Genomic DNA, 72089 nt, shown 5'->3' on the forward strand with positions numbered 1-72089 from the left:
ACAAAACGAAGTACCTCCTGTCATCAAACAAACAGTCGGCGCACTCGCGTATCGGCAACCACGTCACTGTTGACAGTTATGATTTCAAGGACTTCGCATACTGAGGAACCAGCATTAACACTAATAACAATGTCAGCCTTGAAATCCAACGTAGAATCTCTCTTGCTAACAAGTGCTACTTTGGACTAAGTAGGCCATTGAGTAGTAAGGCCTCTCTCGACGAACAAAACTAACACTCTACAAGGCTCTCATCATGCCCGTCCTAACGTATGGCGCAGAACGTTGGACGATGATAACATCCGATGAAGCGATGCTTTGAGTGTTTGAGAGAAAGATTCTGCGTAAGATTTTTGGACCTTTGCTTGTGGGCAGCGGCGAATGGAACGATGAGCTGTATGAGCTTTACGACGACATAGACATAGCGCAGCGAATACAGATCCAACGGCTACGTTGGCTGGGTCATGTCGTCCGAATGGATACAAACGCTCCGACTCTGAAAGTATTCGATGTGGTAGCAGCTGGTGGTAGTAGAGGAAGAGGAGGACCTCCTCTGCGTTGGAAAGATCAGGTGGAGAAGGGCTTGGCTTCCCTTGGTGTGTCCGATTGACGCCGGTTAGCACGAGAAAGAAACGACTGGGGCGCTTTGTTAAAGTCGGCCAAAATCGCGTAAGCGGTTATCGCGCCAATTAAGAAGAAGAAGAATCAATTGCTTTTGGAACTAGTTCCTTCGAGTCATTAACCGTCTCAGCGTTCTTCAATATTCTTATGTGCTCTAAAAGGGTCTATTGCACCTACTATTATTGCACTTGCTGATCTTTGTGTTCTGGGATGTATTATTGCACTTGCTGATCTTTGTTGTTTGAGATGTATGGGATTTAGCAATACAAGGCAACGGCCTTGACTGGGTTTAACATGGCAAACTCCAGGGACCTATCCTTGTCACTTGCTTTATCCAAGTCGACACACATTTGATCCTGTCTTTTCCTTGGCCATCCTGGATAGCTGCTGAGCACCCGCCGGGCAGTGAACGAATGTCTTTTTTTAATATATCTCCCTTTATTTATTACAGTCTGTTATATATTAACAATATGTAATTTTTGTACAATTAGGGTCTATTAAGTTCTTTTACCAATGTAAGAAGAATCTGTTATTATTATTATTATTGTTTTTTGTGATTACACTGTAAATCTTATAGTTAGATCAGTCGGTGTGAGTCGCTTTAATCTTCGTTTGGTATTTTCTGCCGGTGCTATTTTACGCATTTCTTCGTTTTGGTGGACTAACAGTCGCTGTATATGCTTAGTGCTACATTTTGTGATTGTTTCTTGGATAGTATCTACATTTAATTCACGATGTATGGCTTCATTGGGAATAAACCAACCAGCATTTGTTATATTTCGTAATATTTTGGATTGTGTTCGCTGTATGAGCTGAATATTTGTGTTTTTAGCCGTTCCCCATATTTCTATTCCGTATTTCCAGATAGGAATAATTGTTTTGTATGTAGTCACCTTAATAACTCCGCCCTCCGTAATAACTAGCCTTACCCGTGTAGTTCGGAGCTATGCACGGGCGGACATCCTTTCTCCGACACTCGTGGGTCCAAATATGCAAACAGACTATTCAAAAATAAACAAGAAAAAGGAGATCGGTCCTCCTTCGAAAAGACCGACTGGAACAAACAGTTCCGCAATAAGAGCAACGGTCGCACCGGGCTCAAAGAGAAATCCATCCATCGGCCAATTAAGTCGATCAAAACACACAGCGACAGCCTCAGCGAAAGCGAGGCCAGCTGCCACACAACCAGAGCTGGACACAGGTCCAAGCACAAGTAGGGGTGCACTAGCCCGGGAATCAACTGTGATTCAGCCCCCAAAAACGGTCCCGACCGGAAGCACAGCTACTGCTAGCTCCGGTACTGAAGGATGGCCGCTTGTGAGGGTGGTAGACCCAGCGAAAGCGAGCTACCAGGATCGCAGAAATGCAGCCAGGCTCCTAAGGAGGGTGCACGAAACTCACCCAAAGGAAGGTGAATTGTCTCAGGAGTTGAAAGAGGCGATTGATAGGGCGAAAGCGATCATTCCTGATTTCAACCCTGACTTCAAACCAACACAGTCAGCTCCAAAAAGACAGCGGTCCTTGGAGGAGAACAAGCCAAGTGCAAAAAGGCACAAACCAATGGGCGTGACGCCCAGAAAATCATTTGCGGAGGTTGAAAAAGACCGCTTCATCATAGGGGTCCTGGACCAGAACCATCCTGAAGGTATGATCCCCAAGGCCCAATGGAAATGGGTAGAGGCCGAGCTAACGAAAGTGGCACTGAAGGTCATTCTGGAGAACCCCGGCCCCCCGCCTGCGTGTGAAGACCTGGGCTGGCACCAAGGCCAGATAAAAATAATAGCGTGCGACGATGAGAGATCGGTCCATCTGTACAAAGAGGCCATCTCCAAAGTTGGAGAAGTGTACCCAAATGCCAAGCTAGTGGTCGTGGACAGGAAGGATATTCCGTCCAGGCCGCGAGCAAGGGTTTGGTTACCTTCAACCGTCGAAGACCCGGCAGAAATTATGAAGCTCATCCGGGTCTGCAATCCAGATATCCCAACGCAGGAGTGGAGATACGTCAAAACCATTACCAACCAAAACAGCGCGGACGAATCGAAAGAGCAGAAGCGCGCCACCATGCAGGCTCTCCTGCTCCTCACGGAGAACTCAATTGAACCGTTAGCGAAATGCGACGGGCAACTGAGGTACGGTTTTGTAAAGGTGAAGCTCCACATTTATAAAACCGACACGGATGCAATTGAGTTCCTTGCCACAAAGGAAAGCGAAAAGCCCATGAGGGAGCTGGAACCCATGAGCGAAACCGAGCCAATGAGCGAGGACGACCAGCCCACCGAAGAAGAATACGCCTCTTCAGGCTCAGAAATGGGCTTAGGGAGTGTCCAGGACGATTCTTCTGCATATGGTTCAAGCAGCTCACAACTTCCGGGATTAGCCCGCGTATCCTCTGGGTAGCTTCCGAACACCCGTTCGGGAGTGAGCTAACGTTAGAAAGCGAAACATTCCGGGAGAGCTGGTTGTGCGCTGGGTTTGGGACCCGCCACTTAAAAATCCTCCCCACTGAAAATTTTAAAAAAGCCTCGGATGAGACCTCCCTATACTGGTGACGTGCACTGCAAACGAAATAAGGATTACGATTTGGGGGCATGCACCTGGAATGTCCGGGCTCTTAATGGGGAAGGTGCCACTGCTCGGGTGGTTGATGTCCTCGTGAGAGTAAAGGCTGACATCACTGCCATCCAAGAGATGCGATGAACGGGACAAGGCAAGAAAAGCGTAGGACCTTGTGACGTCTACTACAGCTGCCATGAGAAGGAGCGCAAATTCGGTGTTGGATTTGTTGTGGGAGAGAGGCTTCGTCGCTAAGTACTGTCGTTCACTCCAAAGATACACCAAGCTACCTGGCTGTCTCCTGATCGAAAAACGCGAAACCAGATCGATCATTTTGTGATAGATGAAAGACACGCTTCTAGTGTATTAGATGTACGTACGATCCGAGTACCCAGCATCGACTCGGATCATTAAACTGCGCACACGCCTCTGTGCAGCAAAACACGTATATCTACCTACGCTATGTTCAACATCGAAAAGCTTCAATCATAACAGACAGCCGGAAGATTCGCCACTCGACTCTCACTACTGCTCTCAGAGAGTACTGCCCAACAAACCGGCATGCACGAGAAATGGAGCAACATTTTTCGTTCCCTACGTACCGCCGCCAAAGAAGAAATCGGATTCCGGCTAGCCCGAAAAAACAGTAGGTACGACGAGGAATATCATGCTGCCGCAGAAAGAAAGGATGCCGCCTATAGAGCCACGCTGCGATCGGGCGCAATGCGAGCCTTGTGGAATCGCTACAGAGAGCTTAGAAAGGAAGAGAGACGTATTATCCGAAAGAAGAAACGAGAGACCGAAATACGTGAGTTCGAAGAGCTTGAAATGCTGGCCAACAGGAACAACACCAGAAAGTTCGGCGGCTCACAGAAGGTTTTAAGACCGGGGCGTTTTCCTGTAAGAACAAAGACGGCAAACTGGTGACTGACATCCAGAGCAATCTTAAATTATGGAAGGAACACTTCTCGAACCTGTTAAACAGTGATAGCACGCATGTCACAAAGAATGTGAAGATCCCGATACTCCAATCGTCGACGACGGAATTGACTTTGCGCTACCCGACCATGACGAGGTGAGAGTAGGGATAACGCAGCTAAAGAACAATAAAGCCGCGGGCGGCGACGGACTGCCGGCTGAGCTATTCAAACATGGTGGCGAGGAGCTGGTAAGGTGCATACATCAGCTCCTGTGCAAAATATGGTCGGATGAAAGCATGCCGTTTGGAATTTAAGTGTGCTCTGCCCAATCACCATGGAGGTTGATCTGTGCCAATTACCGCGGGATTAGTCTTCTAATAGCGAGCGTATTGTGTGAAAGACTGAAGGCCACCGTCAACCAACTGATTGGACCTTATCAGTGTGGCTTTAGACCTGGAAAGTCTACCATCGACCAAATATTTATTTTATTTTCAATACGCCAAATCTTGGAAAATACCCACGAAAGGCGAATCGACACACACCATATTTTCGTCGATTTTACAGCTGCATTCTACAGTACGGAAAGGAGTTAGTTGTATGCCGCGATGTCTGAATTTGGTATCCCCACAAAACTAATACGGCTATGCAAGATTACGTTGCTCAACAACATCAGCGCCGTCAGTTGTTGTTGGCGTATGCCGATGGTACTGACATCATCGGCCTTAACAACCGCGCTGTTAGTTCTGCCTTCTCCAAACTGCATAAAGAGGCAAGGTAAATGGGTCTTCGTTTATTTAGGAACCAGCATTAACACTGATAACAATGTCGGCCTTGAAATCGCACGTGGAACCTCTCTTGCCAACAAGTGCTACTTTGGACTAAGTAGGCAACTGAGCAGTAAAGTCCTCTCTCGACGAACAAAACCAACACTCAACAAGGCTCTCATCATGCCCATCCTAACGTATGGCGCAGAAGCTTGGACGATGATAACATCCGATGAAGCGACGCTTGGAGTGTGTGAGAGAAAGATTCTGCGTAAGAGTTTTGGACGTTTGCACGTTGGCTACGGTGAATATCGCAGGCGATGGAACGATGAACTGTATGAGCTTTACGACGACATAGACATAGCGCAGCGAATAAAGATCCAGCGGCTACGTTGGCTGGGTCATGTCGTCCGAATGGATACAAACGCTCCGGTTTTGAAAGTATTCGACGCGGTACCAGCTGGTGGTAGCAGAGGAAGAGGAAGGCTATATATTTACGTATGCTAGTAGAATTTTCTAACTCAAAATCATAAATGAGTGCCCGATCTAGAAATTACGATAGTTATATATATGTATATAAGCAGAGGTGCAATTTTGAATTTGTAAGCGAATAAAAGCAAAGTAATATACTCGTAGCGATTCAGTCTTGAGATGAAAGTGTACATTTAAACTAAAGTGTTAAAAATAAAGTAAAGCAAGTGTGTTGAGTCCAATTTAGTATTAGTTTAAAATACTGTAATGTTTTTCAACTCATGTTATTCGATATAATTTTCTGTGAACATAAGTAGGTTTTGTTTGAAATAATTGTGTATATATAGGGAATGGTTTGTAACAAAGGTGTGAGAAAAATTGTAATTTCGAAACTGAACCAGCAGACTTTCATATTTGAATTGGAAATAGGACTTTTGCCGCAATACTTTTAATCTCGCAAGGATTCTTCACGCAACATTCCCGCAATATATTAAGGATTCTCCCCGCATCCAGCAGACTTCCTTATTGGATTGAATACAACGCAAAATACACGCAACATTCTCGCAGCGAATTCATAGCCGCCTTCAAGATTCCTCCCGCATTATTGGTTCTTCCTGCATATCAAGGATTTTCCACGAATCAAAGTGTGTTGCCAATAATTTGTGACTCTCATGCGGCAATCCAGTGATCAAACTGAGAGGAGTTGTTTTAAGAGATTTATTTGAATTACAACCTAAGCAAATTATTTAGTAGGAATATGTATAATTTTGTATCTGTAGCTAATAGCCGACACTTTGACCTAAAAGATCTTTTGTGTACTCTAACTTGTTTTAAAAGTTTGTAGTTAATACTAATCCTATTGACTGGCAGTACTACTTTAAATATTTTACATCAGGTTCTATTTAACCTAGATGTTTCCTGTCTCAGGTTGAAAATTGGTTGGAAGCCAAATTCTTTCAATAAATTTTCGGCCATGCGCACAAATTACGGAAAATCTGCAATAGGAGCATTCTTGATTTCATTCGTATCCATTTGATCTCAATGAATAATATGCAGTCTTGTCTTTGCCAAGGTGATCCAGTCGCACAATATATGCTCTGTGGTTACACCAGTCTCCAGACAGTCTACTCTGTCTCATTCCTATTGTGAATTTTTGAGACATGGTAATTTAAGTGAAAGTGATCTGTCAGAAAACTAACTATTTTGATTAAGTGTACTTAACGTATTTTATGCAGTTTTCTGTTGGAGGTAAAAGGTCTTATACGCCTTTTGGCAGGACGGAGTTCCTGTGTGACTTCCAAATGGATAATTCTTTGATCATTTTCCCAATTTTTTACACTGCATTCAGCTTCTGCCCAGTTGATACCACAGTATAGTTCCGGACCGTGAAAATGTGTTACCGACACCACCCTAGTGAGTTCATTAGCAATTTCATTGCCTTTTATTCCAGAGTGACACGGAACCCAGGAACGTACAATTTTATTTGTTGCACTAATTTGGTTTAAGTTATTAAGACATTCGTACACTATTTTCGATCCCACAAAATATAAGGCAGGCGCTTTAAATACAGGTTGATATTCCGAGTATATGGCCAATGTATGCACACTTGTTGCCTCACATACGATTTATTCCGTACATATTGAAATAGCTTGAATCTCAGCCTGAAAGACGCCAGACCATTTACCCAACGGTTGGCAGATTTTCGTGTTTGGACCATAAATTCCCGCACTGACTCCAGTATTTGTTTTTGAACCGTCTGACCATTTTTTAGTTGTTTAGTGGTTACTTGTTTAGGTTTCGGCCACCAAACAAGGGAGGCATAGATGATGATCGATCTAATCATCATGGTATAAGTCAAAGAATCATTTTAGAGTCATCATGTTCTGTCATAAATGCTTAGATAAACCCTTACGGCTCTGGTGGCTTTTTCTATCACCGCTTCGAGTTCCAATTTAGATATTTATTCAAGATAACACCTCGATATTTTACTTCGTTCGTATACTTCGTACTTATAAATAGTAGTTGTTTCTACAACTTTCATTTGTTTGTAAAATGAACAATGATTTTCTTTCTAGGATGAATAGATAATCCTTCAGCAGTGGTCCGCCGTCTCATCTTCCTCTTCACAAGCTGGGCAGAGTATACTGTCTGAGATGCCGACCCTTTCCATGTGCTTCGACTACAGAAAGTGGCCCGTCATCAGTCCAACCAGCTGTCTGCACTCTCTTTTACTTAATGACAGGAGAGTTTACGACAGTCGATCGGGCATGACAGATAACATCAGTTTAGTCCATCTGCAGCCTCTCTCAGCCTGCCAAGCTCGCTTGTGGGTTGTAGTAACCCATTTGCTAACCGTGGTTTTCCACAAACAAAGTTCATCGCTTCTTAAACTGCATACACCTCCGCTTGAAACACAGATGCATGCATTCCAAGAGCAAAGTGCAGTTTCGTTCTGCTGGATTCCACGTAGACCCCACAGCCGGTGCAATGCTCGGTCCTGGAGCCATCCGTGAAAACGCAAAAACAGTGTCTGCCCGGCTGATTTTCAGAGTTTGACCACAACTGTGTCTCTGGCAACACTACATTTTATCTCTTTTCAAGTACGACTCTTGATGGCATGGAGTCAAGGGGTATGGAGAGAATCGTTGGATCGAGGGGCCGTACCAGTTCCCATTGTGTTTCAGCCTGCAGATGGCCTTCAATGCCTCTCCTTGGATGAAAGCATTAAGTGGTGGCAAACCAATCAGAGCATCTAGTGCCGGACCTGAAGTAGTCGGAAAAGCTCCGGTGCAACAGATGGCCACAGAGTTTTGTAGTCTCGATAAGGGTCTCCTGACTCCCACGAGAGTGAGTCTACTCATCCAGACCACTGATGCATAGGTGATAATAGGTCTTATCATAGCCGTGTAGATCCATAGGACCTTGCTAGGAGAGAGACCCCACGTTTTCCCAAAGACACCTTTGCACTGCCAGAAAGCTGTCAGTGCTTTGGATATTTTTGTTTCTACTTGCTACTTTCAAACAAGTTTACTATCGAGGACTATTCCAAGATATTTAATTTCTTTGGATAGCTGGGTTGTTGCTTCTTTTAGCTTAGGCAGAATGAGTCCATCAAGCTTCTTACTTCTGGTGAAGAGGACAATTCCAATGGTGGGGTTTGCCGATAGCCCATTCGAACAGAACCAAGTATCAATCATATCCAGAGTTTTCTGCACTTTTCTACAGAAGTTCATAAGCGAAGGGCTCATTATCAGACGTCCGCATATGCTTGTGTGCACTCCAGCGTCATTTAAAGTGGTGAGTAGAGGATCGATCACCATGCACCAGAGCAATGGAGACAGCACACCACCTTGGGGGCTGCCTCTATTAACACCGGAAGGCACCAGCATACTGTCGAAAGTGGCATTATGAAAAGCCCCTTCTATATCCAAAAAGATGCCCATAGCGTAGTCCCTCCTGTCGATGTTCCGCTCTATCTTAGCAACAAGGTTTTGCAATGCCGACTCACAGGATTTTCCGCTTTGATAGGCATGCTGAAATGGAGAGAAAGGATGAGCCTTCAGCGGCCTCTGACGCATATGCAACTCCACTAGCCGTTCGAGACTCTTCAGCATGAAAGGTCATGCTGACAGGTCTAAAGCTTTTGGGGCTGGTGTAGTCATCTCTCCCAACCTTAGGGATGAAAGCGACCCACACGGCCCAAGATTTTCTTCAGGGCTGCAGTCATTGACTCTATACCTTCCTTCAGCATGGTGGGAAAAATGCCATCTGGTCCAGGAGACTTGTAACCGCCTAAAGATTCGATGGAAAATCGTATGGCGGCTTCATTCCCCACACATCTGGCTACGTACCAGTCACGCCGAGAACGTGCAGCAGCTCTGACAGCAGCCTCTTTCGTCAAGGGCTGTTACCTGATTTCCTGGAAAGTGAGAGTCCATCAGGAAGCTGAAGGTCTCACTTTGCTTCTTCGTGAAGGAGCCATCAGATTTCCTAAGTGACCCCAGCCTTGTGGTTGGATCCCTTTTCAGCATCCTAACCAATTTCGTCATGCCACTCAGAGATTCAATACCCCGCCGAATTCCCTAAAAAAGCCCTTTTCGACTTACGAATTAGCTTCTTGTAGTTCCTCTGAATATGACGGTATCGCTCCCAGTCCTCAGCAAGATTAGACTTGAGGGCCCGGTTTAGGAGTTTTCTCGACTCACGCCTCAATGTTTGGAACTCTCGGTTCCACCACGGAACGGGAGTCCGATCAAGGAGAGGTCGGATTGGACAGGCTGACTCAAAACATTCAACTAAGGCAACGCTGATTTTCTCAACTGCCACCTCAATCACCTGTTCTTTGTGAAGTCTTGGTGGCGTCAAAGCCCCGCAATAAAAGCCCCCCCATAAACTTGTGCCAGTCTGTTTTCCTGGGGTTTCTGAAAAGCAATGGCATTTATGCCTCCTCGCCACACTGACACTCAATATACCTGTGGTCTGAGCGCGAATCTTTGGCAAGGACTCTCCAGTTCCTGATTGACCACCAAAGTTTTGAAGTTGATAATAAGATCTCTCACCTCCTGCCTTCTAGCAGTAACAAACGTGGGCTGTCGGCCCTTATTGTGTGTGTTTAGGCAAGAGGAAGCGATAAATTCGAATAGCCGCGAGTCCCGCTCATTGCATTTGCTGCTGCCCTAGATTGTATGCTGGGCATAAGCATCGCAGCAGAAAACGAGGCCCCGACTGCGCCGCTCACAGAACCGTACGAGACTGATGGCCTTCCCAGGTGGTTGCACGGCAGATGCAATCTCAAATCTTAGCCTCCGCTTCTACCTTTATAACACACCTTCGGAGCTACCATGTCCTGACAACAGAATTGCTCAAGACTTGCGTCACAGTGAGATGAGATGATAGTATAAGACCGGCCCTAGGTCTACTTGAACTCTGGTCATATAATACCGCGCCCCCTTTCAACACGCTAAAGCCACAGAGGTGGCCCCTAAAGACCCAGGGCTTTTGCACTGTTGTTATATGAGGTAATGTGTGCAGCTAGGTAAGCCGTCTACTTAAGAGTGCAGTAGCGACTTTGGAATGCTGCAAGTTAATGTTTGTCACCGTCAGGGGACGGTAACTACAGGAACCACAGTCTGAGCCACTCATTTGGAATAGACATGGAATGCGACAGTCCCAAAGAAGAGACTCAGACGGTTCCTGTACCGAGAGCCCATGACATCAACACTGGCGTCATCCCCTCGCACCACAAGAGAAGTCCATTCCTTTCCTTTCCGGTTGCCACTCTTGGTGTGCGAGACGGTTCGCCAAAGTCTAGTGCTGATGCCCGGTTTCTGGGCACGTAGGCAGACTCCTGTCCTGTCCGATGTGGACAGATCGGGATCCGGAATCCAGTGGACGGCCTTTCTGTAGGATACACTCTCCTCGCTGTAGACCGCGAAGCGAGTGGTCCCCATGGGGAGCACATTATTAACAGCGGTCCTGATCCACTCAATGTTGGCCAGAGACGCGTCCGGCACCCTTATGGTGCCGTCCTTTGTCTCATAGCCCTTCGCATTGGCTTCAGAACCGGAGGCAACAACCCACCACAACAGCCGGCTTCTGCAGAATTTAATTTCAGCATCAGTTAGCTGATGGTCAGACCCCAGTTTTCCGATCACAGCCATTGGTCGTAGGTAAGCAGCCTTCTCGCTATAGGATGGCTGGGCCACACGTTTGGATGTGCTCGGGCGAAGATCCAGCTCGCCATCCTCCACTCACAGAGCTGCATGAGGATTTCTCCCGCACGAGCCTTACGTGCCCCTTTCTCCTTTCCTTTCTTGACCCGCTCTTCGATTTCCCGGCTTCTTTGGGCGGTCGTGCCGCCACCGAAGCAGCCTCACAACTCAGGCCCTCCGAAACTGGGAAACGTTCTTCCGTCTCTGAAGAAGAGGACATTGCGATAGCTACCCCCGTCTCCTCCAAGATGCGTTCTCACTCATAGAGATGAGAGACTTAATCAATCAGTCTATTACTTTTTGTTTATTCGCTTACAAGTTCAAATAAGTTAATAACTATCGTAATTTCTAGATCTAACAGCTCGTATCTTCTGGCAAGTTCTGTTGTTGTTGTTATAACAGCTTACAAATAACCCGCCTGGACCTGATAGGATTTCAGAAGAATTTTTCAAAAATTCAACCAGTGAGTTTTTGGACCAGTTTGTGGAAATTTACAATAAGTTGTACCAGTTGTGTATGGTAAAGTGGGATACATTTTTCAAACAAATTTGGTTTTTCCGATTTTCAATAAGGTGATAAGGGGAAGTAACAAATTACTTAGGAATACGAGTACATTCAAGAATTGCACTGCAAAAATTCGAATGGGTGTTTTAAATTCTCTTCTGGCTCAATGGTTTGAAGAAAATAACTTGGTCACAGAGTTTCGAGCAAGTTTTCGGCAAAAATTTTCAACAATGAAACCTCGCAAATCGAATGTCAACAACAGCGAATGAATGAGTTGCGAAAACAAAAACATGAATTTGCCTTGATAGCAACAGCAGATGACAGGGCAGAACTCGCCAGATGGTACGAGCCAAGGCGTATATAATCAGGGTGATGTGATTAGAGTAGTTGATTGCTTGTTCTTCATTTCGCTTCTAAATGAGAATGTCATATTTGAAATTGAATATTGTAATTTTGTGAATGATTTTGTACGTTTCCTGTGTAAATTTAAATAAAATGAAAAGACTGTGGGAAGAATATGTCAAAGTGAACACGGAAAAGGGCCTTTTTTTAATAAGCTGAACGGCGGAGTTTGGTCCACGACGAAGTTTGAAAGTAAAAGATCCGTACGTTCGGATCATTTCTTATGCTGAAAACAGTGAACGACGTAAACGCAGTCCCCTGTCAGCTGTTACGATCAAACTAATGAGAACCCCATGCAAATAAAAATTCCTTCCTTCCGTATCGTAGTATCGTAGATTTAATTTCACGATTTTTGAAAAATCCCGTACAACCCTGTCAGCTGATTGCTCTCTCACCACACAGTGTTGCCAAGCAGTACATTTCAAAATCATTTACAAAATAAACTAAGAAAAATTATAATTTTTATTAAAATAACTTAAAAACTCTGTTGAATAATGTTAATTATAGATAAATGAACTATTTGCATTTGTTGGTTTTTGGCTTTGGTTTATTAAACAATGAAAAATTGTAACTGATAACGCGGATGTGTGAAAAAGTGTGTAAGCAAATATATCAATGGCAACATTGTGTAGATACACCCAAACACATACACACACAAACCGATGTATTGTGTAAATATGTAACTAAAAGAACGCAGTTGTTCTCTTCGGGATGAGTTTTGCTCAGCTTTGTGCTCTTTAGGGCATAGATGATAAGATGTGAAACTCTTTCATTTTGAGAGAGAGCGCGCCCACGAGGACGTTTCAAAACTTGGCAGCACTCACACATTATGAGATTTTGAGCAGCTGATAGGCGAAATGGCAGGCTGCCAGAAGAAACGCGCCAAAAATAACTGACGAAAACCGTTCCTTTTTGCTTAATGGAGAAATGACGTGTTGAAATGTTTATAATTATTTGTCTTAAAATTAATTCAATTGAAATTTAAAAATTGAAGTGAGTTTGTAGAATCCAAAGCTCGTTATATCCCTTTCGAATTCTACTTTTAATTAGTCTTATGTACATAATGTATTTTTATTGAAAATTGTGTGTTGGTTTATGTAAATTTATATATACGTAAATATTCTATGGTTGAAAAGACTAGGTAAGGAAATTGAATTTTAGTTTGTTTGAATTTTAGTTTAGATATTTTACAAAAATTAAAGGTAATCTGCTTTAACTTATTCTGTTCGTTGTTTGAGATTTTTTTTTTTGTTGCCCACTTTCTGTGTTATATTAAAAAATCGCAATATGTCATGTTTTTAATTATAACTTATGTTTTTCGCGTTCATTACTTTATTATTATTAAATTGCTTTTGTATTTCAGTTTTAAATAATTTCATTTACATATAAATTTTTAAATTTTTTGCTTATTTATGTACATATTTCATACGGATTGTGCTTATTTTTAGTATATGTAAGTGTTAACGAGTAATATACTATTGGGCAACCGCACACTAAATACTAACCTCAATGGTGGTGTGGAAACTAAAAATTCCCAATTTTTGTTTAAAAAAATACCCAATTCATGTTTCTACCGGTTTGGTAATATTGGAAAATGTTATAAAAACTGCACATTTTTCAGCGCTCTCACGAGAAAAAGAGTTTCACATCTAGTCGTCTATGCTTTAGGGGCTGCGGTAAGGGACTACGTACGTCGGCCACTGTTTTCAGCATTACGCATGGATATGATAAACAGGGGTTCATGACTACAAAAAACGTTCTATTACCTTCGTCATTTATTTTTCACAGCTATGATTCGGACTTTTTTCAAAGAGCAACAAACAAATCTGGCCGAAAAACAACCACCAGGCAAGATTGACGGTGCCATTATACATGATGGATCCGAACTCGGTGGTTTTATTGCATCGAGTTTTGGCCGCGAGGATATCGATCATCATTCAACTGTTGGACAGTGAACGAAGCCTGCGACAAGCTCATTGTAAAATATTGTTTTTGTGGCAGTCATAATATTCCAGTTGATTAGTCTCTGATACAGCAATAAGTCCTTCTACTGTGTCATTTAGTTTTCTTAAAAAATGGTGCAAGTAGCAACAAGCTAATACAAATGTTGATGTTTTTTTTTTTTTTGTGACAAATTTATCGTTGTCTATAATACCCCGAATCCAGAATACCAGAACCATTTTCTACAATACTTGTGGTCCTAGATGGCATATAATTAAAATTTATTTCTTCTTTTTTCAACGTATTATGGCTAAATGGCTTGATGTTTTCTGACAGAGCAAAAGCAACGTCGGCCACAAAAAAAGGCATATCTTCGCTCAGCCTGGAAGGGGCTGGGGGTCAGGAATTAACAATGACTTAATTAAAATACCAGCATCAGGTACTCTACCGTTTGTTCTAGCATCTACCATTTAAAACTCATAGTTCGCATTTACCACGGTACGTATTGTCGACCACGTCTTCTTATAGTTAATCTTGATGCAAGAGATTTTTTTATATAACAATGATTCTATTACAAATATAAAATTTGGAAAATACAATCTGTTGGAAAAAATGTTGGCTTTCTTTTCTATCCGGCCGGAGTTTGTGCAACTGAAAATAATGAAAAACCTATTTTTATTTTAACAGATTTCTAGACTTCTGAACTTCGGCGAAAGAGAAAGAAAACATTTTCTTAAGAAGACAAATTAATAAGATTGGCTTATGAGAAGCTCGAAGGCGGTAATAATCAGCCAAGTGAAAGTAATAACCTTGCACAATATTGGGCTAGTCAATGTAATAAAAAAGTTATTACGAGATAAATCATATCAGATTTCTTGCCTCAAGAATGCTTTGAAGCTCTAAAAATTCAAACCACGTCACAAATTTCCAGAAATTGAAGGAATACAAAACTCAATTATAAAGGGTGATTTTTTAAGAGCTATAGGAAAGTAAAAAAAAAAACACACGTAAAATTCAGAAAAATTCATGAAATTTTTATTTAAATCTATGGTACAGTCCATATAATTTATTGTTTGAAGATTATTTCATGCAAATGTTGACCGTGACTGCGCTTCAAATGTTCCATCCGCTTAGTCCAATTTTGGCATACTCTTTCCAATGTTTCGGCTGGTATCTCACATATAAATGCTTTAATGTTGTCTTCCAATGCGTTAACCTAGCCCCACAAAAAATAATTTAAAGGTGTTATATCGCACGATCTGGGTGGCCAATTGACAGGTCCCGAAAACGAAATAAAATGTTCACCGAACTCGCCTCTCAACAAGTCCATTGTTACGCGTGCTGTGTGGCATGTGGCACCGTCTTGCTGAAACCACATGTCATGCAAATCAAGCTCTTGAATTTTGGGCAAAAAAAAGTTGGATATCATTTCACGGTAGCGCTCACCATTCACAGTTACGTTACGATTCGCAGCATCTTTGAAGAAGTACTGTCCAATGATACATCCAGCCCATAAGCCGTACCAAACTGTGACCTTTTCGGATACATTGGTAGCTCTTGCAATTCTCCTGGCTGATCTTCACTCCAAAATCGACAATTATGCTTATTTACGTACCCATTGATCCAAAAATGAGCTTCGCGCTGAACACAATTTTTCGATAAAAAAGTGGATCATCCGCCAACTTTCCAAGAGCCCATTCACCAAAAATTCTGTGTTGCGGTAGGTCGTTCGGCTTCAATTTTTGCACCAGCTGTATTTTGAAAGGCTTCCCACCTAAAACCTTTCGCAAAATTTTCCACGTCGTTGAGTAACAGAGGCCCAATTGCTGCGAACGGCGACGAATTGATAATTGATGGTGCGTGTTGGTGGTTTGATGTCCAATAATGTAAATTTGGTTCTAAATTTAGTCACAATAGCTCGAATAGGCGCTTCAGTGGGTCGATTAAACTGACCATAAAATGGAAGAAGCGCGCGATAAACTTTCTTAACAGAACACGCATTTTTATAATAAAATTCAATGATTTGCAAGCGTTGTTCGTTTGTAAGACAATTCATGGTTAAATTATAGACCAAACTGAAGAGGTTTGACAGTGAAACAAAACACGAAACGTGCGTCAGCTGTTTAAACCAACTGTTTAAAAAGATAATAGCTAAAAAATCACCCGTTATAAGTATAACGCACTATAACTATTTCTATTTCAACAGTGCTGTGCCCAAAATTCTGCACAGAAATACGAGAGTAGCTCCGACTCCTTTAATTAGAAGCATTCCTAATCTTATGAAAACCGCCCTCCTTTAAGCAGCAGTTCATTTACATATACCATTACATTCTCTCATCAAAATACATAAAGTATACTTATATATGTACTACATATCTATCAGCCGCCGTAGCCGAACGGGTTGGTGCGTGACTGATAGAAAACCATTTTTCTAACAGTAGTATCCCCTCGGAAGGCAAACCTCCGAGTGTCTTTCTGCCTTGAAAAAGCTCCTCATAAAAAGCCATTTGCCGTTCGGATTCTGCTTGAAACTGTAGGTCCTTCCCTGAGTCGAGTAACATCAAGGCGCACGCCATAAATAGGAAGAGGAGTTCGGCCAAACACCTAACAGATGTGTACGCGTCAATTATTTATTTATTTATTTTTTTGAAGTGAATCTTCTTAGGAGTCGATGGACGAGTGAGAATGGAGAGTAAAAATGCAAGGCCAACGTTTTGGGCATTTTCTTTGCGCGAGAGAGAAAAAAGATATAACGTAGAGGAAAAGGAGAGAGAGAGAGCTGTACCTTATATATATCTTAGATACAATTAAGGCTATTTTTCCTGAGATTTTCCTTGTGATTGCTCATTTTTGTGAGAAATAACACTGCCTACTTTTTGGCGCTGGTTCGTTGGCGTAAACTTGTGGGAAATACATTTTTGGTGCCTACTTTTTGGCGTTATATATCCTTGATGCCTACTGTTTGGGGCGTTTTTTGGTCTCTCGTTTTTTGGCATTTTTTTGTGAGCGTACTATAAAGTGCTATCCTTTCCGGCGTCGGATTTATTGGTATTGCCTTAGGGTAATTTGTGCCTTTGCTGCGGTCCTGGAATAGTTGCGTTTGTGCGGGGGATAATCGCTTGGAGTAGTGCGCGTTGTTGCCACGGTTTGTGTCCGACGCTTACCTACACCGATCGACACTTCTCCGTTTTTTGTAGATTTGGTATATTTGTATTCTCTGCAAATGTTGTGAATTTATTTAGATACTAGCTGTACCCGGCGCCCGTTGCTACGCCAACAACTAACATAAATTTAAGAAAAACAGCTTTAAAGAAAAATCGATACATTCTAAATCATTTTATTGACTTTGTTTATTTCGAAAAAATTGTGACATTACAAAGTTTAATTTCAATTCTATGTTTATTGAAGTGCTGTGGGATACACAATATTTCTTGTTTTTCCCTCTAGTGCGTAGACGAATAAATGAGAAGGTTTTCCGACACGTGAGCAAGTCACATAGGGCTGTCCATGTGAGAAACATGGATTCTCTAAATTTAATCCCCACATTTGGAACGATTGCTCTTGTGCTTTGTTAATAGTCATTGCGAAAGCGAGTCGTACCGGGAACTGTAAAAGTTTGAATTCGAATGGCATATCTGTCGGCATCATTGGGATACAGTACGTCTTCATCTTTCAATTTTCCAGTCAAAATTTTTGCCTCGATAACATTGTTCATCATTTTCTTGACTGAGAGTCTGGTTCCGTTCAAAGTCGTGGTGGATTTATGTTTCGAGGAAGAATGATGAGTATGCCAATTTTCAATGTAAGAACGTGCGGCGGCATGCCTGGCAAATCAAGCGAATTCAAAAATTCAGTTGGATAGTTGACAATCTCGTCTTGATTCTCCACAGTATCGATGGACTTATATGTTGTCGTTTCACTGGGTATTCCATGCTGAATGGTAAAGTTGATGGTATTGACATCGATGTTTTTGGCTGCTAATATAACACGCGTACTGAGCACCTGATGGTTTTTGTATTTTTGTTCAATGTTTGGGAAAAGTTTTTGTACCAAATCGTCGATGATTTCTGTGATCTTACAGAAGTTTGCTGGCAGGGTGATACATTGTCTAGATTCATCAATTTCCATTCGCCCACTTTCAATATCCAAAAGTTGTTTTGCAAAATTTCCAGCCAATGCATCCCGTTATAGTTGTACACGCATGTTAGTTTTCAAAGTCAATTTCTGTTAATGACGCCATAGAACTGATGATTTAAGACATGCATTAAGTTCATCGGCGGGTGTTGAACGTGGTATAATGGGAAGTGTTTGTCGAAAATCATTGTGAGACATTGTAAATTCGTCCGATATGAGAATTTGACACGTTTGGGGTACTTTTCTCATTCCAGAGGTTTTGCTGATGTTGCATGTTGGTGCTTCAATATTTTGCAAATTCAACGGCAGTTTCAATGTTGAATGCGCTGTTCGGCCACCATCCAAAACAGTTGCCGCAATTCCAGATGATGCAATAGCCAGTGCAATATTATTTTGTGATCGTATGGTTGCCAAAATTAGTGAAAGAAGAAAAGTCTTGCCTGTACCACCGGGCGCATCTATGAAGAACAGTCCACCGCTTTGTACTGTGATTGCACGCAAATTCTGTCAAACGTAATGCGTTGTTCTGGAATCAACTGCGGAACGAATGTCCCCAGTTCGTCAGATTCATAGTGTGTTTCTCGTTGCAAATCACGATCGAAAAGGTGGTTTGCAGGTCGGTTTGAAGCAGGCATTCTCAGTTGCACCAGTGCCTTGTTAGCCATTGTCAAACATATGTCTTCAATCAACATCTATGTTACATCTATGGACAAAAATACATATATATACTAATTTTTATAATAATCGGTCCAGTAGTTTTTGAGTTCATTGATGACTTACAGACAACCATTCATTTTTATATATAAAGATATATTCTTTCTCTCTCTCTCTCTCTCTCATTCTGCCATGTCTGCCTTGAAAGTTTCACTTCTGTTATCAAGCTGAAAGAAAAATTGCAAAATAGGTAATAAGCCAAAATAAGAAGGTACACCTTTAATTGGAAGTAGAACAAATTGAGAAGGATTTTAAAGGAAATAAGGTAAGAGACATGTACCAAAGAATAAGGAAACATACTAAAGGTTTCCAGCTTAGAACTAATATCTGCACAGACAAGTACTGTAATTTGATAGCCGATATTAATGGTATTTTGAACGCATGGAAAGATCACTTCAATGAAGTGTTAAACAATAATGATTTCATACCACTCGATTGTAAAGTGTATCCGGCTGAAAACAGAATTGAACCACCCTCTTACCACGACACTCAAGACGCAATTATATACATATATATATATAATTGGCACTTACACCTTTTTTTTGGGTGTTTGGCCGAGCTCCTCCTCCTATTTGTGGGTTGCGTCTTGCTGTTGTTCCACAAATGGAGGGATCTTCAGTTTCAAGTCGACTCCGAACGGCAGATATTCTTATGAGGAGTTTTTTCATGGCAGAAATGCAATCGGAGATTTGCCATTGCCTGCCGAAGGGCGACCGCTATTAAAAAAAAATTTTTCTTAATTTTGGTGTTTCACCGAGATTCGAATCTACGTTCTCTTTGTGGACTCCGAATGGTAGTGACGCACCAACCCATTCGGTTATGGCGGCCGCCACGACGCAATTAGTAGGTTTAAAAATTATAAGAGCTGTGGTAGTGACGCAATCAATGCGTAATCGTTAAAATGCGGAAGATATAAACTCTACAAATGTATACATCAATTGGTATTGCAAATGTGGTTACAAGAAAAACTACCTATAGGATGGGAAGAAAGTATGTATAATTGTACCAATACATAAAAAAGGCGATAAAACCAAGTATGGAAACTATAGAGGCGTCTCCCTGCTGAATTCTTGCTACAAAATATTCTCTACAGTAAGCTAAATGAATATGCTGACACAATTATCGGCGACTATCAATGCGGCTTCAGAGCACATCAATCAATAATTTGCCAATGTTTTTCGCTGTGCCAGATATTTGAAAAACGTCATGAATATAAAATTATGCTATGTTGCCTTTTCATAGACTTCAAACAAACGTTTGAAAAACTTAATCAAAACCACATTGAACAAGGTAATGTCACCGACCGTTTTGAAGTGATCTGCGGTGTAAAACAAGGGGATGCGCTTTCATCCCTTCTTTCATTCCAACTTGGTACTACACGCGGTTATAGCTGATATAGATACTGATATTTAGATCCCGGTAGCACAATTTTTTGCAAATCTAAACAAATTTGTGCCTATGCGGTGACGTCGTAATTATAGCCAGAAACAAAAAGGTTCTGCAAGAAACATTTATGCATCTAGAATCATCTGCTAGGTTGGCAGGACTTATCATCAACGAAGAAAAAATCAAATATATGGAAGGTGTAGTGCGCAACGCAACACATAAGTTACAAATCGGCGGCTATAACTTTAAAATGGTCAATGAATTTAAGTATATTGGAGTTATGCTGAGCGCACAGAAATATTCATCTATTGCCTTACAAGACAGGATACAAGCTGCAAATAAGTCTTACTTCGCATATACAAAGTTAATGAAGTCGAGATTACTTTCCAAGAACCAGAAACTACGAATTTACAAAACTGCCATAAGACCTACACTCACATACGGGTGCGACGTCTGGGTTCTGAAATCCAGTGAAATCGATCAGCTAAATATATTATTTTTGAAAGAAAGATTCTGAGAAAAATATATGGAACTGTGCGACTTGAAGACGGTACTTACCGCATTCGGTACAACGACGAGTTAGACACATTTATCAAGGGTGCAAATGTAATCAGTAGAGCTGTGATAGGCATGCAAATGCATGTTGCATGTTTCGTCTATAAAAGCATATTTCGATTTAAAATGCATGTTTGCATGTTTTTTGAGTAATTTTAAGAAGTTATATCATTCTTCTAACCAAAACATAAAGAAAAACAATTCGCAGCTAAACTTTCGTTTAAAGAACAGATCTATAACATTTTATGCGCCCATCTGTTTCAAAATTGTTTTATTTGGCGCATCTCCAAGTCAGATACGCACATTATTTCCTATCATCATTTCGACATGCTTTCCATCGAACCCATCCAACCTATGGAATAAATACAATGATAATATGTCAGAAAATATTTTACATCAAATTCGTGTCAGTTCCAGAAATCCGGATCTTGAGATGAATGAGGAGATAAATAATCGGGCTTTACTCTTGATCAAAGACATGTGTTACCTTATGTGCGGTAGTTTATTAGTCAGGTTAGGAATGCCAGCGCCAAATCGTGAAATGAATGACGCATTTAATCGAGAGTTGGAACGGGAACGTGAATATGATCACCAGGAATTAGATTTAATAGTACAAACGAATGTACCACTGTTGAACCGCTAAAAGTTTATGATACATTTATGAAGGCAATTGATGATGGAAATGGTGGTTTATATTTCCTTAATGCCCCTGGTGGAACTGGTAAGACATTCCCCATGTCAGTAATTTTAGCCACTGTTCGTGCGAGATCCAACATTGCGCTTGCAGTTGCTTCTTCTGGAATAGCAGCCACATTATTAGAAGGATGCCGTACGGCTCATTCAGCATTAAAATTGCCGTTAAATCTTCTAAAATCGAAGAACCAAAATGTAATATTTCAAAAAACTCAGCAGTGGCCAAAGTTTTATCAGCATCGAAAATCATCATCTGGGACGAATGCACAATGGCGCATAAACGTGCATTAGAAGCACTTAACCGAACATTGAAAGATATACGTAATGACTCGAAATGTTTCGGAGGCGCAATGATTTTACTGTCTGCCGACTTCCGCCAAACACTGCCAGTAATTCCAAGATCAACGGCTCCTGGCGAAATAATCGCTTGCCTCAAATCATCTATGGCGCTATGGGAAGAAACTTCAGCTGACAACAAACATGAGAGTTGCATTACTTAATGATAAATTTACTGAAGATTTCTCTGAGCAATTACTGACTATCGGTAATTACTGGCCTGCCGACGAATCGAGCGGATTAATTTCATTTCCTCAGAATTTCTGTAACTTTTTCTCATCGAAAAACGAACTTATCAATAAAGTATTCCCAAACATCATTAATAACTACAAAAATAATGAATGGTTGAGTGAGCGAGCAATTTTAGCGGCTAAGAATAAAGATGTAGATGACCTAAACTACATAATTCAAAATGATATCATTGGAATAATGCATTCATGCAAATCCATTGACTGTGTAACAAATGAAGATGAAGCCACCAACTATCCAATTGAATTTTTAAACTCCTTGGATGTGCCTGGCTTACCACCGCACAATTTACGCCAAAAAGTTGGCTCCGTAGTAATCATGCTTCGAAACATAAGCCCACCAAAACTTTGCAACGGTACGCGTTTGGTGGTAAATAAATTGATGAACAATGTGATTTACGCGACGATACTCAAAGGCAAATTCGAAGGTGAAAAAGTTTTCATTCCGAGGATCCCGATGATCCCAACCGATCTTCTATTTGAGTTTAAAATACTTCCATTTTCGATCCGTCTTGCATTCGCCATGACCATTAACAAATCACAAGGCCAATCCTTGAAAGTTTGTGGTCTGAATCTAAAAAATCAATGTTTCTCACATGGTCAATTATATGTGGCATGTTCACGGGTCGGAAAACCATTTGCGTTGTTTGTTCTTGCACCTGATAATAAAACAAAAAATGTCGTGTATCACAAGGTGCTTAACTGAAGAGTGGTATCTATTGAAGCTTCATTGAAATACTTGATTAATAAAAAAATTTACTTAATAAAATCAAAAATTTGCTTTTTTTGCCTCTAGGGCGGAACGAAGTTCGCCGGGTCAGCTAGTTGGATGATGAAAATGATCGCGGAAAATCTTATTTGTTGAACGTTAAAGAATTGGACAAATGCAACGCTAACATGATCGCAACATTTTTTACTGAATCATTGTTACTTTTATGGCCTTAAGGTATGTGTCATAAGTATTTACCTAAGCACTCGAAAAACGACTCAATTTTCAACTTTTTCTTTGCGTTTCTTTTGTACTGAAGGAATTCAATATGAAAATCTTATGCTCGTTACTACCGATGCTGCTGAATATATGATTTCCGCAATGAAGTCTCTTCAAGTTTTCTTGCCAAAAATGCTACACGTTCCATGTTTTGCCCATGCATTGCATCGATTGGTAGAATTTATTCGTTCAGAGTTCCATGAAGTAAATTTGTTGATATCAAAATTAAAGGCTACCTTCGTCAAAGTACGTATTGCTATTTTTATCTATAGTTCAAATTCTTATATTGAAAAAACCATTAAATTCCTTCACAGTCCGCAGCTCGACGACAGCTGGTTAAGCAAGCAAATCCGAACATAACACTGCCACCCGAACCAATTGTCACTAGATGGGGAACTTGGCTGCAAGCATGTGATTACTATGCTGACAAATTTGACGCTTTAAAATCGGTTGTTGGTTAATTGAATGATGCAGATTCGGAATGTGTTCGAGATGTAAAAAAGCGTTTAGAGCGTCCAATATTCGACAAGATTTGGCATTCATAAAAGCTAACTTCATGTTCATCGCAGACAAGATCAAAATATTAGAATCGGAAGGACTTGAATTGAAAAAGTGTATAGAGCTGTATGAAGAAGTTCATTCTATCTTAGGCACAATGACCGACGACCGTTTTTTGAAGAAGTTCGAATAAGTGTTATCTCGGAATGTTGACGAGCTTGCGCTTCAAATTAATACAATATATAACAGCACTGACACCATGTGAAATAACAATTTTTAAATTTTCTGTTGCTACATCGGTGGATGCAGAACGTTCCTTCTCAACCTACAAATCAATTTTTACTAAAAAACGTCGGTGTTTCTCGTTCGATAGTCTGAAATAACATCTTGATTTGACTTGCAACACTGAATTACTATAAGTATCTGGCTAGCTGAAATAAAAATGTTTACTAGCCCAGGAGAAAAAACTACCTTTTTTGCATATTTTGTCTTTGTTTTGCATTTTTTTGTGCATATTCCAGAGTTTTTCATGCATTTTTGCATGCATATTTTTTGCAATTTCCGGATCACTGATTTCTGGATCACTGATTCTAAATTTCTTACAAACATTGTGTAAAGCGCAGCATGTGTTTATAATTGATGTAACTTTAACAGATCGTATCGCATTTTTTGATCATGTATTTTGTTCTTGCTTTTTTGGCACAAATGTCAAAATAATTATTTCCAAGGCGAAAGGGATTGTGAATAGTAAATAAACACAAACAAAGTTTTTCGGGTGTCGCGTTAAATTGTTCGAAGTACATTTGTGCTATTAATAGCAAAAATATTTAAGAACTAGGATTTTTACTTACTCCTGAGCAAGAAGTTACAGCATTCATAATAACAAAGTGTTCAATTTTGTTATTGAATTAAAATGGAAAGCAGGTAAAGCGAAATTTTGCGGAGACATAGGTATAAAAGTACATTTTCAATTTTATTAATAACTTGCAGACACAAATTATACATGTGAATCAGCATCGTCAACATTTGAGAGTCTGCGTTGTGGTGATGTGCATGTAAATGCAAGTAAGCAAGGAAATACTTCCTATATGCAACGCCTGCTATGAGGATTTCATAACTCCAAATTGAAAAGCTGCCGAAAAGCTATTGAATAAAGGGATGCTATAAAAATTCTCGACAAATGAATAAATTAAAGATGAAAAACTAAATAGATTTTTTTTTTCTATATCAGTTGTGAAATTCTTTATTACGTTATAAAATATCGTTAAACTAATAATACATACTGTGTATATGCAAAGAAAAATAAAATGGTATTCTTAAAATACAAAAGAAGCGCATAATTTATTTCTGAACAGTTTGTCGAATTAGCAAATTTTATTTAGGCTTAAAGGTTTGCAAATTACTTTTGTCTTTTATATGAATTACATTCCTTCTGTACTACACAAAGCTAGCGTTATAATAATATAACTACATATACATATATATATGTACCAAAAAGATACGTGGCTATGAGGAGAACACATATATATATAAATTGCTTTACATGCAGGGGAAAACTGTTTGCTAATTTACAAATTAAAAGTGGATTTGTTCGCAAATAAAAAATTAGTTTATTTCAAACTAATAACTATTTGGATTTTGGATGTAATGATTTGCGCTTCATGCTATCCTTACCATCGGGCACTGAATGGGGCCGTCTTTTGCAGAAAATGTGTCCTACTCGCAAATACGGATATATTCTTTAGTGCCATAACATTGCGAAAGGATATTTTAATATTTTTACCTCCCGATATATCCATTCCGTCATCGTGAGCACCAATCTATTTGAAACACTGTCCATTTACCGCAAATAAGCAACCAGCCATTATTAGTGTTTTAAATTGACATTTAAATTGTTCATCTTCATTCTGTTGATTCATTTCCAATGTAACCCCCAATTGAAGCCACCATACAACAAAGGACTTGCATTCTATTCAAACGTATTGGGACTAATGAAATCCATAACCGGTACTGGACAAGAGGCTCAGCCTGCTGTTCATATTTTAGTATAGGAAAACAAGCACATCTGCAGCATAAGCGTCTACCATACCAAGATCTGAAACAAGATATCCTCCATATTTACATATTTTATAGGATAAAAAAGCATATTCGTATGTTACCGTACGTATGTATATTTGGATTAGTAACAAAATCTGTTTAAACTGTTTCTTACTACAAACATATGTATGTACATGTATGCATACACATGTAAGAAACAATTAAGCAAAAGCTCAATGTACTGAAGCAACCATGACCTACCTCACGTATTGGCATATTGATGCCCTATTGTATGTATGTCCGTACATACATATACATACATTCTCGACTCCCAGCAAAACTATGCTTATTAGTATATACATACATATGTATGTACATACAACAGCACACACAAAGCACTGGCTTTATGCCTCTGCACGCGTATGTTTCCAAAGCTAAAATTATAAGCCGAGCGACTGCAAGAACAAAATACATTCATAGGCGCAGTCGCAGCGGTCAGATTTTTTTAGTCGCAACGACGCTGAAAAATCCAAAATATTCTATAACACTAAGTTCGAGCTCATATGCTCATATGCCCATATGCCAATTTTCTCGCCAATTCGAAAATAGTCAATATTGTAATATTTCGCGTTGAATTATTTGCCAATATTTGGTAAATCTTCAATTTTTGTGAAGTCGAGTGGCCGCGGCTCCGTACATATGTATGCATCAATATATGTATGTAAATATGTGTTCTAAATTCTCGACAGCAATAGCAAATCGAAATATTCTGTCGCAAGTGCTCGCAGCCTCATATGCAAGTATGTCTATGGCAGTTTGTATGCATGTATTTATGTACTATATATGTGTGTTTGCTTTTGCACGTCCATAGGAACGATTTTTCATATGCAGATATTTATTTTATTGAGCTGAACGAATATATTGATATTGTAATGAAATCCTGTCGAATTATATTATTGGTATACGTTTCTTTAAGTTCCTCTTACCAAATAAATATTATTATCCTTAAGAAAATGAAATACTAGTTTTTTTAATTTTAATTTTTTATTTTTATTCACAGAAATTTAAGTAATCTTATATGTATATGTATATGTATATATTTTACAATGCTATAAATAATAGGTATTTACATTTCCTGAAATGAAAAAAAATATATATAAAATTGTTAAAGCACGAATTACGAAATTGTTCTCATACTACAACAATTTCTCACACGACTTCGATATTGACATCGATTAAGTCATTGCGATTTACCTGATTTTTAAAACACTACTCTCAATCCATCATGATTAAGAAAAAATTGTAGTGCTTTAAAAATCTAGGCTCGGATGCTAGCTGAAAGAGAAGAAAAAATAAAAAAGAAACCTGTTAAATAGACTAAAAAATAGAAAAAACCTGAAACGGGAAAATACCTGTAAAATATATAAATAAAAAAGACCTGAAATATAGAAAAGTGGAAAACCCTGAAATAAAAGAATAGGTATCATCATATGCAAAAGATAGCTAATAGATTATTAATTACCTGTGTGAACGGCGAATCTCTTTTCGTGGGGCCCTGGCTTACAACCTACTTACAACCTACAGCTTTTTTAATTTATTTTGTAGTTTTCTTTCTTTGACTTTATTGACCTCATTTCGCAAGAGCTACTACTACTATTTTTACCTTACTTTCCTTTTAATACTTTATCTTTACTACTATCTGTAATTTTAATTTTAATTTTGATTTTACTGTTAATCTTTTTATGTAAACTATTCTTAAGGTCAATCATTGTAAAAATAACCTACGGTTGTATGTTTTGACTTTAATAATAATAAATAATAATAAATAAATAATATTTGCTTAAATTTAATCTAAAAACTCTTAGTTTTCCCTATTTCCCACTATTTATAGCACACTCTAGACTTCATAATCCGCATAAGCTGTTCAAATGCAAAGTTCAAAAACGGTTTGAGATAGAAAATTAATAAAAATAATTTTGCTTGATATTTTTCTGATTGGTTGTTTTGATTTTATTCAACAAGGCATAGCAACGGGTATTGTAATATTATGGTTATTAATAAAAAATTATTTTCTATGAAATATATGCACATACACATTCAAAAATAATTTAAATTTCTTAACTTCCTCCACTTTCCTGCCTCAAAACTCTAATGCTACCAGTTAGCAAACCTCACCCTCAATAAAACCTATCCACCCTAATATTATATCAAATGAATTTTCATGCAAATAAAGAGACAAAAAGCACCTGTAACCTAACTTTGGCACAAAACGGAAAGTTTCCAAAAAAAAGCTCTTAATTCTCAAAAGCTGTTAAATTTCTGCAGTTGAGCATATTTCTGTTAACGTTCTCTGAAAAATGTCGCTGTTGTGTACCACGCGCGCAAAACGAGTACCCCTGAAAAGTGCTGCCATTTCAGTCATTGAGACTTCTCTATATTTAACGTTCTCTGTACGAGCACTCGTTTGTGTACTTGGTAGCATTGCCAATCCCTGGGCTGATGAACAGTTGTTAGGCGAAATGGCGGGTAACCAGTAATGAGGCACCAAATATAAATGCCGAAAATAGTTTGATTTTACTGTGTTGTGATTCAAAAATTTACAATTATTTGTTTGAAAATAAATTCAATTGAAAAAAATTTAGTTTTTGTTTAGAATTTTCACCAGATCGCTTATAGTGGAGTGTCTGGAGCGTTAAAAACGTGAAAACCTAGGATGTCTTAGGGACTAGATGAAATTAAATTATCTTTGCGAAAATGTGTTGTGAATAACATAAATAATAATCTCTACCTATTTAAAAGTTGTGCATTTGATTTTTAAATAGCAAAAATTTATGATTGCAATAACTTATGTGCTATAATGCAAATAACGTTGTAGAATTTATTGTTTTTGTTACAGAAGTGGAAGCAAATGAAAAAATAAATAGATTATGGATAATTAAATGTTAAAAAGAAATATTATGTAAACTATTCGTTTATTTAAATAATTAGCATACAAAAAAAAAATAAAAACTTGTTTTCTGTTATTATAGCATAAAAGTAAAATCGAATTAATTATTAAAAACAAAAAAATTATGACTATTTAAAAGAAAAAAATGAATTAACAAAAAAATTTGTCTATTGAAAAATTTACATTTTTTCAAATATCATCTTCAATTTCACTGATGTTAATCATAGGCGCTACATTTAGACAGCCGTCGTCGTTGCACTGTAGGCATGCTACACTGCAGTATAATCCACTTTTTCGGCATCCGCATGCAGCTCCACATCCTTTTTTGCAATTGCAAAATAACATTTTTAATAAATTTTCCGGAGCAGGTAATTGATTCGTAAATATTGGATGATAGGTATTATTGGAATAGTTCCATCCCCAATTTTCGATGATTAAATCATTCCCTAACCACATCTGGATTTGTAGGTAAACCCGTTTTAAGTGTTCATATGCTGCATCAGATGTGGGAGGTAACGAAGATAAAAGAACACTTGTATCTTTGCCAGTTGCTTTGATGAAGGAATTGAACCTGAATGTATTCAAATCTGTCATTTTTGCCGAAGCACCTTAAAGTCCCAAAATACATATAATACCAGCTTGAAATATATTATTTGCATCTTCATGTACATTTTTAAATACTGCTGCTGAGTCAAGTAGATCATTCCGCTTCTCACAATTTTTGATATACTTAATTTTTCCTTTGTTGTAAAACGCAGAAGTAGTATCACAGCCCGTGAAAGCATGTAAAAATAGAACATGTTCTTTACATGCTGGTAGAGATTTTTCTAAACTTTTCGATGAAAATATTTGTTGGTTAACTTTGCCTCGGGATGGTTTTAAAAAATATATTTCACGATCATTGATGATGAACGTGAATGCCGTTAACACAACCAAGACGTCAATGTCTTCAGAAATTACAACAATATTTTGAGATTCTAAACTAATTGCTGTATCAACAATTAATTTATCTGCATCGCTTTCCGCTTGGCATGTAAAAATATTGTTATCAGCTAATTTTATTCTTAACATTTCGATTAGGCGAGATTTATTTTTTTTATTCGTTAGAAATTTATCTTGAGCGATTTTTAACGGCATATTTTCATCAAATTCAATATCTGTACTTATATTTTTTAGTGCGCGACGATTCCTTTCAGCAGATTTAATACCGTCCTTCTTATATCCATCAAATACCATGTATGCGTTATTATAATTATTCCTCAAATAGCTTACGTAATGTTCGCATATCATTTTGAATGTTTCATTTAATTGCCATTTGCAACGATATAACAACATGCCTCCATCAATAACATAATGAACATTTTCTAAGCTTTTCAAATTAATCTGAATTTCTGGGAATAATTCGTAGAAAGTTGATTTTTTTGTCTTTCGCATTTGGCCATATTCAAACAGAGCAAGTGGATATGGTGCCAGTTCATAATTCATATAAGTTTTTAGTTCATCATCTGTTTTTTTCAACACACAAATACGTTGAAACAGCAACAATGGATCAACGGGAATAACATTGTTATGAATTTTTATTTTATTATTTTTAGCCAATAGAGAATTTATTTTATCTTACCTTAAAAACTTCAATTCGCGTACATTTTTCCCCTCGATTTTCTTCATAACTTTTAAACCTTCTTCAAAAGCATTGTAACAATTTATACTTTTATCACCGGTAATTCCAGTGGCAATTGACATAATTGCATCTGTATCAGGAAAAGGACTGTGTTCTTTGAAAAAGTCTACCAATCTTTTTACATCGATACCATCCCTTTCTATTCTAGCATCTGTAGAATCACTGTGTTGATGACTTTTATTGAAAGATATGTCACAAAAATTTTCTATGCTTTGAATAATATCTTTACTATAAATAACTCCTCTGATCCATTTATAAACTACACTTTCAGTGGCACCTCGTTTAAAGGACCCCCTTCGACGCTCATTCCTTTCATTAAAGTCTGCTCAATAGTCTGATCACTTGCAATACCAGAAAAAAAAAATCTGATCGCCTAGATGTGAAATATCCTGTTGTATATTTTTCGAACTCTGCTGGATCCATTATATACTGTAATTCCTTCATATCTTGCAGATAAATTTGTGCAGCCTTCGCATAGGGAAAATGTCCTGATGCGCGAATAGTGGAATCATCAGCTCAATACTATGTAGATGTAAATTCCAATCCCCCATACGGTCTGCAGCAATGAAATCTTTCAATATTGTTACCATTCGAAAATACGTAATCCATAGTTTTGATGTTTTATTTTTATTGTCAAGCTCAACTAACTTATCTTCAAAAATTCTACTCAGCATTTGAAATCCTTGGTTTTCTGTAATTTCATTGTAATTGAACATTTCAAAAAACATCGATATTTGTTCGTCATTCAATACATTTAAAAAATCCGCATTATTCTCCTTAAGATCTTCAAAAATTAATTGTGCTAAAGCTTGCTGCAATAAGGTATGAGCACGTACTGCTCTTGCATAGGCACGTCCTGACGTTATGTGATCAATCGTATTTTCTGGATAAATGGTAGAAAGAACTTCTTTTATCCCACTTCCAACCATAATATAACCAATAATATATAACGTTGGGAAGATGTTTGTCTTTATCTATTTATGTAAAATTTAACGTAGAACTAAAAAAAAAATTTTCCCAACTCAATATTATGCTCCAATATATTAATTTTTCATATTTTTTTGTTTAAACAATGAAAAAATTAATTGCACAATATAATATTGGTAGAAGTTACAATTTAGAGCATACAAAAGAAAATCCTGTTGGTTACATGGCAATTCATTCAGTCCCTACGAGATCCGAGGTCAAAACCCCTGGGCACTCCACTATTAGTTCTTTCTCGGCTTCTATCGTACTTTTAATTTATCTTGCGACCATTTATGATTTGTAGTGTTATTGAGATAACTGTCACACTTTGCTGAATACATTTTGCATATATGTATGTACATACATGTGCAGAGAACGTTAAATATAGAGAAGTCTCAATGACTGAAATGGCAGCACTTTTCAGGGGTACTCGTTTTGCGCGCGTGGTACACAACAGCGACATTTTTCACAGAACGTTAACAGAAATATGCTCAACTGCAGAAATTTAACAGCTTTTGAGAATTAAGAGCTTTTTTTTGGAAACTTTCCGTTTTGTGCCAAAGTTAGGTTACAGGTGCTTTTTGTCTCTTTATTTGCATGAAAATTCATTTTTGAATTTCAATTGATTTTGCGTAATTTGCGCCAAAATTTCCATGTCAAACCAAAAGAGTCTAATGAACTTTAGTTTGAAAAAACTTTTGATTTCGCTAAAGCGAACCTACAAGAATATCAAACACACATACCTACATATGTATTGCATACATTTGATATAATATTAGGGTGGATAGGTTTTATTGCATACATTTGATATAATATTAGGGTGGATAGGTTTTATTGAGGGTGAGGTTTGCTAACTGGTAGCATTAGAGTTTTGAGGCAGTGAATAAAAATAAAAAATTAAAATTAAAAAAACTAGTATTTCATTTTCTTAAGGTAATAATATTTATTTGGTAAGAGGATCTTAAAGAAACATATACCAGTAATACAATTCGACAGGATTTCATTAGAATATCAATACACATATTCGTTCAGCTCAATAAAATAAATATCTGCATATGAAAAATTGTTCCTATGGACGTGCAAAAGCAAAACACTCGTATATACAGTACTATCTCGATAATCCGGACACGCGGTAGTCCGGTCACATATATAATCCGGACAACTGCTAAATTCGGACAGTTTAACATTTTTTACTCTATAATCCGGACATTTTTCAAATTTGCTTCTTAATATGTATGTACATACATATGTATTTTAATTTTTAGTTTGCTTTGTGAGTTTTTCGTAAAATAGCGGTACTTTAACAACAATATATGTATACGAAATGCAACAGCATAAATCACGCGTTGTGTTTATTCTTTAGTGACAAACTGAATTGAGTGGACATTATTATTATGAAAATAATAATATAGAAGAAGCTGATTCCGATTGAACCATAGTTGAAGCGGTAAATACTATAAGTAGCGGTGAAGCAAAGAATATTTTTTCCAAGGCTATACAATGGGCAGAACAAATTGACGCTTCGGCTATGGATATTTTAGTTTTAAGATTGCAGATAAAATGTTGCTGGCGAACTCGCAGCAGACCAAAATTAATAATTTTTTTGAAATAGTACATACTAAATAAAAAAAATGTTTGATTATGTACAGATGTACATATTATTATGTAAGTATGATTGTACTGTATTTAATAAAACTATTTATGTACATACATATATCTGAATTGCGTTATGTTCATTTCAAAAAAACAACGTTTAGTTGAAAAAAAAAAATCATCTATAATCCGGGCACCCCCATAATCCGGACGACCCCTAACATTAAGGGTGTCCGGATTATCGAGATAGTACTGTAGTACATAAATACATGCATACAAACTGCCATAGCCATACATACATATGAGGCTGCGAGCACTTGCGACAGAATATTTCGATTTGCTATTGCTGTCGAGAATTTAGAACACATATTTACATACATATATTGGTGCATACATATGTACGGAGCCGCGGCCACTCGACTTCACAAAAATTGAAGATTTACCAAATATTGGCAAATAATTCAACGCGAAATATTACAATATTGACTATTTTCGAATTGGCGAGAAAATTGGCATATGGGCATATGAGCATATGAGCTCGAACTTAGTGTTATAGAATATTTTGGATTTTTCAGCGTCGTTGCGACTAAAAAAATCTGACCGCTGCGACTGCGCCTATGAATGTATTTTGTTCTTGCAGTCGCTCGGCTTATAATTTTAGCTTTGGAAACATACGCGTGCAGAGGCATAAAGCCAGTGCTTTGTGTGTGCTGTTGTATGTACATACATATGTATGTATATACTAATAAGCATAGTTTTGCTTGGAGTCGAGAATGTATGTATATGTATGTACGGACATACATACAATAGGGCATCAATATGCCAATACGTGAGGTAGGTCATGGTTGCTTCAGTACATTGAACTTTTGCTTAATTGTTTCTTACATGTGTATACATACATGTACATACATATGTTTGTACAGAACAGAAATAAAAACGTAATGCCTCAAATGCCTTGCAAAATGCTGTCGGTCAATTTTATTTCAAACAAATGTATGTATAACAATGCCCAATTTCTTTTTGTCCAAAAATAACAAATATATATGTATATGCAAATACATACGTTTCTTTGAAGTTTTCTTTTATTTATTTTAAATTTCAAAGTTTTATACTATCTATAAAATGCATACATATATTATTCCAAGTAATAAATCTAAATTGATAAAAATTTCGTTTGCAAAGGAACAAATGAATGCATATTCAAATGTAAATATAATATATACATACATATGTAACACTATAAGAATTGAAGATCCAATTGAACTTTTGCACAAACATAGCTAACATAATACATATACATATGTATGTATATATTGATATACATATATTTACATACATATGTCAAAATACCAAAGCACTTGTATGTAAAAATTTTCATCAAATTTGTATAGTTTTCAATTTACTAAAATGCACATACCAAGATGTGAGAGGTCGTTTTATAGTGCATTTTTTTAAATTAAATCAAAATATTAAAGTTACTTTGATTTGAAATGTTGGCGCATATAATAAATATTCAAATTATTCATCAATAATCATTTAGTTGAATAAATTTTCATTCATCAAGGGAACATATGTAGAAATGAACAAGCAAATTTTTTGCAAAATGCCGTCGGCTAATCGTCAATTTGATTTTCTACAGAAGCAAAAGCAGAGAACGTTATGATATACAGAGAACGTTCTCTGTGTGCAGAGCCAATATAGGAAGAGAGAATTCACTGCAATCAGCTCTGTTAAACCCCGGCCGCGGTTAGGCCTCATTTTTGACAATTCACACCATTCGTAGCTCGTAAGACTTCTCTATATTTAACGTTCTCTGCATGTGTATTTCTATTGAAAACGGGGTGTGTGCTTATGTAAATACTATATTTGGCTTTCAAAGCGTAGATAACTACATTTGATTTCCTTATTTTGTGATATTGTACAAACATAAAGACTTTTGTTAACTATTTCGAACTTATAACAAGTTGAGGTTATCTTCGTTAACCGTTAATATATATTTTTATTTTGCTTTAACTTATTCCGCTTGCGGTTTTACAAATTAGTTTTTGTTGTCTACTTCTTATTTTATATTCACAAGTTATGTTGAACGAGAAAAAAATGCATACAGACTTTCGATTGTTCCAAAAAAAGTGACCATTGCTACATTTTGTTTTACTTGTACACCACCTAAGTTGACTGAAATATTGTCACAGTTTAGTTATTTCTGTCAGTTTTTCATTCACGCCATTTTTGTGTCCAGCCATTACAGCAGCATTATCGTAGCACTGTGACCGGCAATCTTGAAAATTCATTTCACCTTTCTTTAACTGATTTTTGGAAAAATTAATCCTAAAAAAATCGTATTTACCAATAAAAAAATAAAAAAACTAAATATGCTATCTTAATGGTTGGTCCAAATTACACATTTTAAAAAACATTTCGTCGAAATCGGTTTAGTGGTTTCGGAGATGAGCCTGGAAGGGAAAATGACAACTAATTTATATATAAAAAGGTTTGAATACTAACAAAATCGTCGGCAAAAATATCAACGAACGTTTGCTAGGGCTACATATAATGAAAACAAGTAATTCAATCATATTTATTAAAATTTCAATGATCGATCTGATATGTATAGCAATGCAATTTCGATAATGAATTTTCAAAATTAGTGATCATGAATATCATATAACAAAAAAATATATATAGGGTGGGCCAAGTAAAATTTGCTTTTTGAATCGGCTATAAAAAAAAACTAATCAATATTTTTTCAAACTTTTTTTTTATTTTGAAGATTGCACATTGTCATTTATGTATGAAAAATAATATCGTTCAAATGACTGCCACGACTGGCTTAACAGTGGGCCATTCGATCAACCCAATTTTTAAGCACATTTTCGATAGTTTGGGCTCCAATTTCATGAATGGCAACTTCGATTTCGTGTTTTAAAGCATCAATCGTCTGTGGATGGTTCGCATAGCATTTGTCCTTAACGGCTCCCCACAAAAAATAAACCAATGGGCTTAAATCACAGCTCCGAGGCGATTAATCGATATCGGAATACACGGAAGCCAAAAGTTCGAGTGTAACTTTGGCAGTGTGACAAGTTGCACCGTCCTGTTGAAACCAAATGTCGTCCATGTCCTCCTCTTCACTTTTTGGAAACAAAAACTCGTTGAGCATGTCACGGTAACGCTCGCCATTTACTGTAACCGCGGAAGAAGAAGAAGACTCACCACTTTGGAAATAGAATATTTGGTATGCCATTTGTATTTCCATTCTCAAAAAAATAGGTGGTTCAAAAAGCAAACGCTATATGGCCCACCCTGTATTCTTGGATAAAAATGAATACTTACCGAAATGGTGGCTCCTTACACAATTGTATCTTCATGTGAAAAACAATCAAACTATTCAATAATATTTCACTGTATTGAGAAAAAGAAGATGATAAACACTGAGCGAAGGCTATGTTTACACCAGAAGCTTCGTGGCGTACCAAGTTAGTTGCGAGCAATGTTCAGTAGGAGAGGTCCTTCGCTTCCCACGTCGGTGTTTTCTCTCGATCGCACATACTACTTTCTCCATCGCGCTCGCGCCCCTCAACGCTGTTCAAAGTTTTTCGAGTCAACGGCAGTCATCAGCTAAATCGGCTTTGACTTTGAACAGCGTAGAGGGGCGCGGACAGTATACGTTTCAGTTTTTCTCGCTGGCGAGTATACAGATTACAGAGTCGGCTATCCTAACTTCTTGTATCTTTATTTAGAAGTTCAGGTGTCACTTTGCGGCAACACAACCTTTTTGTTTTATTTCCAATACCTAGCTGCTTTACTTTACCTGTATAGGTTTGCGGTACGACTGAAATATATTCGCATGCGCCTCTGCTTATATAAAAAGTTTTCCAATAAGAGGTGTTATTCCTGTAAACGATCAAGGGTTTCGTTGCATGTGTGGCACGTAGCGCCGTCTTGTTGAAAATAAACGTTGCTCAGATCAATACCATCCAATTCCGGCCATAAAAAATCGTTTATCATCTCTCGATAGCGCAATCCATTCACCGTCACTGCTCCAGCATCATTTTCGAAAAAGTAAGGTCCAATGACTCCGCCGGACCATAAGTTGTACCAAACAGTCACACGTTGAGGATAGAGAGGCTTTTCAACAATAACTCTTGTATTTTCTAAGCCCCTGCTCTCACAATTTTGCTTGTTGTCGAAGCCACCGAGGTGGAAATGGGCCTCTTCACTCAAGATGATTTTTCGATGAAATTCCGGATCATTTTCATGCATTTCAACGACCCAATCAGCAAAGGCACGACGTTGTTGATGATCGGCCGGCTTGAGTTCATGTGTTAACTGGACTTTATAAGCCTTAAGACCCAAATCTTTATGCAAAATACGGTGTAATGACGTTTGTGGAATGCCTAATTCCAAAGAACGACGAGGAATGAACAAACCTGGGGTTTCTTCAACCCTTTCGGCTACAAAAAAAATATTTTCGACTGTTCTTGAGCGACGTGCGTGGGTTTTATTTTTCACATTACTGACTTGTCCCAACAGTTCAAATTTTTTTCTCAATTTCTGTATTGCGGTCCGACAAGGTGCCTCACCATGACCCAAAAACTTACGAGTTTTACAAACCGTCTCTGCCAAATTTTCACCATTTTCATAGTGAATTTTAATAATTTGAGTGCGTTATTTAAGCGCGTATCGTTTCATTTTTATTAATGGCTTAGTTTCTACTTGGTAAATATAAAAAAATTTCAGCTTCAAAAGTGACATCTACCGAAATAGCGGGGAATTCAAAATAACACCTCTTATTGAAAAACCCTTTATGTATGTATATACCTATATATATAATTGGCGCGTACACTCATTTTGGGTGATTGGCCGAGCTCGTCTTCCTATTAGTGCGAACGTCATGATGTTTCCCAAACGGGACCTACAGTTTTAAGCCCACTCCGAACGCCAGATAATTTTTAGCTTTTCATGACAGAAATAGACTCGGAGGTTTACCATTGCCTGCTGAGGGGCGCGCGCTATTAGAAACAGCTTGTTCTTCATTTTGCTGTTTCACGAATATTCGAACCAATGTACTCCGAATTCCGAATGGTAGACACCCTCCAATCCATTCGGCTATGGCTGCCGTCTCTGCTTATATGCGTGTGCTTAATAACTATCGTAATTTCTAGATATGGAAAGTTTTGTCTCGCCCCCAATTGTCAAGGCGAATTCCTGGTTTTGTTTAAAAGTACATTCACATTTGCATTAATTACCAATTAATCTACTCGTTCACATATCGCAGATTACCTTCAAAACTGACAATCAGCTGTCAATATTTTTGTGAAAGGTTTTTCTTTATAGAAATTATTTTGATGGAATATTTCGGTGTTTTTGGTTTGTTTGATTATTATTAACTTTAGCTAATTTAGACGGAGAAGGAATAGCTAATTTAACACGTTGACTGCCGCGCCGGCACCCATTGCCCGGCGCATGGCTTTTCAATGGCGCCGCGCCGGGCAATGGGTGCCGGCGCATTGTTTTTGGTGTGGTGGTGATGCACACTTGCGGCGCTGTGTGATAACCAGCAAATTTCGCTCGGCAGTCAACGTGTTAATTGCAAACTTGGCTGTTAATAACAGGGTTGTATGTCGAAAAGTATGGTTATTATCTAGGATTATTTTATAATCTCAGATTTTGGGAGAGGAATTTTGTATGGGAAATCTCGCTTTTCAATTACGGACTGGGAGTTAAACACGAAAAAGTAGATAATCTACTTATATGTGAACGTATTATAAGTATCTCTTACGCTCAGAGAATGTAAATTCATAGAGAAAGCAGAGAACGTAAATTCATAGAGAAGGCTCAGGAACGAATGGACAGGTTAAATGTCAAAACACATCAAAACGAGGGTAGGAAGTTAACAGAAGAGAGTTAACATAGCGGAGCGTAGTCAACAGAAATAAATATAACGTTTGCATTGAAATGTAAAATGCCATGATTTGATGTTAGGGAAAAGAAAATAACAGCAGACTTGTACATTTTTCTTTCATGCTTATTTGCCGTCGGCATTTCGCATGCGCAAATAGATTATTTCTTGTGAGATGAATAAATTAATTCTAAGTAACGCAATAGCACCGTAGGCCTAAGTAGCTAGTGTGCTTTATCAATTATTGTTATATTTCATATTTCTCTAATAAATAATAATAATAGTAATTCTAAGTAAATATATGCATGCATGAATATGAAATTTTAGGTATCTAATTGACTAAATTGTATTGAATTTAGGTCTATTATCAAAATTATTCAAATATCATAACACAAAAAATAACTTTGTAAACCATTCATTTACATCAAGGTTTATTATTCAGCAATATGTTGTACTTTTTAAATTATTATATACATATGTATGTATATTCACATACTACAAAGCGTTGAATATATTATATATAACATCTACCATCCATATTCATGTGGGCAGAAAAAAATCTTGACTTGCATCAAAACCCAGCTCATACACCTCTCATACACATCTCCATATACAGAATTCAAAGCAAATAGACAAACGTATGCAAACATATTTCTAATACACATATGTATGTGCAAAATTCACATTTCTCTTTCATGCTTATTTCCCGTAGGCATTTCGCATGCGCAAATGGATTATTTCTTGTGAGATGAATAAATTAATTCTAAGTATGTATGTATATGCATGCATGAATGTGAGATTTTAAATATCTAATTAACTAAATTGTATAGATATTAAGTGCATTATCAAAATAATTTCAAAATATCCACATAAAAAATTGGCTTTGTAAACCATTCATTTGCATCAACGGTTATTATTCGACAATATGTGCCCTTTTTAAATTTTTATATCCATATGTATTTATATTCATATACTAAATAGATATAACATCTCCCATCCATATTCATGTGGCCAGAAACAAAATCTTGACCTGCCTCAAAACACAGCTCATACATATGTATCTACATATAAAAAATTCAAAAGCAAATAGACAAACGTATGCAAACATATTCCTAACATATGCAAAAAAACTCATCTAAACCTTATTCGCGTACATATACATATGTATGTATGTATGCACATACATATGAATACATATGTTGGGACAATGTACATATGTACGTAAAAGTTTCTATTCTAAGCAAAACAATGAATATTCGTATATACATATAACCGCACATACTTACTTTATGCCTCTACATGTGTATGCTTCAAAAATTAAAATTCTAAGCCTAGCGACTACAAGAACAAAATGCATTCCTAGACGTAGCTGTTGCCGCCATGATTATTTACCCCCGACGGCGCTGAACAGTTTCAAATATTTAAAAGCACAAAAAAACAAATTCATTGATAAGTTCGAGCTCATATTTCTACGAGCAAAGTACTTTCATTCATAAAACGAGCCGCCCATATGCCAATTTTCACGACCATTCGAAAATAGTCAATATTGCAATATTTCGCGTTGAATTATTTGCCAATATTTGGTCGAGTGGCCGCGGCTCCGTACATATGTATGCATCATTATATGTATGTAAATATGTGTTCTATATTAAATTATATATTTTCTCGACAACAATAGCAAATCGCAATATTTTTTCTGTCGCAAGTGCTCGCAGCCTCATATGTATGTATGGCTATGGAAGTTTGTATACATGTATTTATGTATGTATATTCGTGTTTGCTTTTGCACGTCCATATGAACGATTTTTCATATGCAGATATTCATTTGATTTAGCTGAACGAATATATTGATTTTGTAAGGAAATCCTGTCGAATTAAATTATTGGTATATGTTCATTTAAGTTCTTCTTACCAAATAAATATTATTATCCTTAAGAAAATTGAAACACTAATTTTTTAATCTCTATTTTTTATTTTTACCAACAAGTAAGCTAACTACTCATATATAGTATATATATTTTACAATACTATAAATAATAGGTATTTATTGTACATTTCCTGAAATGAAAAAAAATATATAAAATTGTGAAAGCACGAATTACGAAATTGTTCTTATATTATAACAATTTCTCACACGACTTCGATATTGACATCGATTAAGTCATATCAGATATCAATCTCGCTACTATGTACTGCACTTCGTGTGCTGTGGAATGAGTATTAATACCCTGACTAGCTCGGACCCGATAAAAGAAATTTTCTAGACAATCTTGGTTTAACTTTCCAAGGAAAATAAATTTTAAATTTTAATGCTGTTGAAAAAGTTCCTCGCACAATTCCAGCATCGATTTTATTGTAGTACGAAAGCCTTGGATACATTTAATAGTAGAATATGCACGCATATTGTAGACATTGGACTAAAGAAGAAGTAACTTAATAGTCTTTCAACTTTGCCCCTATCATCCCGCTTCAGAAGAGACCTTAATGGATTTGTTGACTGGAAATGCTTTGCATCGAGTTCATCAAAAAGATCATTCATTTCTTTAACAAATATCTGCGTGGGCTTGGCAAAATTTATAAAGTTTTCGTCATTACCAAATAAATTTTGACTACACATCATGTAAATACCTGACGCTACCAAATTGCTCAATACTTGTGTTGCGCGTGAAACTCTAATTTTTTCGAAAATGCTTGGGTAAATATGAGCCTCCGTCAATTTTGGGCAAATTTTAAAATTGGAATTCTTTTGATCAATATCAAATAACTTCCTAATGACCTTAAAGATTGCAGTGCCATGGGCGGTTGGAATATCATATTTCATAAATACATTACGGATGGACTTTATGAGATGGCAATAGTCAAACATGCAAAAATTTAATATTTATGCACGACAACGATCCCAAACATACTGTGGGACTGGTCAAAAACTGGAAAATATTACCCAGCTCGATTGGCCAGCACAAAGTCCGGATTTAAATCCAATCGAAAACTTGTGGAATGATGTGAAGACGATGGTTGGACAAAAAAAATTTAAAAATATCGATGAACTTTGGGAAGGTGTACAGGAAGCATGGAACTCTATTCCTTTGGACAGGTGCCAAAAGTTAATAGAGAGTTTACCACGCAGGTGTAAAGCAGTTATACAGAATAACGGCTATTCTACCAAATATTGATATGGTAAATAATAATAGTCAACAATCTTTTCTCAATTCTTACAAATATTTCATATTTTTTACAGAAATCAAAACTGCGCTAAGTCTTAAGAATTACTTCTATTTTATCATATTTTTACTAGGGAAAACTGTCTACTTTAAGTTATTTTGTCTTATAATAAAGTGTTAAAAAAACTGGATTTAATTTGATTTCATATCATTTAATCGAGCATTATATTGAACTCTTTTTAAGTGCGCTAAACGTTTGACCATAGCTGTATGTCCTATGCTAATATATGGATATAAACATGCATACATACAATTACGCGCAATTTTAATAAAAAAACCAAAAAGAACAAATCTGTAAACATGCATACAAATCATATGGACATATCAAATGAACAAATCTGTTCTGTACGCAAGCAAATGTAAGGTTGCAAACACAGTGCACGCTGAGACGAAGACGAAGATGAAGACGAAGCTGAAGACGAAAAACAGTGCAGAAGAAATTGTATGAATTCGCTCGTTCGTACGCATAGTGCGCGCTGTGACGAAGACGAAGATGAAGACGAAACGCAAGCAATCAGCTTCAAACGCTGCTGTACTGAATTTGAAGACGAATCGCTTGCTAGTTACCGTTGCTTTTGTTTGTTTGTTATGTCTGTGTCTACGTGTTCAAATTTAGTTGTAATTTGTGATTTGACGGACGCATATGTTTTGTGAAAATGTCTGCAATTAACGAGGAATTAATTGCAGCAATATTTAAAAAACCCTGTTTATGGGACCAGCAAAACAAACTTTACCACAATAGGCAAATAATTGACATTGGAACGAAATTTCAAACGAATTGAATATTGATGGTAAGTAATTTAATTAATTTTAATCAAAATAAAATAATAATAGAATGGAAAATTTAAATACTATCAGCATTTCTATGGCTGCAAACATAACTACGGAACGTGTCTCTGATTATTCGACCTCTTTTCTTTGAACTTTCCAATATATTTTTTGATTTGTTGCTTATAAATTTTTCTCCCTCTGCCATGTGCGTGTCCAGATCTTCTAAATCTAGCATTGTATATTATTATGCAATATACAGATTGCTTTAACAATAATTTCTGCGTTAGATGGCGTCGTTTCAATTGGCTTCCATAATATTCTCCATTTCAAGTTAATTATGCCAAATGCACATTCCACACACCTACGCGCTCTCGACAAACGACTATTAAAATATTCATTTTCCAATGTTAGATTTCTTCTGGCATATGGTCGAAGAACCCAGTCCAAAAGCGGATAAGCTTCATCTGCAAGCAACACGTATGGCATGGGTATTGTGGTATTGGGCAAATAGGAATCCTTCGGAAAATTTAAGTCTCCAGAATTTTTCATTGTGTAAATCGCTGAGGAAGCAAAAGTTCCACCATCACTCTGACGTCCGTAACCACCAACTTCGATAGTAACAAATTTACATTTTGCGTCAGCGACTGCCTGCAGCACTATTGAGAAAAAATTTTTATAATTATAAAACATTGATCCTGAATTCGCTGGGCATTTTAGACGTATGTGCTTTCCATCAATAGAGCCAACACAATTTGGGAATTCCCAAAGATTCCAATACTGGTCCGCAACTTTCTTTAAATTTTGTTCTGTGGGCACAGCCATATGTATAGGCTGCAAAACTGTCCACAAAGCTTCACATGTCTCTATAACAATGGAACGAACCGTTGAAGCACCCATTCGAAAGTTAAAAGAGATTGATCTGAATGAAGTTCCAGTAGCAAGATATCTAAAATAACAAAACAATTTAAAACAATGTTATGCAACTAATAAAATTCTAATATGTATTTTTAGCTATGGTTTTGAAAAAAAAAATGGAAACAATTGAGGGACACATTTCGAGCTGAATTGAGGAAATGTCCACCGGACCGTTCTGGCGACGCTGGACTACATTCAGTCAACGAGAAGTGTTCTCAATGGAGTCATTTCGAATCCATGATGTTTATAAAGGACCAGATAAAGTGCCGCCAGTCTTCCGGAAATTTAAGTCGCCAAAAAAACAATGAAGTACAAGATATGAACATTAATATTGGCGAAGATGTTAATAGTGTAGATATAGAGGCGCCGCAATATGAGGAAGAAAGCGACATGAGTACATTTGAAGTGCAAACGTCCACCCCACGTTATCCTCCTAAAAATCTAAAACGCCGTCATAATAGCAAAGAAGATGAAATGCTGAACATCGAAAAAAAGAAGTTGGAGCTGTTAGAACAGAAAACAAAAAACAAGATTTCAGCCGACGATGAAGACATGGCTTTTTTTGTGAGCCTATTGCTACACGTTAAAAAGATGGATCCACAAACGAAACTTTTGTTCAGAATGGATATGCAAAAATCGGTCTATCATCACGTGTACAACGTGGGGCGCTCTTTTAATCTACAAAATATTGAAAACCAAGCTTCTTATGTATCTGTACCATCACCGACTCTACTTGAATCTTCATCAAATCAATATTCCGATAATGCTTTATCCCCACAGGAACCGGGAACTTTTGTTACATCAGGAAATATTATTACATTTTCAAATTAAGTTAAGACAGTTGATAAACAAGTAATTAAATGAGAAGCAATATAATAATCAATAAAATGCATAAAACTAAATATATTTTAAATTATTTTTTACCTTAACGTCACAATTAGCCTTTCAGCACATATAATTGGCGTTTTATTAAAATTAGTCCAATTTTTAATAATGAGTGGCTCAATTTTGATTAGAATATAATCAAATGTGCTAATTGTCATTCTGGTATATTCCACAAATTTCTTTTCATCTTGGCGCAGCTCATCATACAAATGGTGAAATTCACCAAATACTTCTCTTCCCAAATTTATAGGGTGTACTTTTTTATTCACTCTTATACGTTTTAATTTAAAATATAAACTTTGCTCAATCAGCAGGTCATCATCTGATGAGGAATCCATTGCGACTAACATAACAAAAGCGCAAGCAATTCATCTTGCACTGTGCAACCTATTCGCTTACTCGCAACGCAAGCAATTTCTCTTCAGCTTCGTCTTCATCTTCGTCTTCGTCTCAGCGTGCACTGTGTTTGCAACCTAAGCTAATGTAAACTACATTTTTTCACACTTGCGTATCACTCTCTCCCTCTCATTTCTCTCCGGCAGCCATATTAATTAATTTCCTACTGTTAACGTGTGCTGATTTCATTTTCCTACCCGTATTTTGTTAGGAGGAACGGGCCGGGACTGCGCCTTCTCTATGAATTTACGTTCTCTGATTTCAGTTCGTATTAGTACAAAAAATTTTTAAGCATAAATGACACAAATGTCGAAAGAGGATGAATTAACTTATTTTTCTTAAAAAACGTTCGTAATTGGAGAAATGAGGCAAGAAAGAGACTGAATTGGAGGATGACTAGAAGCGAAACTCTTTTTTTCGTTAGAGCGCTAAAAAATTTGCATTTTTTATAACATTCGTCAGTAATACTACACCGGAAGAAATTTTTTAAACAAAAATTGAGAATTTTTAGTTTTCACACCGCCATTAAAGTTAGTATTTAGTGCACGGTCGCCCAGTAGCCTCATATCACTCGTTTACACCTACATATAATAAAAATAACCAAAATCAGCATAAAATACATAAATAAGCTAAAACAATAAAAAATTGATATTTAAATTAAATTATTAAAAATTGAAATATAATACATAAGTAATATAATAATAATTTAATGAACACGATAAACATAAGTATAAATAAAAACAGAAAATATCGTGATTTTTTAATATAACATAACAAGTGGGTAACAAACAAAAATCCTGAAACAACTAACAGAATAAGATAAATAGATAGCTTTTAATCTTTATAAAATATCTCAAGTTCAAATTCAATTCCCTTACCTACGCTTTTCAACTATAAAAAATTTACATACTATTACAAATTTACAGACATAAACCAACACACAGTTTTCAATTAAATTACATTTATGTAAAATTTATTCATATGAATACAAAACACTAATTAAAAGTAGAAGTCGAAAACGATATAAGAAGTTTTGGAAATTTAAAAAACTCACTTTAATTTAAATTATTACGTTTCAGTTGAATTAATTTTAAGACAAATAATTATAAATATTTCAATCGTGGCATTTTTCCATTAAGTAAAAACGAACAGCTTTCGTCAGTTATTTTCGGCGCGTTTTTTCTGGCAACCCTCCATATCGCCTATCAGCTGTTCATTATTACATAATGTGTGAATGCTGCCAAGTTTTGCAACGAGCGCATGGGCGCGCTCTGACTCAAAATGAAAGACTTTCGCATCTTATTATCCATGCCTAGAAATATGAGCTCGAACTAATCATTGAATTTGTTTTTGTTGTGCTTTACAATATTTGAAATTGTTCAACGCCGCCGTGACTAAAATAATCATGGCCGCTATGGCTACACCTATGAATGCATTTTGTTCTTATAGGGGGTTAAATGTTTTTTATCCCTGTATGAGTCTTCCTTAGGATTGACTTTGACTACTATGAGACGGCGCAGGGCGTAGATAAGCGCAATATAGAGGGTTTCTCCAACTCCATAGCCTCTACTAAGACAAGACCGTAAGTGAAATAGAGTGATTACTGAGTTAAAACAGAACACTACGGATCTAGACATGAACTGCCGATAACGGGCTCCCCTTCAACAAAGCACTCTTGAAGAGTATAAATAGGGCCTCTCCATAAATGGAAAATTGAGTAGAAACCAGTAATTCTCTGCACGGGGTACCCACACTTGTGGTAATCCTCTCGCTGGTTCTCCAGCGGCTTGTGCATCGGATGTGCAGGCCCAAAACTCATTCACCACCAAAACGACCAGGGCCTTGGAGGAACCAAGCTACTGGTTGAGGATGGACACCTATTGGATGGTGCATCCTCGTCAGGCTCTATACGTAGCTCTATAGAGAGCCTGTTGCTGGGTGAAAATGAGCTTGGCTCAGTGGAAAGCAATGGAGATGCAGGCGACCCCTCTGAAGCTTTCTTCTGCGGACGGAAGTGTTGTGGTTAATTTGGATGCAAATCCGAAAAATACCATTGCACTAACGGCTACAAAGAAAGCGTCTTATTCGGGAGGTAATTTGGAGTTCGCAGACGTGGTTATGACGCGGGTAACCTCTGCTTGTCATATCCTGTCTTGGCACCAGTTTCGGCGACTGTTGGGACTATGGTTTATCCGAGTTCATGCTCAGAAAGTACCAGTGCACCAATGGACACAGAACAGATGCCAGCTTCAGGAGAAAATCTGTCTAATAGGCAGAAGAAGCGGCAAAGGCAGAGGAACGCGAAGAAGGCAAGAGAAGCGAAGGTATGACTACGGCTAATGTAGCTATGCCAACCGCGACTCAAGCCGGACTTGCAGCTCATCTGCCTTCATCCACCACTGTAGCCGAATCTGGCAAGAGGAACATATTTGATGATGACCCATCTGATCTGGCCACCTTGATAGATGAAGCGACGGTGAGTACACCAGTTGGCAAGAGGAAGAGGGAGGGTAACAAACCGGAATCTGGAGTAAGCAACCTTAGACAACAGGTTGTAGTGACTGCAGGAGGAGGCTCTTGCAGCAATCAAATACCTGGTAGCAATACCCAACGAATCCAGTGAAACAAGTGTCGCGGGGGCCTATGAGTGCAGTAGCGAGCGCGAAACCGAGTCCGCCTAGTGATCCACTATTGTCCGTCGGAGGTAACTATGCTGTGGCAGCAGCCAGCGGAATGATGGAGGAGATCTGTGGCGATGGACATATCCAACTGTCCTAAAAACAATAGGATTTTGTCGACAGTCAAGTCTGGGAGGCGATAGGGAAATCGAAAGATGTACCGAGCGAATGAGCTTTTGAAGGATGTAAGTTTGTCATTCGGCAAACGAACAAAATTCAAAAAACTGGTAAGGGTGAGCATGCTGATTCCTGGGCCTCCAAGGGAGCCGCATGCGATCATCTCTAGGAGGATGGTTCCATGTGTAGAAGTCCACGCAAGTGGGGAAAGTTACTGATCGCCATTCACTTGGGAATGGCCAGGACGATTCTTCTGCATATGGTTCAAGCAGCTCACAACGGCCGGGATTAGCCCACGTATCCTCTGGGTAGCTTCCGAACATCCGTTCGGGAGTGAGCTAACGTGAGAAGGCGAAATATTCCAGGATAGCTGGTTATGCGTTGGGTTTGGGACCCACCACTTAAAAATCGCCCCCAATGAAAAGTGTAAAAAAGCCTCGGATGAGACCTCCCTATACTGATGACGACCCCTGCAAACGAACTAAGGATTATGATTTGAGGGCATGCACCTGGAATGTCCGGTCCCTTAATGGGGAAGGTGCCTCTGCCCGGCTGGTTGATGTCCTCGTGAGAGTAAAGGCTGACATCACCGCCATCCAAGAGATGCGATGGACGGGGCAAGGTAAGAAAACCATAGGACCTTGCGACGTCTACTACAGCTGCCATGTAAAGGAGCGCAAATTCGGTGTCGGATTTGTTGTGGGAGAGGGACTTCGTCGCCAAGTACTGTCGTTCACTCCGGTGGACGAGCGTCTCGCAACAATCCGCATCAAAGCCCGTTTTTTCAACATATCGCTAATTTGCGCCCACGCCCCGACGGAAGAGAAGGACGATGCGACCAAAGATTCCTTCTATGAGCGCCTGGAACGTTCCTATGAGCGCTGCCCCCGCCACGACATAGAAGTCGTGCTTGGCGACTTCAACGCCAGGGTGGGCAAGGAGGGAATTTTTGGTCCCACAGTCGGAAAATTCAGCCTGCACAACGAAACATCCGGTAACGGACAGAGGCTGATCGACTTCCCCGGGGCCCGAAACATGGTAGTCTGCAGCACCAGATTCCAGCATAAAAAGATACACCAAGCTACCTGGCTGTCTCCTGATCGAAAAACGCGAAACCAGATCGATCATGTTGTGATAGATGGAAGACACGCTTCTAGTGTATTAGATGTACGCACGATCCGAGGACCCAACATCGACTCGGATCATTACCTTGTTGCAGCCAAGCTGCGCACCCGCCTCTGTGCAGCAAAAAACGTACATCTACCTACGCAAAGAATGTTCGACATTGAAAAGCTGCAATCACAACAGACAGCCAGAAGATTCGCCACTCGACTCTCACTCCTGCTCTCCGAAAGCACTGCCCAACAAATCGGCATGCGCGAGCAATGGAGCCACATTTCTCGTTCCCTACGTACCGCCGCCGAAGAAGAAATCGGATTCCGGCGAGCCCGAAAAAACAATTGGTACGACGAGGAATGTCATGCTGCCGCAGAAAGAAAAGATGCCGCTTATAGAGCCACGCTGCGATCGGGCGCAACGCGAGCCATGTGGGATCGCTACAGAGAGCTGAAAAAGGAAGAGAGACGTATTATCCGAAAGAAGAAACGAGAGGCCGAAATACGTGAGTGCGAAGAGCTTGAGATGCTGGCCAACAGGAACAACGCCCGAAAATTCTACCAGAAAGTTCGGCGGCTTACAGAAGGTTTCAAGACCGGGGCGTTTTCCTGTAAGAACAAAGACGGCGAACTGGTGACTGACGTACAGAGCAATCTTAAATTATGGAGGGAACACTTCTCGAACCTGTTAAACGGTGACAGCTGCGCATGTCACAGAGAAAGTGAAGATCCCGATACCCCAATCGTTGACGACGGAATTGTCGTTCCGCTACCCGATCATGACGAGGTGAGAATAGCGATAACGCGGCTAAAGAACAACAAAGCCGCGGGCGCCGACGGACTGCCGGCTGAGCTATTCAAACATGGCGGCGAGGAGCTGGTAAGGTGCATGCATCAGCTCCTATGCATAATATGGTCGGATGAAAGCATGCCTGCCGATTGGAATTTAAGTGTGCTCTGCCCAATCCATAAGAAGGGTGATCCTGCAATTTGTGCCAATTACCGCGGGATTAGTCTTCTAAATATCGCCTATAAGGTTCTAGCGAGCGTATTGTGTGAAAGGCTGAAGCCCACCGTCAACCAACTGATTGGACCTTATCAGTGTGGCTTCAGACCTGGAAAGTCCACCATCGACCAAATATTCTCAATACGCCAAATCTTGGAAAAGACCCATGAAAGGAGAATCGACACACATCATCTTTTCGTCGAAGCAATGAAAGCAATGGAGATGCAGGCGACCCCTCTGAAGCTTTCTTCTGCGGACGGAAGTATTGTGGTTAATTTGGATGCAAATCCGAAAAATACCATTGCACTAACGGCTACAAAGAAAGCGTCTTATTCGGGAGGTAATTTGGAGTTCGCAGACGTGGTTATGACGCGGGTAACCTCTGCTTGTCATATCCTGTCTTGGCACCAGTTTCGGCGACTGTTGGGACTATGGTTTATCCGAGTTCATGCTCAGAAAGTACCAGTGCACCAATGGACACAGAACAGATGCCAGCTTCAGGAGAAAATCTGTCTAATAGGCAGAAGAAGCGGCAAAGGCAGAGGAACGCGAAGAAGGCAAGAGAAGCGAAGGTATGACTACGGCTAATGTAGCTATGCCAACCGCGACTCAAGCCGGACTTGCAGCTCATCTGCCTTCATCCACCACTGTAGCCGAATCTGGCAAGAGGAACATATTTGATGATGACCCATCTGATCTGGCCACCTTGATAGATGAAGCGACGGTGAGTACACCAGTTGGCAAGAGGAAGAGGGAGGGTAACAAACCGGAATCTGGAGTAAGCAACCTTAGACAACAGGTTGTAGTGACTGCAGGAGGAGGCTCTTGCAGCAATCAAATACCTGGTAGCAATACCCAACGAATCCAGTGAAACAAGTGTCGCGGGGGCCTATGAGTGCAGTAGCGAGCGCGAAACCGAGTCCGCCTAGTGATCCACTATTGTCCGTCGGAGGTAACTATGCTGTGGCAGCAGCCAGCGGAATGATGGAGGAGATCTGTGGCGATGGACATATCCAACTGTCCTAAAAACAATAGGATTTTGTCGACAGTCAAGTCTGGGAGGCGATAGGGAAATCGAAAGATGTACCGAGCGAATGAGCTTTTGAAGGATGTAAGTTTGTCATTCGGCAAACGAACAAAATTCAAAAAACTGGTAAGGGTGAGCATGCTGATTCCTGGGCCTCCAAGGGAGCCGCATGCGATCATCTCTAGGAGGATGGTTCCATGTGTAGAAGTCCACGCAAGTGGGGAAAGTTACTGATCGCCATTCACTTGGGAATGGCCAGGACGATTCTTCTGCATATGGTTCAAGCAGCTCACAACGGCCGGGATTAGCCCACGTATCCTCTGGGTAGCTTCCGAACATCCGTTCGGGAGTGAGCTAACGTGAGAAGGCGAAATATTCCAGGATAGCTGGTTGTGCGTTGGGTTTGGGACCCACCACTTAAAAATCGCCCCCAATGAAAAGTGTAAAAAAGCCTCGGATGAGACCTCCCTATACTGATGACGACCCCTGCAAACGAACTAAGGATTATGATTTGAGGGCATGCACCTGGAATGTCCGGTCCCTTAATGGGGAAGGTGCCTCTGCCCGGCTGGTTGATGTCCTCGTGAGAGTAAAGGCTGACATCACCGCCATCCAAGAGATGCGATGGACGGGGCAAGGTAAGAAAACCATAGGACCTTGCGACGTCTACTACAGCTGCCATGTAAAGGAGCGCAAATTCGGTGTCGGATTTGTTGTGGGAGAGAGACTTCGTCGCCAAGTACTGTCGTTCACTCCGGTGGACGAGCGTCTCGCAACAATCCGCATCAAAGCCCGTTTTTTCAACATATCGCTAATTTGCGCCCACGCCCCGACGGAAGAGAAGGACGATGCGACCAAAGATTCCTTCTATGAGCGCCTGGAACGTTCCTATGAGCGCTGCCCCCGCCACGACATAGAAGTCGTGCTTGGCGACTTCAACGCCAGGGTGGGCAAGGAGGGAATTTTTGGTCCCACAGTCGGAAAATTCAGCCTGCACAACGAAACATCCGGTAACGGACAGAGGCTGATCGACTTCCCCGGGGCCCGAAACATGGTAGTCTGCAGCACCAGATTCCAGCATAAAAAGATACACCAAGCTACCTGGCTGTCTCCTGATCGAAAAACGCGAAACCAGATCGATCATGTTGTGATAGATGGAAGACACGCTTCTAGTGTATTAGATGTACGCACGATCCGAGGACCCAACATCGACTCGGATCATTACCTTGTTGCAGCCAAGCTGCGCACCCGCCTCTGTGCAGCAAAAAACGTACATCTACCTACGCAAAGAATGTTCGACATTGAAAAGCTGCAATCACAACAGACAGCCAGAAGATTCGCCACTCGACTCTCACTCCTGCTCTCCGAAAGCACTGCCCAACAAATCGGCATGCGCGAGCAATGGAGCCACATTTCTCGTTCCCTACGTACCGCCGCCGAAGAAGAAATCGGATTCCGGCGAGCCCGAAAAAACAATTGGTACGACGAGGAATGTCATGCTGCCGCAGAAAGAAAAGATGCCGCTTATAGAGCCACGCTGCGATCGGGCGCAACGCGAGCCATGTGGGATCGCTACAGAGAGCTGAAAAAGGAAGAGAGACGTATTATCCGAAAGAAGAAACGAGAGGCCGAAATACGTGAGTGCGAAGAGCTTGAGATGCTGGCCAACAGGAACAACGCCCGAAAATTCTACCAGAAAGTTCGGCGGCTTACAGAAGGTTTCAAGACCGGGGCGTTTTCCTGTAAGAACAAAGACGGCGAACTGGTGACTGACGTACAGAGCAATCTTAAATTATGGAGGGAACACTTCTCGAACCTGTTAAACGGTGACAGCTGCGCATGTCACAGAGAAAGTGAAGATCCCGATACCCCAATCGTTGACGACGGAATTGTCGTTCCGCTACCCGATCATGACGAGGTGAGAATAGCGATAACGCGGCTAAAGAACAACAAAGCCGCGGGCGCCGACGGACTGCCGGCTGAGCTATTCAAACATGGCGGCGAGGAGCTGGTAAGGTGCATGCATCAGCTCCTATGCATAATATGGTCGGATGAAAGCATGCCTGCCGATTGGAATTTAAGTGTGCTCTGCCCAATCCATAAGAAGGGTGATCCTGCAATTTGTGCCAATTACCGCGGGATTAGTCTTCTAAATATCGCCTATAAGGTTCTAGCGAGCGTATTGTGTGAAAGGCTGAAGCCCACCGTCAACCAACTGATTGGACCTTATCAGTGTGGCTTCAGACCTGGAAAGTCCACCATCGACCAAATATTCTCAATACGCCAAATCTTGGAAAAGACCCATGAAAGGAGAATCGACACACATCATCTTTTCGTCGACTTCAAAGCTGCATTCGACAGTACGAAAAGGAGTTACCTGTATGCCGCGATGTCTGAATTTGGTATCCCCGCAAAACTAATACGGCTATGTAAGATGACGTTGCTCAACACCAGCAGCGCCGTCAGAATTGGGAAGGACCTCTCCGAGCCGTTTGATACCAAACGAGGTTTCAGACAGGGTGACTCGCTGTCGTGTGACTTCTTTAACCTGATGTTGGAGAGCATCGTACGAGCCGCAGAACTTAATCGCTCAGGCACAATATTTTATAAGAGCGTACAATTGTTGGCGTATGCCGATGATATTGACATCATTGGCCTTAACAACCGCGCTGTTAGTTCTGCCTTCTCCAAACTGGATAAAGAGGCAAAGCGAATGGGTCTGGTGGTGAACGAGGACAAAACGAAGTACCTCCTGTCTTCAAACAAACAGTCGGCGCACTCGCGTATCGGAACCCACGTCACTGTAGACAGTTATAATTTCGAGATTGTAAAGGACTTCGTCTATTTAGGAACCAGCATTAACACCGATAACAATGTCAGCCTTGAAATCCAACGTAGAATCTCTCTTGCCAACAAGTGCTACTTTGGACTAAGTAGGCAATTGAGCAGTAAAGTCCTCTCTCGACGAACAAAACTAACACTCTACAAGACTCTCATCATGCCCGTCCTAACGTATGGCGCAGAAGCTTGGACGATGACAACATCCGATGAAGCGACGCTTGGAGTGTTCGAGAGAAAGATTCTGCGTAAGATTTTTGGACCTTTGCACGTTGGCAACGGCGAATATCGCAGACGATGGAACGATGAGCTGTATGAGCTTTACGACGACATAGACATAGCGCAGCGAATAAAGATCCAGCGGCTACGTTGGCTGGGTCATGTCGTCCGAATGGATACAAACGCTCCGGCTTTGAAAGTATTCGATGCTGTACCAGCTGGTGGTAGCAGAGGAAGAGGGCGGCCTCCTCTGCGTTGGAAAGATCAGGTGGAGAAGGACTTGGCTTCACTTGGTGTGTCCAACTGGCGCCGGTTAGCACGAGAAAGAAACGACTGGCGTGCTTTGTTAAACTCGGCCAAAATCGCGTAAGCGGTTCTAGCGCCAATTAAGAAGAAGAAGAAGAAGTTTGTCATTCGGCAAACGAACAAAATTCAAAAAACTGGTAAGGGTGAGCATGCTGATTCCTGGGCCTCCAAGGGAGCCGCATGCGATCATCTCTAGGCTCCATGCCCTGAACGAGGGACTTGATACGACGCACTAGAGATCATACCATTATACCAAAGCGGGGACGGATCCTAAATATGGAAACTGTTCCCACTTGGTTCTTGGTGTGGATCCAGAATGTTTGCAGATCATACGGTACGCCTATATTTGAATCTGGGACGGATACTTATTACTGTTCTCGATTCACATAGAGGAAAAGTGTAAGACTGAAATTATGGCTGTCCATATGGCGTCAAATATTTCATTTACGCAAATTAACTTGGAGCATAGCATATCGGCTATGGTTCTTTTATGCCGCAGTCAAGCGAAACTGCACACAAATCCTCACATAATATTAATTCAATAACCATAAAATGTCTAAAGGGCAAATACAGGGCTTGGGCGACATAAAGTGGGGTCTATCCTTTATAAAGAGAGAGAGGTCCGTCCGCGTACGTGTATTATTATGCCAAAAGCGGTTGATTGCATTTTGTTAAGACAATTTTGCTGTCAAGACTTAGTTGCAGTCAAATTAAAGTATCGATTAGAGGGGGAAGAGGTAGAGACAAAAGAGCCTCCAGCGTTTTTAACATGAAAGAGGTCAGGCTTATCGACTTATCCTCTTTTGAGTAAGTAAAGTGGCCATTACCTGCTTTCGGTATGAAAACAACCGGTGCTTCTCTGAATTAACTCCTAACTAACTGTACCTAAGACCTCCTTGAAAATTTCCCTTAGCCACGGCACCGCATGGAGCATTGGCCAGAAATATTCGATCAATTCCTGGAGATTTTAATGGGTAAAAATAATTGATTACCCATTATACTTTGTTTGCTGTAATGATATCAGGAAATCACAATACACTATCGCTTTCAGCTTAGTGATCATTGGTATGGCTGTTGTTGTTGGAAAGTAAACAATCTTTTAACGACTCCTCATAATTGTCAGTCAAAACACCATTATTCTTACATATTAATTTCGGTACAGCTGGAACCTTTGATATACAATAAGTTTCCTAATCCTGGCTACCTCATTAGTCTATTCTATTTTACCGTAAACGTCTTTCAAATATTTTCTCTTGGCTTTACGTATCGCCTTTTTTACTTTTTTTGCAGGTCCTTGAACTCGTCCCGATAGCATTCGTTATCCCTTCGCCACCTTGTAGAATTCTCTTACTTTGAGCTTTTGCAATCCGAACTCCGTGTTTGCTCTTAATACGCGTTGAAGTACAAGAACTCACACTTGGCACACTTTATCTAGGGCGGTAGTGAAGAACTTTACACCCTCCTCAAGTTCTCAATATGAAGGTCTCATCCGCTTTTTATCTAATACCTTACCATCCTGAAGCCGCTTACGGTCACCACTATAAGGGTATCTGTTGAGCGATTAGAGTTAAAGAGGAACTTATGCTTTTACAAACTAGTTTCGCTTTTCTTACTCTGTTTATAAAATAACCATAGTCTTGTTTACGAGAAAACGGAAATTGGATGGACTCAGTCTTCCAACACTAAAAGGTATGACACTTGGTCTTTCCTGTAGTTAAATATCAAGGAGTAATCTTGGATAAAATACTGACTTGGGAGATACACGTTTCACTGAAGGTAAATTGCGTATTAAGGATTTTTCACCAATGCCGCAGAGCCTTTGGTAAAACCTGAGGTCTGAAACCTGCTGTGGTCCTATGGATAACATAGCACTTATCAGACCAATCCTCATTTATGCTTCTGTTGTTTGGTGGCGACGGACCATGGTTAAGCCCACATCTTAGGAACTATACAAACTGCGAAGAAGTGTATGTTTATGCATCACGGGTGCCATGAGTACAACTTCTGGTGATACCCTAAATGCTTTACTTGATAATATGGTTTCTGGCACGAAGACGGAATTTCGGGACACGGAGAAATCTTTAAGTTGCTATCAGAGCAGTATCCAATGTTTTTGGCACTTAAAGACAATCCAGAATGTATGCAGGGAGGTTTGACGGATATTTTCTTTACCGATAGGTCCAAGAATGAAATAGGGTCTGGAGCCGGATGGTACTTAAACGATAGTAATAAGTATCACTGTGCTATTGGGGAAATGGCAACTGTTTTCCAAACGGAAGCTTTTGCCATCGTGAAAGTAGCCGAATGAATAATCGAGAGGAGATGGGGCGGGAAACAGATTGGAGTTTTCAGTGACAGTCAGGCTGCACTGAAGGCCCTGGAAAACGCGAAGCAAGCCTCAAAGATTATTCAAGAATGTAAGAAGAAGCGTAATTCTGTTGCAAGTCAAAACAGGCTTATACTTATATGGGTTCCAGGGCACTCCGGTGCTCAAGGAAACGAAATTGCCGATGAATTGGCCAACCTTGGATCAGCGGTTCCCCTACAAGGGCCAGAGCCAATAATCGGAATCAGTTCCACATTATTAATTGGATCAGCGGAAAAACTTTAGTATAATGTATATCGCTTTGGAAAAAACGGTAAAAAGGGGGTGATAGAGGGGTGTATCACCATCTTAAAACTGAAAACAGAACCTGCCGGAGGCTTATAGTTTTTAAGTAATTTAATGTTAAAGTTCTCTAATTTAGCGAAAAGTTGGTGTTGCCATACACATGAAATGAAAACGAAGTTCGCACGCAGGGATGTTCAGTGGAAGGTTCATTGTAAAACTGCAGTATTTTTTGCTGTAATTTAAAGTTGAGAAATAATTTTGAAAATAAAAACATACAGCTTATTTAAACTTAAAAACAATGTTATTAAGCGTATCACAAAAAATAATAAATTAATTAAAATTAAATTAAATTAATTAACACAGTATTTTTGCGTAGAACTCCTTATCCCGTGGGCGGCCTTCGGCCGCGTTTCAAAAAAATAACCCTCATCAGTCCAACTCCGGCTACGCAATCCACAGTATTTTTGCGTAGAGCTCCTTTTCGCGTGGGCGCCCTTCGGCCGCGCTTCAAAAAAATAACCCTGATCAGTCCAACTCCGGCTACGCAATCCACAGTACTTTGCGTAGAGCTCCTTTTGGCGTGGGCGGCTTTCGGCCGCGCTTCAAAAAAATAACCCTCATCAGTCCAACTCCGGCTACGCAATCCACAGTATTTTTGCGTAGAACTCCTTTTGGCGTGGGCGGCTTTCGGCCGCGCTTCAAAAAAATAACCCTCATCAGTTCGACTCCGGCTACGCAATCCACAGTATTTTTGCGTAGAACTCCTTTTCGCGTGGGCGGCCTTCGGCCGCGTTTCAAAAAAATAACCCTCATCAGTCCAACTCCGGCTACGCAATGCACAGTATTTTTGCGTAAAACTCCTTTCCGTGTTAAAACCATTGAACCCAAAATTAAAACGTCATATGTGTGTATCTAGTAAGGAGGCACAATAACCCCCACCCCCATTATTAACACTAAACTCAAGAACTTATTTTTTGTTTTCATTTGCAGGCATCCGGCAACACCATACTGTTGGCATTCCATTCTTCTTCTCATTCGCGCTTAAAATTGGAATGTGATTGCATAGGCAAATGAATTTGCATTTAATTTTAATATATATAATTAGAATATTAGCATAAAAATCGGTAAAAACACGCGTGTGAATGTATATTTGGTGAATTTTAGTGAAATGTTAACAAATATAGAGTGTAATGTGGCAAATTATAGTGAAGTTCCCGAGGGCATTTTGAATGTAAATAATTAAAAAATTATTATTTCCCGAATAATTTAAAGTTATAAAGAGTGTTCCTTAACACCTCACTAACATCTCCACCAAGTTTCATTAAAAAATACATTATAGTTTGCCAGAAATTCCAAAATATACATTGTTCTAAATTCCAGCCGGATCAGCGATTTTGTATGCAATCTACATAAAGAACGATGGTCCGGTCTAGAACGCTGCAGAACTGCAAAGTGTTTTATGACAAGTCCGAACAGAAAACTGTCAAACTTTCTCCTAAAACTTGGAAGGAAAGATGATGGTCGGCATCATTACAGGACACAACCCATGGAGTCAGCATATAACCACCATTGGAATCATTGAGGACCCAATGTGCCTGTCGTGCTTGGAGGAGGCGGATGGCACTGAGCACTTTCTCTGTGAGTGTCTTGCCTTTGCTAGAGCACGGCAACGAGTTTTGGGTTGCGATGTGGTGAGAACGATTAATATTCGCTCTCTAAAACTGGAGGATATTTAAAGATTTGCCAAGGAATCTGGAAAATTCTCACACGACTAACTAACTCTATATGGAAACTGTTCCCACTTGGTTCTTGGTGTGGATCCAGAATGTTTGCAGATCATACGGTACGCCTATATTTGAATCTGGGACGGATACTTATTACTGTTCTCGATTCACATAGAGGAAAAGTGTAAGACTGAAATTATGGCTGTCCATATGGCGTCAAATATTTCATTTACGCAAATTAACTTGGAGCATAGCATATCGGCTATGGTTCTTTTATGCCGCAGTCAAGCGAAACTGCACACAAATCCTCACATAATATTAATTCAATAACCATAAAATGTCTAAAGGGCAAATACAGGGCTTGGGCGACATAAAGTGGGGTCTATCCTTTATAAAGAGAGAGAGGTCCGTCCGCGTACGTGTATTATTATGCCAAAAGCGGTTGATTGCATTTTGTTAAGACAATTTTGCTGTCAAGACTTAGTTGCAGTCAAATTAAAGTATCGATTAGAGGGGGAAGAGGTAGAGACAAAAGAGCCTCCAGCGTTTTTAACATGAAAGAGGTCAGGCTTATCGACTTATCCTCTTTTGAGTAAGTAAAGTGGCCATTACCTGCTTTCGGTATGAAAACAACCGGTGCTTCTCTGAATTAACTCCTAACTAACTGTACCTAAGACCTCCTTGAAAATTTCCCTTAGCCACGGCACCGCATGGAGCATTGGCCAGAAATATTCGATCAATTCCTGGAGATTTTAATGGGTAAAAATAATTGATTACCCATTATACTTTGTTTGCTGTAATGATATCAGGAAATCACAATACACTATCGCTTTCAGCTTAGTGATCATTGGTATGGCTGTTGTTGTTGGAAAGTAAACAATCTTTTAACGACTCCTCATAATTGTCAGTCAAAACACCATTATTCTTACATATTAATTTCGGTACAGCTGGAACCTTTGATATACAATAAGTTTCCTAATCCTGGCTACCTCATTAGTCTATTCTATTTTACCGTAAACGTCTTTCAAATATTTTCTCTTGGCTTTACGTATCGCCTTTTTTACTTTTTTTGCAGGTCCTTGAACTCGTCCCGATAGCATTCGTTATCCCTTCGCCACCTTGTAGAATTCTCTTACTTTGAGCTTTTGCAATCCGAACTCCGTGTTTGCTCTTAATACGCGTTGAAGTACAAGAACTCACACTTGGCACACTTTATCTAGGGCGGTAGTGAAGAACTTTACACCCTCCTCAAGTTCTCAATATGAAGGTCTCATCCGCTTTTTATCTAATACCTTACCATCCTGAAGCCGCTTACGGTCACCACTATAAGGGTATCTGTTGAGCGATTAGAGTTAAAGAGGAACTTATGCTTTTACAAACTAGTTTCGCTTTTCTTACTCTGTTTATAAAATAACCATAGTCTTGTTTACGAGAAAACGGAAATTGGATGGACTCAGTCTTCCAACACTAAAAGGTATGACACTTGGTCTTTCCTGTAGTTAAATATCAAGGAGTAATCTTGGATAAAATACTGACTTGGGAGATACACGTTTCACTGAAGGTAAATTGCGTATTAAGGATTTTTCACCAATGCCGCAGAGCCTTTGGTAAAACCTGAGGTCTGAAACCTGCTGTGGTCCTATGGATAACATAGCACTTATCAGACCAATCCTCATTTATGCTTCTGTTGTTTGGTGGCGACGGACCATGGTTAAGCCCACATCTTAGGAACTATACAAACTGCGAAGAAGTGTATGTTTATGCATCACGGGTGCCATGAGTACAACTTCTGGTGATACCCTAAATGCTTTACTTGATAATATGGTTTCTGGCACGAAGACGGAATTTCGGGACACGGAGAAATCTTTAAGTTGCTATCAGAGCAGTATCCAATGTTTTTGGCACTTAAAGACAATCCAGAATGTATGCAGGGAGGTTTGACGGATATTTTCTTTACCGATAGGTCCAAGAATGAAATAGGGTCTGGAGCCGGATGGTACTTAAACGATAGTAATAAGTATCACTGTGCTATTGGGGAAATGGCAACTGTTTTCCAAACGGAAGCTTTTGCCATCGTGAAAGTAGCCGAATGAATAATCGAGAGGAGATGGGGCGGGAAACAGATTGGAGTTTTCAGTGACAGTCAGGCTGCACTGAAGGCCCTGGAAAACGCGAAGCAAGCCTCAAAGATTATTCAAGAATGTAAGAAGAAGCGTAATTCTGTTGCAAGTCAAAACAGGCTTATACTTATATGGGTTCCAGGGCACTCCGGTGCTCAAGGAAACGAAATTGCCGATGAATTGGCCAACCTTGGATCAGCGGTTCCCCTACAAGGGCCAGAGCCAATAATCGGAATCAGTTCCACATTATTAATTGGATCAGCGGAAAAACTTTAGTATAATGTATATCGCTTTGGAAAAAACGGTAAAAAGGGGGTGATAGAGGGGTGTATCACCATCTTAAAACTGAAAACAGAACCTGCCGGAGGCTTATAGTTTTTAAGTAATTTAATGTTAAAGTTCTCTAATTTAGCGAAAAGTTGGTGTTGCCATACACATGAAATGAAAACGAAGTTCGCACGCAGGGATGTTCAGTGGAAGGTTCATTGTAAAACTGCAGTATTTTTTGCTGTAATTTAAAGTTGAGAAATAATTTTGAAAATAAAAACATACAGCTTATTTAAACTTAAAAACAATGTTATTAAGCGTATCACAAAAAATAACAAATTAATTAAAATTAAATTAAATTAATTAACACAGTATTTTTGCGTAGAACTCCTTATCCCGTGGGCGGCCTTCGGCCGCGTTTCAAAAAAATAACCCTCATCAGTCCAACTCCGGCTACGCAATCCACAGTATTTTTGCGTAGAGCTCCTTTTCGCGTGGGCGCCCTTCGGCCGCGCTTCAAAAAAATAACCCTGATCAGTCCAACTCCGGCTACGCAATCCACAGTACTTTGCGTAGAGCTCCTTTTGGCGTGGGCGGCTTTCGGCCGCGCTTCAAAAAAATAACCCTCATCAGTCCAACTCCGGCTACGCAATCCACAGTATTTTTGCGTAGAACTCCTTTTGGCGTGGGCGGCTTTCGGCCGCGCTTCAAAAAAATAACCCTCATCAGTTCGACTCCGGCTACGCAATCCACAGTATTTTTGCGTAGAACTCCTTTTCGCGTGGGCGGCCTTCGGCCGCGTTTCAAAAAAATAACCCTCATCAGTCCAACTCCGGCTACGCAATGCACAGTATTTTTGCGTAAAACTCCTTTCCGTGTTAAAACCATTGAACCCAAAATTAAAACGTCATATGTGTGTATCTAGTAAGGAGGCACAATAACCCCCACCCCCATTATTAACACTAAACTCAAGAACTTATTTTTTGTTTTCATTTGTAGGCATCCGGCAACACCATACTGTTGGCATTCCATTCTTCTTCTCATTCGCGCTTAAAATTGGAATGTGATTGCATAGGCAAATGAATTTGCATTTAATTTTAATATATATAATTAGAATATTAGCATAAAAATCGGTAAAAACACGCGTGTGAATGTATATTTGGTGAATTTTAGTGAAATGTTAACAAATATAGAGTGTAATGTGGCAAATTATAGTGAAGTTCCCGAGGGCATTTTGAATGTAAATAATTAAAAAATTATTATTTCCCGAATAATTTAAAGTTATAAAGAGTGTTCCTTAACACCTCACTAACATCTCCACCAAGTTTCATTAAAAAATACATTATAGTTTGCCAGAAATTCCAAAATATACATTGTTCTAAATTCCAGCCGGATCAGCGATTTTGTATGCAATCTACATAAAGAACGATGGTCCGGTCTAGAACGCTGCAGAACTGCAAAGTGTTTTATGACAAGTCCGAACAGAAAACTGTCAAACTTTCTCCTAAAACTTGGAAGGAAAGATGATGGTCGGCATCATTACAGGACACAACCCATGGAGTCAGCATATAACCACCATTGGAATCATTGAGGACCCAATGTGCCTGTCGTGCTTGGAGGAGGCGGATGGCACTGAGCACTTTCTCTGTGAGTGTCTTGCCTTTGCTAGAGCACGGTAACGAGTTTTGGGTTCCGATGTGGTGAGAACGATTAATATTCGCTCTCTAAAACTGGAGGATATTTAAAGATTTGCCAAGGAATCTGGAAAATTCTCACACGACTAACTAACTCTATCTCTGTCTCTATTCTTTCCTATATCTTTCTCTGATACTTTTCTCCTTCCCTCCTAGACTGTCTACCCTTTTCCAGAGCTGTAAATGCAATGGGCTTTTAAGCCTGAGTGTTTTAGGAGCCACCAAATCTCCTGGTGCTCCTTGACTCGACCTTTTCAATCTTCAAATTTCAATTACTCTGTTTACTGCCCTCGGGAAGTAAGTTTTGTATTGTTTCGACTGCAGTCCTGAAATTATGTCTCCCGAGGCTATCCATGGTTCCTGAACTAAAGCCACGATGTAGCCGCCCTCCACTAGATTGAGGAGAAGCTCGATGAAAGCGAGTTTAGAAATGTGGAGGTGGATCTGAAGGACCTCAATACGCGGCTGATCCGGGTATTTATGGTGGTGAGTGCTGTACTGGTTCTGTGCACTCTGCGAAATCCACGCTGTTGTGTGGGTCAGATGTTTCGAGTAGAGTGCGAGTAGGAGTAGTAGTAGGAGGGCCTCAAGTGTTTTCACTACTGGGGAAAAGAGAGTTATCGGACGATAGGACTCCCCTTTGCTAACGGGTTTCCCAGGTTTCAGTAGCGGAACCACTCTCCCTGCTTTTGACTTGCTAGGAATTATGACCATTGACAAATTAAACACCTTTGTGTGATATTCTACTCCCAATGGACTCAGGTTATTCAGCATGAACATGTTAAGTCCGTCAGGTCTAATGGCTTTATGGCTACCTGGAGAAAGTAAGGGACGCACGGTTATTCGACAGTTTGTACTGTTGCTCGGATGAGCTCCGAAGCATGGGCTTCTATTTGTGACGGTAGTTAATATAGTTGTATCAACGCATTGTGTGAAGTATAAGCCGTAGGTGATAAGGACGCAGATGGCGAAAGCAATTTGAGCCACATAATGTGGACCACGCGCTGAACCGGTCTTAAAGTGGCACCACCCTTTGCACTGGTTTCATCTAACTGATGTTGAGTTTGGGTGAAGCCGGTTTTGGTAAACGCAACAGTAGTACACCACGGGCTCAGGGTTAGGCCTAATGCTGCTGCAGTGACGATAGACAAGGGGTGAGGTTCAGTGCACTAGTCCGAGCTTGTTTGCTGGGACCATGGAAAGTGATTATATAACCTGTTCTTATTAATGCTGTTGTACTGATCAAAAACATTTGGAAAACTAATTTCGCTTTGCTTATGCATAGCTAAGATTTATGCAAACGCTAGGTTGGCTCATTGCAGAGGAATTACTACTTCTAAGCAGCTTTCGCAAGATCGATTTGAAAAGAAGTATGAAAAGCTCCTTGGAAATCCTTCATGTCAGCATAAGCGAGGGAATGAAATCTAGTGACCATTTTAACAAAGCGGCATTATGGAAACTTGTATCTCTGACTGAGTTTTTCGTTGTAGTTTCTTTATAAATGAATTTTGTCTTTTCGTTTTAGAATAAATAAAGATAAAGAATTGTGTGCACAGAGGGGAAAAAATCTCCGGTTGAACAATACCGCTTACCAGTGGCGTAGATAGCTTTTTGTGATGGGATAATTTGACAATATCTTTTTTTTTACATTCAATATATTTTTATCGGGTTTCTTTTTTTATAATCATTGGATGCCCTCAATATGCAAAAAATTCTTGCATCAATTAAAGAAGAAAATCAAGTTTTCGGGATTTTTTTGATAACTCATCTATGACTTCATCAGCTATGATTGGAATATCATGATGAATAGCTAGAGCAGTCAATCCGTTCAAGCGATCCTACAATAAAAAAAAGAGACAAAAATAAATGTCTAATTTTGTAATAAAATTTATAGATCTTAGAGAAAAGATTAAGATCTTAAAGAAACTTACTTCTTTTGTCGTGTTTCTCAAAATCGTCTTTATCCGTTTCAAACTAGAGAAAGTGCGTTCCGCAGTAGATGTTGATACTGGTAAAGTAGCTAATATCCTTAGCAACACATTGATATTCGGAAAATTTTCTTCTGGACAATGATCAAGTGCATCCAATGAGTTTCCAGGTTTGATATCGCCCTTACGAATTACATATCTCTTCCACACTTTTAATTCGACAAGAACATCATGTGGCCCCGCAGTAAGAAATTCCTGGTAAAACTCGACTGTTTTGATGAATTTATCAGCTACTTTGTCGATTTCATTCAAATCATGCTTGAATAGGGCCGAAAATCCGTCTAATATATTTTGATGTTTGGTAAATCTTTCTCCAAGATCCATGATGTAAAAATCTAGAAAAGGATTGAACGCTGTCACACGAAAATAATCTTCCGTGCTTTGAACTTCAGGATTTGCCCGATTTTTTTGTCTGCGCGCTATTCTTTTGTGTTTGATCTCAATGTCAAGATTTTCAGCAATTTTTTTCGAAGCTTCGTAAATTGCAGAAAAAACGTCTTCTTTAGCGCGCATCTTTTTTACTTCCTCGCGCAAATCCTTGGCGAGATCCATGGCTTGGACCAAATCTAAATTAACCTTTTGCAATTCACGTCTCAAAGGCAACGAAAGTTGAAAAATTACATCGATAATATGTAAACATATTAAAAATTCGAAATCCATGGCGTTTTTCAGATTTTTGGCGTCTTTTTCCGAGGTTCTCATTGCATCTAGAGTTTCGTAAACAAACGGGAATAACTCAAAAAAGTCGTTGACGGCCTCATATTTCGAAACCCATCGAGTCAGATTCAATCTTTTCAAAGATTTCGCTCGTGGAGTTTCATCAGATTCTTCAATCGTGTTTTCCAAAATGGCTTTTCTTTTAGGGGTATGCAAGAAATTGTAGACATTTTCGAGGGTACCGAAGCAATCTCTAATGGCTGGTACGTTGCTAGTGAGGCGCATAATTATTACGTATAATTGCCTGAACACCTTTATATTGACCGGACATATTACTTGCCCCGTCAAATCCTTGGCCCATCAAGAAAGAAATATCCAATTCAAAATTTCGAAGATTTTCTACCATTAGCTCGGCAAGAGCAGCACCTGTAAATTTGAACATCATAATATATAATTAATGACATAAATATATATATAAACCTCTCAAGTAGCATACACTTGGATCTGGCCAAAATCTTGATCAAAATCTAAGCATTTCATTGAAGATCTTGGCAAGATCTGGCCAAAATTACTACTAGAGCTCTTAATGCAGTTGCTTAGATGATTCAAAGAATCATTTCACTTTCACCTGTAGTGGTTTCTGTTGGGATAAACCTCAAAAAATCTTCACACACAATATGATGGCCTTCGTTTTTCTCGCTCACATATCGAATGCACAGTGTAACCTGCTCGATGGTAGTCACATCTTGTGTTTCATCCGTCAAAATTGAGTAACATTTTGCAGCTTTGATTTTAGATATCGCTTTTTGGGTCAAAATTTCATAACAAGCGTCGATAATTTCATTCTGTATAGACGGACTCGTAAATTTATCCCGTTTTCCTGGACCCTCTAGGTGGCTACGAAGAATTGGATCTCCCTTAGCTCTATACTTCAATAAAGCTCTGAAATTTCCTTCGTTCGGTCCAGTGAAGTCGTTTTGAATAACAATATTTCCACTGTCACGATGTCCGCGCAAAGCCAACTCTTGCCGTCCAAGAACTATGATTGATTCAACGACAGGAATTATATTTTGTCTATTCTTCAAGATTTGCTGTTTCCGGGACTCATCGATTAGATTTTCAATAGATTCATCTCGATTTTGCACGATGCGCAAAAAATTATCACGGTCAGCAATCGCATGTATATGATAAGTTTTTTTTTGATGTTCTTGAAAAGTCTGTAAAAATCAGAAAATAAAATGTTTCCGTCAAATTGTATTTTCAAAACCTTAATATTGTAATTATTCCTCGTCAAAATTCGTACAGATTCCACCTGTCGATCCACCTAATTCACCCTGATGTTGAAGAAAAGATGAGAATCTCATATGAATTTTTGATGTAAGATTTTCACATGTGATTCTGGTATGTCGTTCTCACATAAGAATTTCGTGGAATTCTCATGTAAAAATCTCACATGAAAATTTCACATATGCGAATAAAAGACCAAAATTACATGTGAACATCTCGTAAAAGAATCCTTTATGTAATTCTCAACCGTTTCTAAAATTCTGGGTGGTGCTTCTAAAAGTATTTTTAAAAGGTGATAATATCATACAAATAAAATGAAATCGATACGAATTATTTGACTGGGTGAGTTCAAAGAATATTGAAAAGTCATGGATAAACTTATCAGTAATTTATGATTGAAAAGACATTATGTATTTTATAAAAAATGCTCGAAACTTACTTCCTTTGCTTTTTTCCAATTGTCGAATTTCGTTTTCACTAACTGACCCAAAGTTTGCGACCCCTTGCCACCACTTTTAGCAAATGCTACACACGAAATACAAAATGCCCCTTGGTGTAATTCTGAGTAGGCAAGCCAGGAAAATTCTTCCAGCCATTTATAACAAAACTTTAATCCTCGAGCTTCAAACTTTTGCAGCAACGGAAACGCATAATTTTTAGAAGGGGCCCAAACATTTTTTAATAAATCGAACCTTTGGGAATCATTCAAACGTGTGTTCGCAAAATTTCCGATGTCATTTTTATTTATAACTTCTTGATGGATGCATTGTTCAACAGTCTTTCCACTTTCATCGAGAGAATTTTCTTCGACTGTATTTTCACTGCCTCACGCTTCACAACGAAGTTTCTTCGCAGTCATTTCAGCAGATAATTTTGCATTTTCTTCATTTTCGCTATTCTTAGCAAAGGGTGTTCTTGCCACTAAAAATCTTTTCATCATGAGATGATAAACAAATAACGATGCAAACGTGATTATGGAATAGGTTATACTAAATCCGCAATATTGACTTTATGTTCGATTATCGAACTTCAATACGTCCTTATCGATGACAGCGCCATTTCATGCCTTTCAATTTGTTGGGAACCCCCGATTTTTTGTAAAATTATTTGTTCTTGTTCGTGTACATATGTACAAACGCGCATATATAGAATTAGCGCTAATCTTGTATATGAATACCGCAGTGTGTCCTTCGCCGAATTTGCCGCTGCGTTAATGACTGGTTCAATTTCAAAAATCAGTCATTGGCCAGCAGAAGGAATGGACACACTGCGAAATAAACGAAAGTTAAGTTCGCAAACGCATAAATTTTACTCCCTCGATTTTTTACACAATTGGTAAGCCCGTTTAGGCGCAGGAATTCCATTGTGTTCAAATTCAAAACTATTATAAAAAGATTTTTTCTTTCTCAAATGATGTCATACTGCAAAAAGGTTGAAGGCATTTCGAGAAATGGACCCGTATACATGTATAAGTACAATTTTTCAAAAATTTTAGTTTCAATTTCTCATGGGGGGGGGATTGATCCCCCTTGGACAAGTGAAATAAAAAATGTTTGGTTTGCCAAGCCATCTGCAAGTGTGGTATGAAAAGCAACACGTTCATTACCACGGACATTATAATTCAAGCAATTTACTCGTATATGAGTGATCTAGTGTCGTATCATTATAGCCGTTTTGCTATGAACTGGTATGAAAAGGAAGGGGTAAATATTGTTCAAAAGGACCACAACCCACCCATCTGTTCACAATTCGACCTATGGGAAAATATTGGTCAATTGTTAAAAATGAAGAAAGGAATAAAAAATTAGCAGCAGTTTAAAATAAATTGGCAGAGAGCAGCAGATACCGTAGAAAAAACTGATGTCCATCCAGTAATGAGAGGAGTAATCTAAATTAATATGAGATTTTTGTTTAACGCTTAATGTAGAAGAAAATAAAATATAAATTGTTTTGATAGATGATAAAATTTATGTTATAACGATTTTTGCCCGACAAATCGTTTGGGTGTTTGGTCGAGCTCTTCCTCCCATTTGTGGCGAGAGTGTCCGACTCCGAACGTCGGATATTTTTTATGAGGAGCTTTTTCATGGCAGAAATGCACTCGGAGATTTGCCATTGCTTGCCGAGGGACAACCGCTATTGGCAAAAACTTTTTCACTCAGTTGGTGTTTCATGCACGGTGATTCGAATTTACGCACTTCCGAATGGTAGTGACGGACCAATCAATGCATCGATAACCCACCCTTAAGAAGTGTGTGATATAAGTTTTCAGATTAAAAAATAATTTGATTTTTTTTAAATAATTGGAGCTTTTAGCTCCTCTTTATTTCCCTTCATTTTTCAGACTGATTTCTTATTACAACATTTTCCTAACTAAACTTATTGGTAAATATGATAAATACTATGTTTGCATTCCCATTGGTAATTACATAAATGCATTTCCGGCACGCTTTAATATTTTATGCTGACCTAATGTCTGCTTACAATTTTGTTAGTATCGAGTTCACTCGAATTCTATGGGAAAGTAATAAATTAAATTTAAATTTTACTGGTGTTAACTCCTCCGCCTTTAAAAACGAACATCCTCGTTTCTCTACACATGGAGGTGGATTGATTGGTCCATCCGTGGAAGCGGTTCAGGTTGCTCGTGATGCTCCAGAATTACTTCTTGCACCGGAATGTGGTTTACGATGTTAAGAATGTACTTGTTGGTTAATTTTGATTTCTTCTTTAGCTTTAGCCTGATAGCCAAAATTGCCATTATGATTACAATGGTACCAGATATTCCGAAATTTGCCAAAAATGCTGTTAGTCCTTTGCTTTTGAGATTCTGAAGACTTTTTATGTTTTTCAAGTGAAGTTCTTTCATCATTTCAAGGCTTAATATTTCTTCTTTCACTGTTTCTATAGCGCTTGATTGTAATACCGCAGGAAGGGGCTTGCTGCCTGAAACTTCGAAGGATAAATATGTTTGGTTGTCTATTGTAATTGTAGAATTGTTGTATTGTAAAGCAAATGAGCCGGATAGATTAACACCTTCCTGGTCTATGTGAACTATTCCTTCGTATTGGTTGAGAAGTATGACATCGGCGAAAATTTCTTCGACTGTATTCCAACAGGTGCTGTTTATTAAAATGCAAGTAGGCTTTTGAGTAAATGTGGAATACAGGAGGAGTTACTGATGGCAACAATATTATTTTTTGTACAAATTTTAATTTCATTATGCTTTACACAATTATTTTTCGTGCCGAACATTTGATTTTTACATACTAAAAATTTCTTCAAATTTAATTTAAATATTTTATTTCCCTTTTTAAGTGCTCTAATTGATAGAGATTCACATAAATTTTCATCAGTTAATGAGATTTCAGTTAGATATAAAATCATTGAGTTATTTGAAGCTATTTTCACATTTGCAAGTTAATAAGATTCTTCAACATAACTAAAGTGAATTTCATCTTTTTCAAAAATTTCTTCTATTATTTTCATTTCAATATTAGAAAAAATATATGAGTTTACTATTCCAACTTTGTCCCAATGAATTGCATAATTCATATTAACAATTTCTTCGTAATTCTAATTAGTATCTTACAGCAACATCATGTTGAATGCTATCATGATTTTTCAATAGTGCAAATATTTTGTTTGAAGCCTCTGTAATATTATTAATTCTTTCATTCATTTACTTATTTATAATTACTTGTCTGTCATTATTTTCAAGGACATTATTAATATGATTTTCTAATATTTTAAAGTCTTCATGGTCTGGACTTCCTGCAAGTCATTTCTAAGCAGATCCTAGAGCATTTAATGATCTTTTATTAACCTTTGGTTTTCTCGGTTTTAATCTATTTAGGAAATTTTGTATTTGTGTTACTTCGATATTTAGGAGCAATCATTTTATATCTTATGCTATTCTTAAGATTGTCCAATGTCCTTTGGTATTCATTTATGTCAATTGTATGAATAATTCTATAAGTTCCGGATTGAATTTTTGTCCATCCTATATTAAAAGTCGCTAATTGTGAGTTAGTATAGTCAAGTATCCTAAATTCGCCACTGACTAATGGTAGAAGTAATCTTCTCTTACTATTTCCTTTTTATATTTAGCAGTGAGTTTTGAACCTAATCTTTTATAAATTCTTACGTAAACAACATCGCCTGGTGAATATGCTTTCATAGGAGTTCTTTTTTTGTTATGCACTTCTAAATCTTTTTCCTGTGTTTTCTTAATTATAGAAGCAATTTTCTTTTCGTGAATTCTCATATTGCTCTGGGTTTGTAGAAACTCTTCTTCCGAAGAATGCATCTATTGGTCGTTTTCCTATTGTAGAATGAATGGTGTAATTGTATTCATATACAATCTATCTGAAAGTTGTGAAAAGGATCTATGTATTATATTGTTTCAGCTTTCAGGCACCGCACAATTTCAGTAAGGGTTGAGTGAAATCGTTCTACCTGTCCATTGACTGTACTTGTGCAAGGAGGTCTCTTATAAATTTGTATTTGTAACTGATCTTCAAGCATGAAACATATGGAAGCTGAATTCAAAGCTTTTTCATTGTCTACTAAAGGATGGTTAAGTTTTAAGGGCCGATGTTGAACGTGAACCACACCTAAACGTCAAGTCTTTTTTTTGCATTTCATTTGACATTTTCCAATTTCAGACTAACTCAATTTGAACCATGGAAAGATACACAATCAAGCAATGCGTTAAAGTTATTGAGGTCAATTGTCAAAATGGTGGCAGGAAATGGCAGCAGTGAATGACCAATTTTCGAAGAAAGTCATCTTCAGTGATGAGGCACATTTTCACCTCAGTGGATTCGTCAATAAGCAGATTTGCCGCATTTGGGCGAATGATAATCCAAGAGTGATTGCCGAAAAACAAAACAAAACAAGAGTGACTGTTTGGTGCGGTTTATGGGCCGGCGGCATCATGGGGCCGTATTTTTTCCACAGCTAACGAAACAATCGCGTGGGCGGCCTTCGGCCGCGCTTCAAAAAAATAACCCTCATCAGTCCAACTCCGGCTACGCAATGCACAGTATTTTTGCGTAAAACTCCTTTCCGTGTTAAAACCATTGAACCCAAAATTAAAACGTCATATGTGTGTGTCTAGTAAGGAGGCACAATAACCCCCACCCCCATTATTAACACTAAACTCAAGAACTTATTTTTTGTTTTCATTTGCAGGCATCCGGCAACACCATACTGTTGGCATTCCATTCTTCTTCTCATTCGCGCTTAAAATTGGAATGTGATTGCATAGGCAAATGAATTTGCATTTAATTTTAATATATATAATTAGAATATTAGCATAAAAATCGGTAAAAACACGCGTGTGAATGTATATTTGGTGAATTTTAGTGAAATGTTAACAAATATAGAGTGTAATGTGGCAAATTATAGTGAAGTTCCCGAGGGCATTTTGAATGTAAATAATTAAAAAATTATTATTTCCCGAATAATTTAAAGTTATAAAGAGTGTTCCTTAACACCTCACTAACATCTCCACCAAGTTTCATTAAAAAATACATTATAGTTTGCCAGAAATTCCAAAATATACATTGTTCTAAATTCCAGCCGGATCAGCGATTTTGTATGCAATCTACATAAAGAACGATGGTCCGGTCTAGAACGCTGCAGAACTGCAAAGTGTTTTATGACAAGTCCGAACAGAAA

The 72089-nt window shown here is 38.8% G+C and overlaps 2 protein-coding genes across 2 annotated transcripts; one reads left to right on the forward strand and one right to left on the reverse strand.

Moving 5' to 3' along the window:
• The first annotated feature begins 22451 nt into the window (after positions 1 to 22451).
• LOC129250038 (uncharacterized) lies at positions 22452 to 23526 on the forward strand. The gene is made up of 3 exons (XM_054889684.1): positions 22452 to 22896; positions 22979 to 23184; positions 23253 to 23526. Exons 2-3 carry the CDS (start codon positions 22999 to 23001, stop codon positions 23397 to 23399), a joined length of 333 nt encoding a protein of 110 aa, XP_054745659.1. The 5' UTR covers positions 22452 to 22896; positions 22979 to 22998; the 3' UTR covers positions 23400 to 23526.
• A 19215-nt stretch (positions 23527 to 42741) lies between these two features.
• Positions 42742 to 44633, reverse strand: LOC129250037 (uncharacterized). Its single transcript, XM_054889683.1, has 2 exons — positions 44394 to 44633; positions 42742 to 43500 (listed from the first exon to the last, which is right to left on the reverse strand). The coding sequence occupies exons 1-2, from the start codon at positions 44510 to 44512 to the stop codon at positions 42783 to 42785; spliced, it is 837 nt and encodes a 278-aa protein (XP_054745658.1). The 5' UTR covers positions 44513 to 44633; the 3' UTR covers positions 42742 to 42782.
• Positions 44634 to 72089: the final 27456 nt, after the last annotated feature.

Source organism: Anastrepha obliqua, chromosome 6, assembly GCF_027943255.1.
Source record: "Anastrepha obliqua isolate idAnaObli1 chromosome 6, idAnaObli1_1.0, whole genome shotgun sequence".
In the NCBI taxonomy this organism is placed as follows: domain Eukaryota; kingdom Metazoa; phylum Arthropoda; class Insecta; order Diptera; family Tephritidae; genus Anastrepha; species Anastrepha obliqua.

Coding starts and splice junctions, on each gene's coding strand:
- LOC129250038 (XM_054889684.1), top strand. CDS start 22,999: ATGCTCGTTACTACCGATGCTGCTGAATATATGATTTCCGCAATGAAG. Junction 23,185..23,252: donor TAAAGGCTACCTTCGTCAAA/GTACGTATTGCT, acceptor ATTCCTTCACAG/TCCGCAGCTCGACGACAGCT.
- LOC129250037 (XM_054889683.1), bottom strand. CDS start 44,512: ATGACAATTAGCACATTTGATTATATTCTAATCAAAATTGAGCCACTC. Junction 43,501..44,393: donor AGGCTAATTGTGACGTTAAG/GTAAAAAATAAT, acceptor TTGTTATTTTAG/ATATCTTGCTACTGGAACTT.